The following is a 72,089-nucleotide window of genomic DNA, read 5'->3' on the forward strand; positions in this document are numbered from 1 at the left end:
TAGAGGCTAAATAGCATGTTCTTCAGTAGTTGTAAAACAGCTAACAGAACATCTGCAGAAAATTGTTTTATTTGAAAAGTTTCAGTCAGGTTTCAGAACTCATCACAGGACAGAAACAGCATTAAGGTTACAAATGATCTTCTTATGGCCTCTAACAGTGAACTCACCTCTGTGCTTTTCCTGCTAGACCTCAGTGCAGCGTTTGATACTGTTGCACATGACATTTTATTACACAGATTAGAGCATGCCATAGGTATTAAAGATACTGTGCTGCAATGGTTTGAATCATATCTATCTAAAAGACTCTAATTTGTTCATGCAAATGGGGAGTCTTCCTTTTTTTGTAAAACTTTATTTATAGGCTTTTAAGTTAACAGAACATTAACAAAACATAAGCAACATATCAATATCCCTTTCCTTTCCTGAGCCACGTCAATAAATAAAAAAATTTCAGGAGAGCAAAGCAACGCGATGGCAACTGGGCTGACAGCTTGTGAAATGTAGCAATTTTTTTTTTTAACATGACTATGCAGAATCTAATAGCGGCACTGGCATGGTGCCCACATAAGTCGGACAAGGCTGCCAGATTTTAACAAAAGTTTTATAATCACTTCTAAGAGAGTAGATGATCTTTTTGAGTGGAACACAGCTATTCATCTCTGAGAACCACCTGGAAATAGGGAGTTGGGAGTCAGTACTCCACGTAATGGCTATACACTTTCTGGCAACCCATAGAGCCAATTCCAGAAACTTCTGTTGACTTTTTCTTAATTGTGTACCCAGATTTGTAAAGTCTCCTAATAAGCATATTTGGGGATCAGATGGAAATGAAAATCCTATAAGTTTTGACATAATATCAGAAAAGTCCTGCCAGAATGTGCTTACGTTTATGCAATTCCATGCGCTATGCAGGAATGAATTCCCTGCAATGCCACATCTAAAACATAGATGAGATAACTCTGGTTTGTATTTGTGTAATTTTTGTGGTGTAATATAGGTTTGATGGACAAAATTTTAATGGGTCAGCCTGTATCTACTATTAATGTTACATTTATACAGTTTTTACATAATTCAGACCACAGTTCTGGATCAATTGCTACATGTAAGTCAGTCTCCCACCTCTCCCTTGACTTGTGTAACCCTGGCTTTGAAGCAGCACGCATTAAGACAGAATACATCTTTGAAATAAAACGAGGTGAGTTCCCTTTATGAAGCAGTCTCTCCAGGTTGCTCAAAGGAGGTAGGGCCATATTTGGACCCAAAGAAGTTTTAAGAAAGGATCTCAGCTGGAGATAGAAGAAAGAGTTCCTACTGGATAGATCAAACTTCTTCCTCATGTCCTCACAGGACATCAGAGACCCGTCCCCATAGCAGTCCTCCAAATAGTGAACCCCTTTCTGATGCCACTGTTCCAGAACCCCGCTGTGCAGCGAGGTAGATACGAGTCCATTCTGTTTCAAGGGTGTGCGGGGTGAAATAATGTTCTCTAGTCCAACAGCTTTGTGTGCTCTATGCCATATATTAATCAAATGAATTGAAACAGGGTTATACGTTTTGTTAGAGATACTTGTAGGAGTCCATTTATAGACAAAGTCCGCGGGTGAACTTTCTTTAACATCGTGCAGACTCGTACCAATCCAGGAGGGTACATTTTCTTTCTCAAAGTAAAATGGGGAGTTTTCTTCACACACTAAGGTTAACTGTGGAGTTCCGCAGGGATATGTGCTAGGACCAATTCTATTTACATTACACCTGCTTCCTGTGGCCAGTACTATTAAAAGGCACAGCATACATTTTAGTGCAATCCAGATGATACCCAGCTTTATCTATCTATGAAGCTAGATGACACACACCAATTAGTTAAACTGCAGGAATGTCTTAAAGACATTAGAGCCTGGATGACCTCTAATTTCCTGCTTCTAAATTCAGATAAAACTGAAGTTATTGTACTCGGCCATACAAAACTTAGAAACTCATCTGATACCAACTCTGGATGGCATTACCTTAGTCTCCAGTAACACTGTGAAGAATTTCGAATGAATCTTCATTTGTGCAGTATCTCTACTTCATGCATTTATTACTGCCAGGCTGGACTATTGTCATTCATTATTATCAAGTTGTCCTAAAAGTTCCCTGAAAAGCCTTCAGTTGAACCAAAATGCTATGAGAGTACTGACAGGGACTAGAAAGAGAGAGCAGATTTCTCCCAGATTGGCTTCTCTTCACTGGCTCCCTGTTAAGTCCAGAATCAAATTGCATACCTGCACTTTTCCAAGCTCTCTTCCATCTGCTCTCCTACTCTCACTACAGATCACAATATCATCTGAAAAGATCATAATCATTTAGACTTAACATGCGTTCCCACTTTCCTCTTTCTTTGCCTTCAGTCAATAATAGCACACTTTCCACCAGCATCTTGTTGGCCAACAGCACCGGAAGCACTCGCTGATCGGGTAAGAAAATCTCATTCTTGAAGATCCACACGTTTGATTTGGCCAAGATTTTACAATCGATGCCTGTCCTGACACAACCCTCCCCATTTATGCAGGCTTTGGACCTGCTAAGAGTACACTGGCTTGGCTCTGGAAGTAGAGCAGGTCATCTGCTAATCTTAGAGTTGCTAGTTTGATCATTGGCTCTTCTAGTTTGCATGTCAGTGTATCCCTGGTCAAGATACTGAACCCTGATGCATCATTCGGACTGTGAGTGTGTGTAAATGTTAAGTTAAAAGTGCTTATGGACAGAAATATAGTGCTTGTGTGAATGGATGAGTAAGGCTTGTCGTAAAAAAAGTGCTTTGAATGTAGTAAAGTTTTTTTTATAACTACCAGTCCATTTAGCAGGCTAAAGTTGATATACATATAGATATCTGCTAAGTAGTAAAATGAATGAATAAAATACCAGAATTTAGCTCATCCAAACTAAAGCACAAACTTTTTTTGACAGTTTGTATCACACATTTGTCAATTACAATAAAATGTTTCAGAATTCACTAACACCACAAACATGGTCAACATTTCAAGTTTACAGTAGGTAATTAAATTAGAATAGGAAAAAAAAAACACATGAAATACACCACTCTTAAAAAATACTGTAATTGCTCTAAGATATTATTATGAATCATATTGCTTGCATGTGAATGCAGAGAAGTTTCATATGGACACGACTAGAAGGAGATGACATAAAATGTTGGGCTGGAATGAGGCTCTATCAATTTAAATTCAAATTACTTCAAATTCCATCCATACTTAATGTTTTCTGTGTGTCTGTGTGTCAGTGAGTGTTAGCACTGATAGACAAGGGTGAAGTGTCCAGAGCCTTCATGTTAAAAATAATCATCATTCTGTCAATCAGCCTTGTTGAACCTGCTTCAACTCTCCCCTTGTGCTTTCTGCTAATTCATTGTTGATCTGTGTTCTCCATCTTCAATCTATTCTTAATCTTAAACGCATCTCTGCTACTTGACCTCATCCTCATCCCTCTTTCTCCCTTTGTCTTGCTTCATTTGTCTTTATTTATCTTTGATAGATTAATCCCTAGTTCTTGTTCTATGTCTCATTCATTTAATGTACCTCATACACACCTCTTCAGTATTTTTGGTGCAGATACCTACAGCATGTAACACTCTACATGTGTCATTGTATTTGATGCAATTTGCTTGTCTCCTCTTTTGATCTCCCATTTATTTTCTAATGAAATGTACTAATTTCTTCAAAGAAATGATGTTGATGTTGTTTTACATTTAAATTGTGATGTTTCAAAGGCAAAATTTAATAAATAGTTGAAAAGTTTGGTGACATAAAGCTGAGATCATCTTGATTAAAGTGTCAAAGGTTGCTGTTAAACTTGAACTGGCATTTGCCATTAGGTTAGCTTCTCTTGGCTCTAGAAGATAATATTATTTCATGAAGCCAAAGCAAGTTAAAAACTCAGTTGTTTGCAGCAGAATCAAAACCATTTTAGGAAAACTATAATTTCAGAACTAAGATTAGAATGCATCCTTTTCAAAGACAAGGATTATATTAACACTTAAGATATTTCAATTTAGTTGATAAATTTTGAAATTCCTAAAAGTGAACACTTTACATTTCTCTAAAGGGTATGACCGCTATGCACACAGCTGTTGGCTGTCAGTTTTACTGCAGTGGAAAATGAATTGGGATTCAGTACCTTTCCCAAGGACACTTCGACTAGCAGACCAGAGGACCTTTTGACCATACTATTTTGGGGACTCCCCTGGAGTTAATACCCAGCTGTGTTTGTTGGGTGTCATGGGTATTATAGCAAGTGTGTGATAGAAGACATGGTTGAAAGCACCTACTCTTATGTAATGCAACATTACAAATGAGTTGCACTATCTGGACAAAAGTACTGAGCCACCTACACTTTACACCTACAGGAACAGCTTGCCCATGGAAACCCATGAACTGACAGTTATTGTGCTGATGTTAATGTCAGAGGAGGTTTGGAGCTCTGCGGTTATTGAGTCAGCACAGCGTCAGTAACTTTTATGCACCTCAGCACTTGGTGACCATGCTGTCTAACTTTACATGGTGTGCTACATTGTGGCTGAGTTGATGTGCCAGTCCAAAGACATGCAGTTAGTGGGGGTCGGGTTAATTAGTGATTCTAAATTGCTAATAGGTGTGAATGGTTATCTGTCGCCCTGTGTCAGCCCTGCAACAGGCTGGCAACCTGTCCAGGGTGTACCCTTCCTCTTGCCCTACGACAGCTTGGATAGGCTCCAGCCCCCCAGCAACCATGAAAAGAATAAGCAAAAGAAAATGGATGGATGGAATTCAGTTCCACTAGTCACACCCAGGACTGATTACTGCCTGACCTGTTGAATTACAAAATCACTTACCTGATAGAACCTGTCTGATAAAGTTAAGTAGATGAAAAATTCTCAAAAAACAACACGTCATGCAATGATCTAAAGAAACAGCTGCAAAGCAAAGTCACTGACATCTGTCAGTGCGGAAAGGGTTACAAATCCATCTCTAAGGCTTTGGCAAACCATGGTGAGAGCCATTATCCACAAATGGAGAAAACTTGGAACAATGATGAACCTTCCTAAAATTGCTCCAAAAGCACATTGATGACTCGTCCAGGAGGTCACACAAGAACCCAGAGCAACATCAAAAGAACTACAGGCCTCACTTGCCTCAGTTCAGGTTCATGATACATGATTCATCAATAAGAAAGGGACTGGGCAAAAATGGCATTAGATTAGATTAGTTTCAATTTATTGTCACTGCATATGTCACAAGTGCATCTAACCAGAGGTGTTTGAGCGGTGATTTAAAAAAAAAAAAAAGCATACGACATGAGCCGTGTATGTATAGAAGTGCAATGAAGTGCAATAAAATACTGGGGTGTCCGGGAGGATTGAATAGTGCAAAATAGAATACCAAGAAGAAAGCGACTTCTGACCAAAAAGAACACAAAGGCTCGTCTCACATTTGCCAAAATCCACCTTTATGATCCCCAAGACTTTTGGAAAAATATTCTGTGGACTGATGAGACAAAAGCGGAACTTTCTGGAAGGTTTGTAAAAAAAGCTAATAGCATTTCATTAAAAGAACATCATACCAGCACTCAAACATGGTGGTGGTGGTGTGATGGTTTGGGTCTGCTTTGCTGCTTTAGGACCTGGACAACTTGCCATAATTGATGGAACCATGATTTCTGCTCTCTAATGGAAAATTCTGAAAGAGAACATCCAACAATCAGTTCACACGCTGAAGCTCAAGTGCACTGAAGCTATGTAGCAGGACAATGATTGTAGTTCTTGCTACCAAGGGTGGTGGGTTTGGATAGCTTTTTTCTGTTAAATGAAATTGTCATTTAAATAGTGTGTTTTGTATTTACTCTGGGCATTTTTGTCTAATATTAAAATGTATTTGATGATGTGAAACATGTAAGAGTGACAAATATGTAAAAAAACACAAGAACTCAGGAAGGGGACAAATACTTCTTCACTGCACCCTAGGCAAAACCTGAATTTACTCTTGGTTCTTTTCTAAGTGTTGCTCCAATTTCTGAGCTTTTCTATGCTGATAAATTTGAAATCCTCTTAAAAACTGTAGGTAATACAGTAGTTGTGGTGCTGCAACAGTGGCTGATTGATTACATGTACTTTTACTTCACAATACTTTCAAATCACTTGTACCAGAGAGTACTTACCCTGTAGAGTAAAATGACCAGACAAACAGAGTTCTAAGAGTGTCGATCGTTCCTGCAGGGTGGACACTTAGAAAAGGGTAAGCTTCCTCCAAAAATGTTAAGGACAGTGAATAAGCTGCTTCCATCTCAAAGGCATCGCTTGAATGGTGAATGCAAGTGCACATTTTTTTCAGTGTAAAACATAGCAGACTACCAAATAAAGGAAAAGATTAAAAAAATTTAAAAAAAAAGCATTTGAAATTGTAGTTTGCAACATGCCCTTTTGTCTAAAGACTAAGTTTATTTGGATTTTTTTTGTGTGTTGACTGCAAGTCCTGCATTCTATGAAAGATATGTACAGAAAAATGACAGATAAATATGAATTTGCCTGGAATCATTTCCTCAATACATGAGAAGGAGAAACACAGCAATAAGAATGGATAAAAGCAGAGTGATGAGGTTATAGGAGGCTTTAGAAAAATAGCGAAATAAGTAGGGAGAGAGAGTAATAAATAATAAAACAAAAGGAAAAATAAGGGAGAGTAAAACGGAAAGAGACAAATTTCTGCTAAAGTGCTGCTTTAGATTAATGGCTCATCTTCCAGAAGTGAGGGAGACACTTTTTGGCTCCTGGTCTAAATGGTGCTGGGTCGTTAATCACCGTGGCAACAGATGAGACAATGGGCACTGATATGACATTGAGCCTTAGAGCATTTGCCCGTAGTGGAGCCAATCCTTGTTTTATTACGTGGGACAGGAGCCAAGTGCCACACAGAGTTACTTCAATAGATTAACAGTAAGCACACAGAAGGTGGCCCTCACTGAGAGTGCATATGTGTATGTGTGCAAGAGTTGGATTGTTTTTATTGGAGGAAAAACAGGAGAAGCAGGCAGCCTAGCTCTATCCAAAATTCAACGTACACAGGAGCCTCCCACCCGACCCTTCAGAGTGAGCTGATTATTTAAAACTTTACAATAACTTTAGTATATTTAAAGAAGCCTTACTAAATTTTAACTCTGAAAGTTGTCAGTTATGAGCCCTTGAAATACAAAGGAGTGGGTTAAAATTTGCCATGAAGCAGAAGGCTGTCCCTTTCTGAACCTGATTCTGCCTGAGGCCCCATCCTGTCAGAAAGGAGTTTGTCTTCCTCACCATTCCCAAGTGCTCATAAGGGATCATTGATTATTGGGATTCTGTCTTTAATATTTCTCTCCACCTTTCAAAATAAAGCACCTTGGGATGACTGTTGTAAAGTGGTGCTATATAAGAAAAAAAAAATTGTCTCCCTGCACCAAATTTCTCCTAAGAGAGCTTAATAGTAGGGATGCGCCAATTCGATATTCAGTATCGGTATCGGTCCGATACTGGCCTAAATTACTTGATCGGATATCGGAAAGAAATAAAAAAATGTAATCCGATACATTAAATAACGTTTCGCTCACATTAACTGCATTACAGGGTTCAGTCGTCTTCTTCTTCTTGTGGGTTTGCGTTGACCAAACCAGCTTAGAGCTGCATTACCGCCACCTACTGGAATGGAGAGGGGGATCAGGAGTTAGAAAACAACCCCCTCAGATCCTCCGTCGCTGCAACGGATTCCCTTTGACACTGAGCGATCATCGCTGACATGTTTTTCCGCCTCCACTGCTCTGCCTTGTTTGTGTGTTGTGCTCGCTGTGCTGAGAATCAGCACTGCGAGCACTGCAGTACGGAAGTTAAAATATGCAGATGAACTGTTAATATGAAAAAATGTATTTCTTATGCAGTTACTTGGGTAATCAATATAAATAGAATACACAATTGCTAAAATAATCAATAGTTGCAGCCCTAATGAAATTTGCAACATCCCATAAGCATCACCTTCTCACACAGAAGCAACAGGATTCAGGTGATATTTATTGTTGTAAGTAAAGTTTATTTATATAGCGTTTTCCACAGACAGAAAAGCGCTGTACAATAATTAAAACACAATATCATCCCCCCACCTCCAGAAAACACTATGTTAAAAACATAATAACATTACCATATTAAAAGAAAAAGAATAAAAATAAAGTCAGAAACCAGAAAGCCTGGTTAAACAGAAAAGTTTTCAACAATTTTTTTAAATGATGCCACAGAGTCAGCTAAATGGAGCTGGAGTGGTAAACAGTTCCAGAGCTGTGGTGCCACTGCCTAAAAAGCTCTGCCCGCCCTGGTCCTTAGTCTTGTATGTGAGACAACTAAAAGACTTTGATTTTGTTGTGTGAGAGACTGTTGACTTCTTTTTTTTTTTTTCTTTTTCTTTTTATGTTTTTAAATGCCTGGATCCATTTTAAATATCGGATTTATATCGGTATCGGCCGATATCCTAATGTAAAATATCGGTATCGGTATCGGACATAAAAAAGTGGTATCGTGCCATCCCTACTTAATAGTAGATTAATTATTGTTTTGGTTTGGTTTTATTTATTTATTTATGTTTAATTTATTTTTTGGAATTATATTAAAATGTTGGTAGCACTTTCTATTACAGCTCGGTAATAATGTGGTATTAAGGGGGTAATAATGCGGTAACAAGCTGGAAACAAAAGGTAATAATGGGGTAATATACAGGACATTATCATCCAATTACCAAGGTAATTACCAGCTAATATCCAAGTAATACCACTAGTAACAACAGCGAAAAAGCTGGAAACAGAAGGTAATAATGAGGAAATTTAACGGTTATTGCCATCCAATTATCAAGGTAATTACCAGCTAATATCAAGTAATACTGCTGGTAACAACAGCGGTTACAATTGAGTAATATTCCACTGAAATTTATGTAAATGGATCGTAAGGCCCCCAAAACTGATGGTAATGCTGTGGAAACAGAGATTGCCCATGAGGCTAAACCCTTTAGTAATAGTAGCTTAAAAATGTGGTAAAAATATTGTATGGAGATAGCAATAAGGAAGTAATGTTTATGCATTTAACTTTTCATAATTTTTAATAAATTGTAATAAACGCAAAATTATGAAGTAATATTGGCTAATGTTTTAACATAATAGGATGGTATTACCATGTTATAAGGCTTGAATTAATTATACCTTAGGTTCTCAGCATTCTGCTTTGCTTAATAGCCTAAATATTATGCTTAATGCTTTGGCTTATTAAATGGAAATATTTATGGTAATTTCTTTGTAATAAGAAGGAATCAGGGCTGCAAAATACAAAACCGACTGTTTCTATGCAATAACCTATTTAAGTAAACTGCAACAAGTGTGAGCATTATCTGGAAATGCTCATGGTAGTTTCTGTGTAATATGCAGGAATCAGGGCTGCAAAATGCAAAACCGACTGTTTCTATGTAATAACCTATTTAAGTAAACTACAAGAAGTGTGAGCATTATCTGGAAATAATGGTGGTAGGTTCTGTGTAATAAGCAAGAATCAGGCTTGTAAACTGACTGTATTTATTGCCAAGTTAATCACTGAATAAAACAAAAGTCAAGAGTTCTGATGATGAACTGGAAACACATGGAAAATGCTAAACTACCTGTTTGAAAAACATTAAGTATTAGATTTAAAAAAATAAACATGCATAAAACACTCATTAAAAGCTCGCTGGAAAATAACTGCATTGTATTTGTTTGAGGATCACAATATTAAGCATAGCTAAGAGGTCTATTTAAAATAGTTTTTGAAATTGCATAGGAGTGTAGAAGATCCTCTGTCACAGCACATTTTATATCTGGATGACAATGGAATACATATTTTAAATGTCCAATACACAAAAACAAAATGCCATCCATCTATGCATTTTTTCCAGGGGAGCTGGACCCTGTCTCAGCTGTCATTTGCGGGAGATGGGCTACACATTGGACAGGTCACCAGTCTGTCATCGGGCTAATGCCGAGACGAACTATTCACATTTACAACTAGGGTCAATTTACACAGTCAGACCTAGAGCTAATTTAGAATCACCAATTTATCTAACCCCATGCATGACTGTGGGAGGAAGCCAGAGTAGCCAGAGAGAGCCCACACAGATCTGGAGATAACATACAAACTCCATGCAAAAAGGCTCCAGCCACAGGGGTGATGTTATTGTACTGGATGTATGGCTCTTATATCCTTGAAAAGGCGACCAAGGGGTCCATTTCTGTGTTGTCTACCCAGCCAGTAGTTCCACTCAATAAAATGTAGGATCTCTCTCAGTGACTTCTCAGTCATGTTGCCTCTGAAACGGTACACCTCTTGCTTAAAGGTTCTCCAGGACCTTTCTATATGCTGGGTATGTGCTCCTGTAGCAGGGTGAACAAAAAACCTCTGGTGATTGACTTGGTAGTGTATATACCCATGTTGCCTCAGTCTGCAGTAGGAACGCCAAGAGTCACTCAAAATTGTACTTGCAGGTCTAACATATCGCTGTATAATAGGAAGTAGTCTTTCAGAATTTCGTCTGCGAACAAATTTCAACACAGGCCTCCTTCTCCGTTGATTGACTTCCAACAATCCAAAAACCCAGCCTCTCCTGCGCCAAGTAGCACCAAATCGCCCGCGTGCATACTGAAAAATTAGAAGTTTTTGGAAAGAGGACAGTGTTAAGGCATGATTTATTTGCAGTTGTCTGAACAACAATTTCATAGATACAGATGTACCTATCACCATTATTCACCAATTAATATCTTAAATAAATTCATATCTTTACCTTTCTCTTGTGACAAAACTTGCTCTCATCAATGACAACAAAACCATGTCTTCCACCTATTCTCATTTCCCCCCTCCTCTTCAGGTGCTTAACTGCTTGCACACACACCCTCCTTAGTGTCTTGGACATCTTGGACAAAGTGCGGCTGCTTCCACAGACTCCCTCTTCAATTAAGTCCACTTGCCTCAGTCTTAGCCCTTGTGCAAACCTGCAGCAATGTAGTAAACCTATATGAATAATGTTAATGTGATATTAACACAGTTTATTACTGACTTCTTAATCATGTAAAAGGTGTTACTGTTATGTCACATGTATGAAATTATTATAAAATAATAATGTGGTAGAATAGAAGGGATATTACTAAAGGTGGTTCTACACACTACTTAATCATGGGGTGTACTTAGTTAGTACTTAATTTTCATATACTGCTTCTTCATTTTTGCTTAGCTTTTATTAAATAAATAATGAAATGTTGTTGCTGCTCATTCAAGGTTGCATTTACCTAATTTTACAACAGTTTGTGTTTAATATTATGCTATGAGTCAAAATAGTTTACTACATGCAGTACATATGTACTTACTGTTTATCATGACTATATGTATGTCTGTGTAACAAACCTATGCATGAACATCATCCAAGAAGTCAAGGAGGAGCGAGAGCCTGAGAAAATAGACCCATCTCTTATGGATTTGGACATGAATCTATTATGTCTTCGACACACCCTTTGAACAAAATATGCCATTTGGTAAAACATAATGAATACATGAATTAATACATTAAATATCAATAAACAACAATAATAATATTTTAAATTTTTGTGACTGTGCTGATTAGCTGATGGTATTTTACAAAATGTCTTACTAAAGTACTTTCAAAGTACTCTCCAAATGCAAATAACTAACCTAGAAATGTGTAATTCAGGCATATGGAAGACATAGGTCAAATTTAAGAAATTTAAAGGAAATCAAGAACTTACCAGCGATATCCATCTCTTGTGTTGCCACCTTTTCTCATTTTCATTTTTCTTTCACACAGAGAGCATCTCTTCTTTTTTGAGAGTAATTTCAGTTTTTGAAGCCATTTTATAAGTACAAGCTTCTTCTTATTTCCCCTTTGTGTTATGTTTAATAATTTTTCAGCGGTGTTCATGTTGAATGGACTGCAAGTCGAGTATGAATCACATACTGGCGCCAGATAGTAAAGCAGCTGTCTGGTCCGTCAGTTAATGGTCCCCCATTCACTCTGCTTCCACGGCAGTAAGAAAAGTAAATAAAAAATAATAAATAACTTCATTCTTTAAGTGCAAAAAGCAAAAAAAAAAAAAGTTCACATTATTTGGATTTATTGTCAATTTAGATTCAGTTAAGTGGGACAATGTACCCTGTTTTCGTTACAGCCGTAGGAGTGCCTGTGCATCACTTTAAATCTTCCCCCTCCAAACTAAGCTCTGCTGGAAAGAACCGGCTGCCACTAGGTGGCAGACTGCGGTCTGGTGGGAATATGCGCATTTTCTTTTATCTCTGGAGGAGAGAGAAAGAAGAAGTTGGCGCCAACAGCCACACTTTGCCTCCTTTTTTGGCGTACCTCACAGTTCCAAGCTGGCAAAAACCACTGGATTACAAGAGTGTCTTTGGAATAAAATCGCCATACTTTCTACTGTTGTAAGGTTGCAAGGTAAGAACATGAATTCTTAATATTACAGAAAATTATGTGCATTTTTGTCTTTTTTTAATAACATGCTGTGATGTTTCGGGGTTGGCACATTTTTATTATATATATATATATATATATATATATATATATATATATATATATATATATATATATATATATATATATATATATATATATATACATACATACAACAAAGGAACTAGTTTGTGTCAGTCTGAATCACTGTGTGGTTTATTTTGATCCTGATATTTGATGTTTTGAGGTTTGTCAAAAAATACTTGATATTGGACCATTATGTATATGTGTAGACCCAGAGGGTTATTGGTTTATAGTCAGGTGTATTTCCTGTATCCTTATTTAAAAAAAAAAAAAAAAAGTTAAATTCTGCACTTTGTGTTTGCTTAACTATATTACTGGCTCATTATTAACGATAGCCATTAAATATTCCAAAGTTACCAGTAAACCATTGAATGTTTCCAATACAATATTCTAACATTTCAGAGCTATGCCTTTAAGAAGAAGGTACAACACAGCCAACCAGGTACATCCATCTGTGAGTGCTGATGGCAGTGCTGGATCTGCACAGGTGGAACAACTTGACAATGTAGAGGGTAAAGGAGAAAGTAAGTATACAATCTTATCCACAAGCATTAATTGACTACACTCATGTAGGCTTTTTCAGTATGACACCTTTAATGCACCAGTATTTATAAATCACTACCCCCTAATTCTATACTCCTCTCAAACTTCCTACAGTTCACTATTAAGTCTTCAAAAATACAGGGGGAAAATACCTATCATTACTCATTTTTGTAAGCGCAAACTGTCATATATGTTAAAAAGCATTCTGTTGTAGAATTTGACTGTATTCACAAGTAAAGTTTGAAGCAAAAGTTAGTATTTATTGGCAGCCATAGACTGAAACGTAACATATATTTTAGAATCTGCTAATAACACAACAGTGAAGACACCGAAATAATTTAATTGTTGTAGAAGAAGAACATTATGGAAAAGAGAAACTCAAACAAAAAACCCAACAATGTTGCCATACATTGTATAATACAATTAAAACATCAAAATTGATTCCTTGGTTTTCATTGTATCTAAACATGTCCTTTTTCTTTTGTTTTGTGATGATATATATTTTTTTACCATTATAGCACCAGGAACTCCATCTACGTTGGCTCCAACTGCTACAGCAATAATTCAGCAGCTAAGAGACAAAATTACTGTCCTTGAAGATGAAAGAAATTTCCTCAGAGAACAGCTGAAAAAAGCACTGGATAACATCCCTACTACTTCAGGTGAAACACAGAAATTGTGATCTGCTTTGATTGATTGATAATTTAAAAATGCAATATGGCTTATATATATATATATATATATATATATATATATATATATATATATATATATATATATATATATATATAAAAACAGAGGACACCTACAATCTATAGCCTCATCCATTTTTTTAGAGTTTATAATCTAACCTGTTGAAGAACTTCAACTGTCCATCAGTCAACTGTCTTCCATCAGTCCGGTCAATGAAAAAAATGGTTTGTTTTTAGAGTCGTGGCCAAAGGCTTCAGCAGTTGCAACACTAAGAAAGCAAAATTTATTTGCCAGTAACAGTTTTTGAAAAATATGAATTGCTTGCGAGTTAGCACTCTGTGTTGACCCTGCGACAGGCTAGCGACCTGTACAGGGTGTACCCTGCCTCTTGCCCTATGTCAGCTGGGAGAGGCTCCAGCCCCCCCGTGACCCTGAAAAGGATAAGCGGAAGAGAATGGATGGATGGATGGACGGACGAATTGTTTGTGATAGATTTTCACTGTGTCATAGACACATTTATAAATAATTTAATATAAACATGTAAAAGTAGATGGATACAAAACTTTGTGCCATTGTCACAACTTTTGATCACAACTGTATACTCCACTTGTCTCTTTTTCACAGTACACTTTATTTTATTTTTTTATTTTTATTTTTTTTACAATTCTCAGCAAAACGACATCATTCCCCCTCAAGTTCCAGTTCCTCAGATTCATCAGCCTCAGACTCTGAGTCGTCTTCTTCACCGAGTGACGGGAAAAAGAGCAAGAAGGCCAAGAAGAAGAAGAAGAAGAAAGTGTCACAGTTTGGCAAAAGAAGTATGTTATGTAGCAGTTAACATTGTTTTTTTACATTTTTTTTTAGAAAATGTCAGATTTGCTGACACAGTCATATAGCTATGTGTCACAGTGTGTTCTGTCTTGTATGACTGCTCAGTTGTGTGATTTAACATTTTAGGTATTAAGAGTGTAAATATTGGAAACAATTCAACACATATATACTTACTTGTTCATGCCTCTGGATGTGTTGTGATTGTTTTGTTCTTGGCTTTTACAGTGAAACACCCAGAAGATGTCAAACACAGGTATATGTTTGTTCTTAAAACATTCAAGAAAACACACAGCCTGAACCGAAGTTGTGAAAAACTCAACGTGGATCGAAACACTATTGCCTACACAGCCGTCATTGCTGAAGTCCTTTTGGTAGCGGACAGCGAGGAGAAATGTAGGGTTCCACCCTTTACTGGCGGCTCACTCCTTAAGTATGCAAAAGAGGTGAAGGTTTTCCTTGATGATGAGCCAGAGTTAAGAGCAAGAATAGACAAAAAGAAAAAAGAGAGAGAGTTGTTGCCCATCTCTTACAAAATCAAAGGGAATTAGGAAGTTCTTCTTGCTTTTTTCTATTTTTTTGTCACAACCTTTTGAGAAAATGTTTGCAGTTTTAACATGAATAGTTTAGTTAATGAGAAGTCTGTTTTTTCCAGCTATTTCCAGGATTGGATGATGTTTTATTAATTTATTTGTGATAACTATTCATGTGTGATAAGTTTTTCTTTGAATATTACCCATAAGAAGTGAAACCATAGGGTTGTTTTATTGATTTACTTTGTTTTATTTTTTCGCATGTCTTTGTGTTGTTGATGTTGGTTGTTTGTTTGTTATTTTCATTTTGTAAATCCTGATCTCATATCTTAGAATAGAATATTTCTTTATTTACTTATGTTCAGGCATTGATCAAGTTATCATTTTTATAAGGTTGCTTCAAGTTTATCCATGTTGTGTTATACAGACATTGCTTTGTTCTTTAAGGAAAATGACAATAAAACTGCAAGTTCATTAAGGAATTTGGTCAGCATTTTTAGTTTAGTATATGTAAACAAGCAGAAATTTCTTCTTGTAATCTGATGGTTTTTGCAGTTATTGCTATAGAACCTACCACCATTATTTCCAGATAATGCTCACACTTCTTGTAGTTTGCTTTAATAGGTTATTACATAGAAACAGTCGGTTTTGCATTTTGCAGCCCTGATTCCTGCTTATTACACAGAAACTACCATGAGCATTTCCAGATAATGCTCACACTTGTTGCAGTTTACTTAAATAGGTTATTGCATAGAAACAGTCGGTTTTGCATTTTGCAGCCCTGATTCCTGCTTATTACAAAGAAATTACCATAAATATTTCCATTTAATAAGCCAAAGCATTAAGCATAATATTTAGGCTATTAAGCAAAGCAGAATGCTGAGAACCTAAGGTATAATTAATTCAAGCCTTATAACATGGTAATACCATCCTATTATGTTAAAACATTAGCCAATATTACTTCATAATTTTGCGTTTATTACAATTTATTAAAAATTATGAAAAGTTAAATGCATAAACATTACTTCCTTATTGCTATCTCCATACAATATTTTTACCACATTTTTAAGCTACTATTACTAAAGGGTTTAGCCTCATGGGCATATCTCTGTTTCCACAGCATTACCATCAGTTTTGGGGGCCTTACGATCCATTTACATAAATTTCAGTGGAATATTACTCAATTGTAACCGCTGTTGTTACCAGCAGTATTACTTGATATTAGCTGGTAATTACCTTGATAATTGGATGGCAATAACCGTTAAATTTCCTCATTATTACCTTCTGTTTCCAGCTTTTTCGCTGTTGTTACTAGTGGTATTACTTGGATATTAGCTGGTAATTACCTTGGTAATTGGATGATAATGTCCTGTATATTACCCCATTATTACCTTTTGTTTCCAGCTTGTTACCCCATTATTACCACATTATTACCGAGCTGTAATAGAAAGTGCTACCAAAATGTTTTATATTCCCTCCTCTTGACAAAAAAAAATATTTAATATCATGATATATATATATATTTTTTTTTGCCACAGAGACAAGAAACAAAGTGTTCAAAAACAAAAATTAATGAATTTTTTTTTTTTTAAGGAATACTTTTTAATCAGAATATGGCATCAAGCCACTTAACCTTCTGGGATATTGTTCTGGTCAGTTAAGTAGCAGAGGAAGTTGTTAATCAGTTTCTGCTGCTTTAGTGTTTATTAAATTAGAAACAGCTACACTAGAGGGGTAACAATGAGACAACTCTCAAAACAGGAATGCTTTCACAGGTAGAAGCCACTGACATTTTTCCCCTCCTCATCTTTTCTGACCGTTTTTTACTAGTTTGGCATTTGGCTAGGATCGGTGTCACTACTGGTACCATGAGGTTTCACAGTGCCAGAAGGTTTGCTGTGTGTCCCAGCACAGTCTCAGGAGCATGGAGGAGATTCCTGGAGACAGACAATTGCTCTAGGAGAGCTGGACAGTGCCATAGAATCCAGTAATGTAACACATTACACCAAATTCAGTAATTACATTATACTTACAATTATGTCATTACTTGTGTTATAAAGGTTATTCAGTGATCTGCATGCCAGGCAGATAGAAAGAAAATAAAATCATCTAGGAAACATGCTTTTTTCTATTCCTGTGCCACCATTTTCCTCCTCAGCAATCAGCTGCAAACATCTTCGCAGAGAGCACGCTAACCAAGCCAAGAATCTGTACTTGTTTCTGCAGCAGAATCACTGTGGTGATCACTTTGAAGACTCCTGGAGCTGGTTTTCAGCTTTTCTTTATGTTGTTGCCTTTGTGTTCACATGCAAACACTAAAAGAAATATCCCATGTGTGTCCTTGTTAGAACAGGGAATTGTGTTGGTATATGAAATTGTAGCCTCGGGTTCATATTGTTAACTGGTAAATATAAAACAATACATTTCAGGTCATTTTATGGAGTAATGAGAAAGTAATGTAAGAAGTAGTGTAGCTAATTACTTTCTCTGGTGAGTAATTAAGTACCAAGTAATGTTTTTGAGTAACAGCCTCAACACTGGCATGAGTAAAACATGCCAAAAGACTTGAGAAAATATACATTTAACTGAGTAATTAGCAGATCATATTTGTGTGATATATCGTCTAAAACAACTCAAGCATTCCTGAAATTTTATATACACTGTAAGAGCATTTCCAAATAAAACAAGTGACAATGAATGCATTGGGAAGAAGGTACAAGCTTTTTAACCACAACTGAAATTATGCCAGGGCCAATTTCCAAGTATCCATGCTTACCTTTGTTTCACTTACTTTTTGGGGGGGCAGGGCTCAAAAACAACACCGAGAGGAAATCTGCTAATAAGGCAGGGTTCAGAGCTACAGTCAGGATCATCATCGATAACAACTTGGACATTTGAGGGTTAATAAAAACATGCCACTTTTTAAAAAAATTTAACTTTAATGTCCAGAATGATATGCTGTGATTCTTGGGAAAATACTCTACCTTAAGTGTTCTAATGTTGAAACTACATATGTTATTCTTTTATTTTTTATTTTTTTGGATGGGGGGGCTGTTTGTACAGTTCTTATACATTTATTATTTATGTGTCTGGTTTCTTTAGATATCCAATTATCAGATTTTGCTGTGTCAGTGATTTGCTTCAGCACATACCTGCAGGCAAACCTCAAACATACTGCAGCAAATCACTGACAAGGATTTGCTCCTAGCACACACATACAACATATAGACTGCACTCTAACTTCTGATACACAAACACGCAGGAACAAATCCTCATCTCATTAGAACATTATCATCAAAGCAAACGGCTGCATGCATTTCCAGTTTCTAGTCTCAAAAGCTTAAGACAGGGCAGCACTTCAGTTCTATAAATCTCTTGAACTGAAACAGCTTAGTAAAAATCTTCATATACATGCACATGTGCCAGTGAACTTTCACTCATGAGACTTAGTTTTTGGCTAAAAAAAGTGTTTTATCTTTGAACCAAATTTTCTCTGTACCGATTGGCATAGTATGAATACAAATTTATCTCTCTCTCTCTCTCTCTCTCTCTCTCTATATATATATATATATATATATATATATATATATATATATTAAGACTGCAAGGGAGTCAAGAGACTGTCAAGGGATAATCTAGCTAGGCAGCATCAGAAGTGAGTGAAGGCAGAGGCAAGCACTGAATGGTAGAAGATGGAAGAATGTTACACAGGAAGAAAACAAAGTTTCTTAGATGATTTTTTTTTCTTTCTATCCACCTGGTGTGCAGATAACTGAATGATTTGAAACAGGCTGTAGGTGGTAGTGAAAAGTTACCAGATGACTGGAAAAGTGCAGCTGGTGATGGTGGAATTACATCAGGGATCTGCTCTGAGCCCATTTTTGTTTGTAATGGTGCTGGACAGGCTGACAGATGAGCTCAGGCAGGAGTCTGTGATGTTTGCAGACAACACTGTGATCTGTAGTGAGAGCAGAGAGCAGATGGAAGAGAGCCTTGAGAGGTGGAGGTATGCACACAACGTGATCACACAACGTGACTGCTGTGCTGTTTTTGGAACAAGCCAGAAATCACAGTTAACCCCAGTCTTATACAACAGAGAATGCCTATATATTTACTCCTCTGTCTGCTTTCCTGGGTGTTTGGCTGCTAGTTCTAATTTACCATGCTGTCAAACTCAAAGTTGACATCACTGCTCTAGTCCAATCATCTTTCTGCTCGCCTTCTTCAAGCCAGTCAGCCTTCACTCTGCGTTCTTACAAATCTTACAGCTTACCTGTCATTCTCCCTTGCAGATTAATTCATGCAACCCACCTCTTCCCTATCTCCACCTTACCCAAGTCACTCAGGGGTCCATCCAAGCCTCCATCTTTATCTTCACCACTGCCAGTGTCTAGACTCTGGGGGGTCCTGCCTTAATTCCTATTATCACTGGGATTTCATTCTCCCATGACGGGCCATCAGTCTAATCCCCAAACTGTTCCCGCAAAGTTGGGAGCATGAAATTGTCCAAAATGTCTTGGCATGCTGAAGCATTAAGAGTTCCTTTCACTGGAACTACAGCAGTGCTGGCATAGTTACCTTGAAAAAGTAACCTGATTTCTGATTACTCATTTTAAAAGTAACTTAGTTACTTTACTGATTACTTGATTTTAAAAGTAACTAAGTTAGATGATAAGTTATTTTTTTAGTTACATTCAACAGCTGCTGGTAACACCCCCCACCACCCCAACATAAAAATGACAACCACGAAACGAGGGCAGGTCAGCCGTCTTTAAGGGCAGCATTCCCTCTACTACATACTGTCGACCAACTTCTTTAGCTCTCCCCCACTTACTGGTTTGTACCGAAGTTCAGCTTTTGTCATTTGGATGGTGGGGGGCCTCCTGGTGGGACTCGCACTGTAAGTTTGACTGTGCCGTGCTGCGACTCCAGATGTTTCTTCAAATCTGACGTAGTGTTTTTGAAGCTGGATAGCGCTTTGTCGCCAGCACAGCGTGCACAACTAACCTTGATGTTGTCATCTTTAGCTGACCCAAACTCACAATAGTGTATTTCAGCTAGAAAACGCGCATCTCTCTCCTCCCTCCATTGTTTACGTTTGTGTCGCTGTGCTGTTATTGTCCTCATGCTGAAAACGGGACGCAATTGTTGCATCGGCCAGACGTCACTCCAAGAAGAAAGCAAAAATATATCTTTGTACTGAGGAAAATGACAAAAATAGTAACACACAGTGACTTTGATAAGTAACTTTAATCTGATTACTGGACTGCAAATAGTAGCTCGTTAGATTACTCGTTACCAAAAAGAAGTGATCAGATTAGAGTAATATGTTACTGAGTAACGTATTACTGAGTAAGTCCTGCAAAACAACCCCACACCTTAATCCCCCCTCCACCAAATTTTACATTTGGCTCACTGTACTCAGACAAGTACCGTTCTCCTCGTAACCACCAAACCCAGACTCGTCCATCAGATTGCCAGATGATGAAGCACCACTGGACTCTGCAGCAGTGGAGACGTGTTCTCTGGAGTGACCACGTCTCCACTGCTGCAGAGTCCAATGGTGCTGTGCTTTACACCACTGCATCTGACGCTTTGCATTGTGCTTGGTGGTGTAAAAAAATCCATTCCATGAAACTGAAGGCCACATGAAGTTTGGAGGTCTGTAGCAATGAACTCTGCAGAAAATTGGTGACCTCTGCATATTATGCACCTCAGCATTTGTTGACCCTGCTCTGTGATTTTATGTGGCCTATGACTTTGTGGCTAGGTTGCTGTTATTCCCAATTTCTTCCACTTTGTTATAATATGACTAACAGTTGACTGTTGAATATTTAGTAGTGAGGAAATTTAACGACTGGATTTGTTGCACAGGTGGCATCCTATCATGGTACCACGCTGTAAATGCACTGAGCTCCCGAGAGTGACCCATTCTTTCACAAATGTTTTATCATTGTTTCAGTGGAAAGAGTACATTTTCCTCTGCATTTCCATTGCAGGTTTATCCTTAAACTCTTTATAAAAAGGTCCTAAAATAAACTTTAGACCTAAAGCCAATTGTTTAAATAAGCTCCTATGTGAAATTATCTGCAGTTATGTTGAACCTTGAAACGGTGAATCACAATATTCCCCATTCACCCACTGCACATACAGTAACCACAACAGACAAGCTGGGGTTCAGTGTTTTCACGAGTACATTTTAGCATGTGAAATATCCTGATATTAAACTGCCCCTCTTTTTATTCGTGGACAACCTGCTCCGCCATTCAAGTCATGCCTCTCCAAATTTGACTTTCTTGTGCCTTCATATTGCTGCTGCACATTTTGTGAGCCCACTGAGGTCTAAGGCCTAATCAGTGATGACACAGTGGCTGCCTTAAAAAATCTTGTATTTTTTTTTTACACTCATAAAGGTCAGCATACAAGTTTAAGGGATAAGAGGTTAGTTATAGAAAATGTTACACAAGGCAAAGATGAGACAATTTTATTCAGTTCATACACAAGGTGATAAAATAGCAAATAACACAAAAGTGATGTCTGTTATATCAACACCAAAGTTTCTTTTCTATAATGAGACTTTTTTTTTTTAATTAAACATGAAAAATGTTTAAACTGTATTATCAATGGCCCTTATGGTATGAGAAACTCCTGGTAAGATGAAGAGCATGAATGACTTGAATGAATGGTTCGTTCACACAAAGATGACATTTTCAGTATAATATTTATGAGCCTGCCTCTCTATTTGTACTGGAACCAGAATAGAGCTGTGGCTGGTGAGCTTTTGAAACAGGAAAAATTAATGATCATTTCTAGCATGACAGATGATGTTTTCTGTCCTCGACAGTTTAAGGTTGTTATGTGATGTGTGTGGGATGGCTGTTAGCAGTATTACTCAGGGTTGAGACTGTGAATAAACTCTTCTGGAGAAACATGCACTTCAATCCAATAAAAACACAAATAAATACATTTATCTTCTTAATGGTTCAGTCACACTAGAATAAAAATAGGACATCAACTTCTTTGGGACTATAACAAATTGGTGATTGCCTGGTTATTGCACTGAGTTGGGGCGACCACTTTTGATTGCAAGGTGAATGCACATGTTAGCTGGTGGGACTGCAGTCAGTTTCAGACAGATTGCTGAAGGTTTGCAAATAATTGCTGTCTAATTTATAAATGCAGTCATATTTCCAACACATTGCAATCAGTCTGATTGAGTCTGCACCAGTGACTGCAACTCGTCTGTGACATGTTTAGAGAACTTGACTCAACTGGTTGCCAACAGGTTCTACTCTGGTTATATTGCCAGGTTGTTGAGTGCCTGTGGCAATTTGCAGTTTAATCACCATCCTGCAACAGCTACCTCACTATTTGTGGATGAATTTTTGAATCTCTGTTTCAGATCCGTAAGTTCTGGCTGGACTCTGAATGTAAATATTTAATGTGAATTTCTTTGTAATCTGTGTATGCAGACAGTGACGGATTTGCAACTTTTGTTGATTAACCACCGTATTATCAGAAAGAGATTGTATCTGATTGTCCTCTTGACCCCATTCATTTGCAAACTGGCAGCAAACTGACACTGTCAGCCTGGTCCCCATCTTTAAAGCAACCATTAGAAAGGCAACAAGATCACAAGCCACTGTTTGTTTAGGTTCATGGCACATAACCCTGCGAGGTCATCATGTATATAATTTTATTTTATTTTTTTAAATTGTTCTCCGGAGTCTTGGCAATCATGGGACAAAGAAAGTAATCAATGTAACTGACACACTCAGCTGAGATTTGGCCAAAAAATAGCTGTTAAATGGAGGTTCTCATGTTAAACTCAAGTAGCCTGCAAATCCAGAATCTGGATGGGTGATCAGTGGACTGTATAGGTCTTGTAGAGCTGTAAAGCTTTAGATCTACACAGAAACAAATATAATAGTAATGTCTCCTAAAGTACAATATGAACTTGTCTTTTATGGATAAAATTTGTTTGCAAAACTACACATGAACAGAAACCATGCATCAAACTAATGAACTTTCCTATAAAAACTGCTTTATCAGAAATATTCACAGTCCACAAGAAAGGCAGTTTTCTTTCTGTTTATAAGGAAATCATGTTTACACACAGCCAGCATGCAAAGTATGAGCGATGCATCTTTATAACATGACAGCAGTTCTCCAATTATCTGCACATTTGCACAGTTTACAGTTATCTCCAGCAGTCACATCTACCTCAGGACAAGCAGCAGTATTGCTGCTTTACCATAAATTTATGTTTTGAATTACTTCTGTTTTCCTATATGTAGTTTGCTCTTCTTGAGAGATGAGCAATAGCTTTCACATATATAGTTTGTGCACAAAGTTACGTTCTATTTCTTTTGTTTTATTTTACATCTCATTTCTTTCTCCCAGCTGACTCACATATTGTTTTTTTTCATCTTGGTTAAAACATGCACACACACACACACACATATATATATATATATATATATATATATATATATATATATATATTATATACACACACTGACTGGCAGATTTAATAAGGTTCTGCTTCAGCACAAATCCCTTTTTTGATGTTAAAAACTGACTGTTTTTATTTACGAAAGAGTCACAGTATGAGTTATCCCACTGAAAGGTGTGGACGCAGGTATTTGTGCAGCTGGCCTTACTGAATATGTATTTTTAGGAGTTTCCCTTTTGGAGAGCAACATTTTGTAACGACAGTATTTCAGTGAATCACGCAAATATGACTGCAGCACAGTTTACTGCAAATTGCGCTGAACAAAAGCATATCTTCTTTTGAAACTGATAAGACTGTGATAGCTGCCACTGGGAGTATTCATTTATGTAGAGCCAGAGGGGGAGATGTCTGGGTAATTGGTGCAGGTCCTGTAATTCTTCACTTAGTCAGCCTGCATGTTTAGAGTGAAGCCTTAAATGATTTTGCTCTTTAATAATATTGATATGATGTTTGAGTGAAACAGATCAAACCTGAAGTGACCTGAGATGAGCTGCGGGTGAAGAGGGAGAATGCCAATACAAGAACTGTGCAAAATCTTGTTTGCATTTTGTTTTACAGGCAGCCAAGTTACTTGTGACTGTGAGATGATGGGTTTGCAGTGTCTCAGGTGTTTAGTCACATTTCTACACAAAAAGCATCCACAGTGAAAATGGCTTATGCATGAAAACGCATTGTTAGCATTTAAATGCACAGAATAACTAAAAACTGAAATAAATTCTAAACTCAATTGTGACAGGAATGCTTTTTCAGGTATCATCTCCTAATGAAGGCATCTCAAAACAAAGTAATTTACAGACAGCCTCCAAATTAAAACATCTAAAGTGAATGTGAGTCCTGTGACTGCCTCCCACTTTCTCCATCATTGTCTTAAAGTGCTGAAAGTGTTTGCTTGAGTGCAGTGCCCATAATGCCGCTGCAGCACTATCAAGGGAAAGGACAGCATAACAGCTTAATTTTATTTGTCTGTTTCCTTTAGAATCACACCATCACAGGAGCTCAGTATGCATGTGTGCCTCATATCATTGCAATCAGGATAGAGATGGAAATAAAAACAACTGTGCCTTAATTTATTTATGAACGTTTTCCCCCAATGACTTCACAGATGCTGTGCTCATTTACCAAAACAAAATGTGTGTGTGTGTCTGTTTGTGTGTGTGTGTGTGTGTGTGTGTGTGTGCATGTCAGTGTTGTTTCATTTGTTTGTTTGTTTGTTGGTTGGGGGGGGGGGGGGGGTGCAAGTACTGTAGTTGTATTAGCATAGTGTACTTACAGTAGAAATAAAATAAAACTTTGTAGCTTTCAAAATCACTGCTAATTCCAATTTAAAATGATCCTAAATCAATAAGTGGGGTGTAGCTGAAGGGTATTTCATAACTTTATAATATTCTGTATCACAATATAAGAAACAGAAAGTGAACTGCAATCAAGTTGAGAGGAGTCTGAATATTTCACAGTTGTTTTTGTTAATCTTGTTCTAACTTCTTTGATTATCCGACTATAAACTGGAAACAATCCTTTCACAAGAGTGAGCTAGTTGCTGATGGTCGTCGCTCCTGTGGAGGCTGAAGTGATGACATTTTGAGCAACTCTAAGTGAAGTTGGGTGGTTCAAGTGCCTAATTCTCAGAATATCTTAGAAGATTTATAGCGATGATTCAAGTACCCGTTAAAATGCTCGTCACCCGTTTCAGACAAAATGCAAAGGAAGACAGAAATCTTGACTGCTCTCTACAACACGTCTCACTCACCGAAGCATTTTTTTTATTTCAGTACTTAAGTGCTTTCTATCTAACATTCACACTTTGATGAATGCATCAGAACAACTTGAAGTTCAGTTCTTGCCCAAACATAGTTTGGCATGCAGACTGGGGCAGCCGGGGATTGAAACACCAACTTTCCAATTAGTGGATGACATGCTCTGCCTCATGAGCTACTGCCACCCACACAATGGTTGAAATGGTTCAACACTGTAGTTTGAATGGATTCAATTCATACAGTGTCGGTACCTGAGGGATCTTGGACTGAAAGCTCTGCATTGCCCGAACTCGTCATCGACAGAAAAGATCAGAACACTAGACTGTTCAGGAACGCATGTGGACAGAGGAGAACTGGTCCAAATTTCGCTTTAAGTTTCATTAATTTATTTTTTCAAACAGGGAACAAGTCAGGGAAAGCATCGTGATATAAGGACCCTTTCCTGCTGCAGGAGCTGGATCCTCATACAGTTACATAACAAAGTGAAGGTTAGACATAACAAGGTGGATGCTCTAATTTTGCTTGAACATAGGATCCATTGCTACACTGGGTCTGCATTAAATGTGCAGTTCAGCTGTGTGTGTGTGTGTGTGTGTGTGTGTGTGTGTATGTGTGTGTGTGTGTGTGTGTGTTTGTAAGTGTTTTCATCTTGCAGGGTTTCCTCCTTCAAAGCAGTAGCAGGTAACAGAGGGGTCGACAGTTTTCCCTTTTTAAGTGCCACTCAAAACACCCCTGAGGCTTTTCTGCAGCCCAGGCATGTTGCGGTAACATACTGTAAATGTCACACACACACACACACACACACACACACACACACACACACACACACACACACAGAGTTTTGTGTTGGCTGCGAGTAAAATTGTGCTCATCGTGACACAGGAAGCAGAGAAAAAAGTGGAGAAAAAAAATGAACAAAAAAAAAAAATCTGAACGAAGCAGGGTGGACTGACCAGGACATTTTAAGAGAAAGGAAAAAGTGAAGAAAGAAGAAAAGGGAAACAGAGAAGTAATGTAGTGTTTCAGCACAGAACTGTAACCTCCTTTGAAGAAAACAGCTAGTCAAATGATGGACCTCTCAGACTAGCTCAAAACATGTGCTTAATTTTACACTTGAGTGAGTTCATTAAGGAAGAATTGTGCTCCCTCATCTGCATGCATTCCACTTGTTTGGGCTTTTTGTAGCATTATTTTTGTCACTTCCACTTCAAGCTGAAAAATCTATTCTGTTGTCTTCATTCTGATCCAGTAATGTTTTGTGAGCCGGTCTCTGGGACCGAATCTTCAGCCTCTTACCTTGTGAGGTCTGGGACATGTTTGGTGATGAGCCCAGCCCTGTCCCCCCGTTAAGAAGTTAAAGCTTGGTGCCATTCTGTCAGTCTGACATTCACACTCATTTTATGCAGCTTGCTTCCTAAACATATCCAACTTCTGCGAGATGGTTTCCTTTCCCATCTGCTCCACCACTGCCACCATAAAGCCTGAGGGTCCTGTTCTAATGCCTACCATTGTACTTTTGAATCAGGGTGTGAAAAGGTGACCATGAACTGGTGGGGGTATTTCAGAAAGATATATACCAAACTATTTCTTTAAATTGTGTGAATATATTCTGAATATATTCTGTTTCCATAAAAATGTGTTTGTACAAAATATAACCATCAGGAAAAGGAGATAATAAAATGCATTCTGGTTAAAGTGAGAGAAACTAATGTGTGACTGATCCTCTGTTATAAATTTACCTCTGTAAAGTAAAGCAGTTAAGGAATAGCAGGCAGTGGACCAAATCACTGTGGAGTTTATAAAGGGGGAATCCATTATTGGAAAACTTAAATGTCTTGTTTTACACATACAATAAGCATAAAAGCTTTTGATGCATAATATATCATTTAACTTTATATCATTACAATTACAACGATGCAGTCTGAACCCCTGTGTTTCCCTCATCATTTCCACCCAATCAGGTGGCTGCATGGACGGATGAATACCCAAAGTAAGGAAAACACACTCCACCAAGCCTGAAAATGTTAAATCCTCTGAGCCACAGAGCTCCATTATTGGCTTAAACATAGAAAACATGTTGATAAGCCGCAGGTTTGCATTGGGTGAGTTTTTCTTTCATGACACATGCATTCATACAATCATTCACATACACAGTACTCCTTCCATAAATGCCACCATCAAATATTGATTAATCCACTGCTGTCAAATGATTATTTCCTCTTGTAATTTGAGTGACGTCTGCTGCAGTGCTCAGCTGTACAAAAATGACTTTATTTAGGAAATTACAAAGCCTCCTGAAAGATGCATTGACATGAGTTTAAGACTCATTCAGGCGCGTACATCTACGACACATCTAGTACCTTATTTTCTGAGATTTTCCTGGGGCTTATTGGACACCGTCCAAAATTAATTTAAATGTTTTCTGGCTCTGAGCAGCTCCTCCATTCACACTGTGTAACTAATGTAGCCATCAAAAGCTCACTGAAAAAATCATGCAAATTAAGTGCACATGCCAGTATCTTGGTGCACCCCACATTCAGATCCCGTCATCATCATTCATTATCATTATGTGGTATGGAGCTGGGACAGAACTAGGCATGTTTGCTTTAATTCAGCTTGAGTGCTTACCCGCATCAGCTTCATTTCTAATCACCTCTTTGTGTGTAAAGCACCCTGCCTCCCCCTACATGCTTTGCAAGCAACACTCTACTCTTATTGGGGTGGTTTAAAAAGAGATAAGAAGTTGTAGATCTGAATCAAACAGCTGTTTTAAATACAGTATTGCAGTGCAGAGGCTAAATACTACTTAACACTGGTACTGTCCATTGACTGCTCCTGTTGTGGGTGATTTAAATTATTCATCCCAGCCTTCAGGGAATCCAAAGACAGTCAAAGACAATATCTCGTAAAAACACATCCAACTGACTCCAGATAACTTCAGTTTTGTTTACCCAACAGCTATATCTCAGACTCTATAGGCCTCAGTTACCATGTTAAATTTTAAAGTTCATGACAGTACATTAAAAAAAACAAAAAAACAAGACTGAACAAGAGTTGCCTGTTTGGATGCGTTGCCAGGAGAAAGCCTCTTCTCTCTGAAAAGAGCGTGGCAGCATGGATTAGGTTTGCAAAGTTGCATCTGAACAAACCACAAAACTAGAGCAATGTCCTTTGGACAGACAAGACCAAAGGGGAGATGTTGGGCCACTCTGCACTTCAGGGTTAAGCCAGGGTTTAAAGGCAGTTCACTTCTTACATCACCATGGTAGCTTAAGCTGCAAACGTAACCTGCTCCAGAGCATGTTCCAGAAATAAACGGGTATGAAATCACGACTTATTGTCAAATCAATTCTCCACAACACAACTTTCCTTCAGACCTCTGTGCGTGGATATGAGGAGGATTGACTAAAGTCTTTTTAATAGCATCTGCAGTGTTTGTGTTTCCCAGGGGCATCAATGAGGAATTTAGATTCTTATCTTAAAAGCCATATATACCTCATATCATGATATTATGCCTAGAGAGTACTTCACTCCAATCATGCAGGCTTACTTGTGTTTTCTAAAGTTTCTTAAAGTAGAATGGAGGCAGAGCCTTCAGCTTTCAGGCCCCTCTCCTGTGGAACCAGCTCCCAGTTTGGATTTGGGAGACAGACGCCCTCTCTAGTTTTAAAATCAGACTCAAACGTTTCCTTTGATGAAGCTTCGTGATCCTGAACCATCCCTTAGTTATGCTGCTATAGAGTCAGAGTGCTGCGGGACTTCATGTGATACACAGCACTTCTTGTCACTCACCTTCTCGGTGTTTGTATACCACTGCAGCATGTCATTAAAAATTTGCTGTCTCTCTCTCTCTCTGTCTTAATTTGTATTTTGTCCTGTCTTTTCTCTTTTCTTTTTCCGATCACCTCCAAATGGTGGTGGCAGACGGCAGCCTCTGCCTGAGCCTGGTTCTGCTGTTTTTTTTTTTTTTTCCTGATTACTGTAGCCTTACAGTATTAAGCACCTTGAGGTGACTGTTGCTGTGATTAGGTGCTAATCACAGCAACAGTGATTAGCACCTAACCCTGACATTGACAGAATTGGGTGTTACTGTGGCTTGGTTGGTAGAGCAGTTCACCTACCAATGGGAAGGTTTGTGGTTCGATTCCTGGCTGCTCCGGGCTGCATGCTAAAGTATCCTTGGGCAAGATATTGAAGTTGCTCTCAGATGCAAGTGCTGGAGTATGAATGTTAGCAAACTGGGCAGCACGGTGGCGTGGTGGTTAGCATGGCTGCCTCACAGCTAGGATGACATCTAGAAGCTCTGGGTTCAATTCCACCTTCCCCCAGACCTCTCGCTGTGTGGAGTTTGCATGTTCTCCCCATGTCTGCGTGGGTTTCCTCCCACAGTCCAAAGACACACTTACTGGGGTTAGGTTAATTGGTTACTCTAAATCCACCATTGGTGTGAATGGTTGTCTGTCTCTCTGTGTTGGCCCTGTGACAGGCTGGCGATCTGTACAGGGTGTACCCTGCCTCTGACCCTATGACAGCTGGGATAGGCTCCAACCTCTCTGCTACCCTGAAAAGGATAAGTGGAAGAGAATGGATGGATTAACAGAATTAGATGCAACTTTATTCCTTGATTTTTTTTCCCCATTGTATTGTTCTATAAGCATACCTATTTGTACCTATTTGTACTTGTTGACCTTATATCAAATTTGCATATAGACTAAGATAGGCTACATTTGAATTCTGTTTTTGTATTCATTCATTACTTGCTCTAAGACCTTTAACACCACCAGGGCTGCAGCTAGAAATAAACAAACAAACAAAAAAAAAAAAAGCTTAATCTGTATTTTCAAGAATAGCTTAAGGCCCCATTTTAGCTCACTGGGTTGATTAGGCGATATGCTGCAAGGCTAAAAGCTCTCCCTGCTCTCCTGTCTAACCTTCACTGTACACTCAAACAAAGGTGAAAAAACAAAACAAAATGAGTATAATGAAATACATTCATTCAATGAAATATTGAACTACAAACCATCAGACTCTCCTGTGTTTTAATGATAGAGTTGTGAGAAGTCCGTTCAGTTACTCAGCTGAGATTTTTGTGAGCTTTCTTTCCTGGTTTCAAATAGGTTAAACTTTATAAATAGATCTTTCACATGACAGGAAGCTGTTATGTAGAGAGAAATTGGTTATAGACAAAAAACTGTTTTTGTACCGGGCTGTGGACATGCTTTATTCACCCATTAAAGAGAAAAATTTAACATAAGTAAATAGAGAAATAGGGTCACTTTTGGAGAGAATGTGAAGTGGTCACCTCTGCATGGGTTAATGTTTGTGTCCCAAGGTTGCTGCTTGGTAGAGACTAATCTGTACTAAAAATATGGTTGTAAATATGGTTAAAAAAAAAAAAAAAGAAGAAGAAATCCACTATTTCTGGCATTGGATCAGTCCAGGGTAAGCAAGTGCGAGAAACAACAAGCCTTCCATTACATCCTCATTCACCAGATGGGGTGTCTCTACAGATTACTCTTACAAATATTTCTGGCATGTGCTGTGCCATTTATGCATTTGCAGCAGTTTCACATACTTTTCAGCAGTGGCTGAGAGAGAAAAAGAAACAGAGACAGAGCATCACTCAATTTCTGGGTGCTCTCCTGTTTATAAAGTGGGACAGAAACTACTCTCACACTTGCCCCTTCAGCTGTGAAGGCTGTGATGCATGGCATGTCTGAGCTAAATGAGAACAACAAAAATATAAATGTCCAGATTGGCTGGTGCTGACACTTGCTGTACTAAACTAATGCCTGAGGCTCATCGCTGCCTGTAGACTCTGTTCATGCCATGCCAGTGTCTGAGTCCTTGTTTTAAAGATCATGAACTTTCAGCTTGAAAATGTTGACTTTAATAATTTTTTAAATGGCATTAATGATCACTCACTCAGATAGGCTGCGGTATTCAAATGATGATTCACTGGTATTAAGGAGCCTAAAGTGTGCCAAGAAAACAAACACTTCAGTATAACATCACCAGTAGAAGTCTCTGTTTTCCCAACCAACAGGTTACATCCCTGGATTTATGGTGTTGATGGCAAAGTCAGATTTTCCTATCAGCCACATCAGCCCTGCATCAGGCGCTGTGGTCTCTGACTTTTCGTCTTGGCTGACAGGACTGGAGGACTATGGTGGATGTTCTCAGTTGTCCACCTGCCTCATGATTGGCTGTGTCGTTCATGCTGAGCTGCTTCTTTGCTCAGCAGAGTTGTACAAATTGGTTATCTGAGTTCCTTTATGCCTGCCTCTCAGGTCCAACATCATTGGTAAACTATACAAACTCTTAAGATGAAAACCCAGGAGATCAGTAGTTATTAGTTCTTACACAAAGAATCATACAACAATCATACCAAGTGACTGAGACCACATTTTCTTCCTTATGTTTATTATGAACATTACTGAAGCTCCTAATCTGTTACAGTTTATCTGTAACACTCCTAACTGCTGCTGCTGCACAGGTGTTTTACAAAGTAACCAAACTAAACTTTGAATGTTAAACACAAATACGTCTCATGCATTGTCATCAGCATGGCTTATAGATGCGTTAGCCCCTTAATTAATATTAAGACATGTACCCATCAGTGACCTCTGGTATTACTTTTTGCACATGTGTTCCCAACATCATCAGTGAGGGTATATGTTGTGCATGCATCTATAGTACTGCTGCATCCACTCTAGTTTTCTGTATGCTTTGCTTTCAGAAACCATATAGAAATGTTGTGCAATCAAAAGCCTACACACAATAACACAGTGCACAGTCTGATGTCCAAAAAGAGGATAAAGGCGCACATCTTGAGGTCAGCTCATGGAGCCCAGCCCAGGCCCAGCCACCACCCTCATCTGATCCCACCACCTGCACCAGGATCTGTAGGGGTACAGTGCTATGTGATTTAGTCAGACAGACCCTGGTGGTCCAATTCTCCGTTGCCAAAACTAGTTGTCATAAAGCACCAAAGTGATTTAAACAAACATGCCCCAAATTCTTGATAGGTATATCTGTTTGACTCCAACACAGTTACCTTCAAGTCCGGTATTTAGCCCTAAGGGATGCATTCATGTTGGTACACAAGTGAACTTTCACACTACCCCTATTTGTGAGCATATACCATGATGAAGAATGCCTCTTTGGTTTTGGAATACATTTCCTTTGCAGCATGTGTGGCTGAAACGTTATAATACAGCAGTGACTTACAGGCTGGCAGGATTCATTGGCATTGTGATCTGTCTTCTGAATTTGGGTTTTTGGTTCCATTACTAACAAAGGGGATAGCATGGTGGTGCAGTGCACTGTTGACTCACAGAAAGAAGGTCCTGGGTTCAAATCCACTGTCTGGCTGGGCCCTTTCTGTGTGGATGTTCTCCTTGTTGGTGCTCTCTGGGCACACCAGTTTCCTCCCACAGTCCAAAGATGTGCAGTTAGTGGGGTTAGGTTTATTGGTGTTTCTAAATTGTCCATAAGTGCAAAATGACATGTGCAGTTGTCTGTCTCTCTGTATTAGCACTGGGATAGGCTCCAGCGACCCTGAAAGGATAAGCTAAAGAAGATGGATGGATGGATTGTAGATGAATGAAGGCCTTTGGCTGCTTATTATCAATGAACTGAACAATTTCAATTGACCAACAGAATCACAGGATGAACCACCGCTCTAATTTTCAGGTAGTATTAAGTGGTTTTAGATGGAATTTATTCATATAGTCGGTGGCTTCTTTACACTCTTGAAGTGCACTTCTCTTTCCCTCATAGTGGTTCTAAGTTGTGGTCTTTATGCGGTCCTGACCTGATGATTTGAATTGATTTACTGTGACACTTTTGACATTTCCAGGCTACTGATCCTCTCTGAACCATGCTGATCTCTTGTCAATAAGGAAGCAGATGGGAGAGTGGTGAGTCTGGTAACTCTCAGCATGAAAATACCAGTTTCTCTCTGAAGTCAGACCTTGGCACAATCGATCTGTTTCTCAGCATGGATGGCGTTGCAGCAGTGTGGTCTCTAATCGCTTATTCATTATTTAATTTAACCTGACTTAAAGACATTTCTTGACATTTTGGTCTTATATGCATCATTATCTAGATTTTTTTCACATGTTAGTTGGAAAAAAAAATTGAGATCATTAAAATTTAATGTATAATTTCAGTGTTGAGTCTCACCACTGAAGAAATAATGTATGACATTACAGGTTTTACTGAAGGTTATAATTTATGAGCTGATACAGTTTATCAGTGCCCTCAAGATTTGAAGATACCAGTCTAATTTCCTGTGCCTCAGCTGGCTAATTACATTATATAATTATATCCTACTTTTGCATCGCTATCTAGGGAAATTAAAGCAGTTATGTACATAAAGTTTAAACTGCTCATACAAACTCTAAAGTTAAAGTTTACCCTGTCAAGGTATCAAAACACTGAGGAAAGCCAATGGCTGAAATGGGTCAATTTCTTTCCGCTGTTAAGTTTTACATACTTTTTTACATAATACACACACACACACACACACACACACACACACACACACACACACACACACACACACACACACACACACACACACACACACACATATACATATATATTATATATATATACTGATGATTCTATTTACTACTCTGCCAAGGTACTGACCCACTTCAGCAAGGCGAAACCTACTAGACCTGATTATTCAGAAAGTAAGCAGTTTTGTTAAAGCCACTGGATGCAAGTTTTTAGTGCCTAAACCAAACCAAAGTAGTTTTTAGTGATTAAGAGTTCAGTTACACAGGTATAGAGACCGGTCAGCTAAAAGGCATGTTGGCAGGTTGCAGACTTTCACCTAGCGACAACAAGTGACTTCCTGCAACTACTCACCAACCTGTAAGGGAATAAGCATTTCTTCCCTAGAGACCAGTGGTTACCATGGGATGACTGAACAGTCTTTATGTTTGCATGACTGGGGCTTAGCAATTTATTTCACAGAGACTGCCAGCAACCTCCGGCAATCATTTATAATAGGTCGGGAATACTCATTTTTCCCAAACGACCAGTGGTTGCCAGGTGATTACCAACTGATCTAGCCTGCGTGACTGGGGCTTCAACCTACCCAAGTATTTTTTAGTGCCTAAACATAACCAGAACCTTTTAGCACCTGCACATAACCAGAGAGTGAAAGAACATGTAAAATCCAGTAAAGACTGTACTGCAGATGGGGAGAAAAACTACTGGCTCAAATGGGACAAGAATCATCATCATCTTCTGGCTGGTAACATGACTTGTTTCACTGCCACCCTTGTAACCTATTAACAGGGAATCTGTAGGTCTCAAAATCAGGACTGCTATCTCTTGGTTGCCTGTATTGCCATCAAGGGTTGCTGTCAAAAAAACTTTGTGTGTATCATACTGGGATGAGAACACACTGGAAAACTGTGTGTTAGCACTGAGTGCTAACAAACAAACAATGATCCTACGATCCTAATCTGTCATGTCTGCCAAAGTTTAATATAATTCACCGCCATATGTGATGCTTTGATTATGTTGTCCAATATGCTGCTTCTCTTATTTTATCTCATTTAGTACGGCAGTCTGGGAAAAAAATGTTACACATCCCTGAGCTAACGCCTGCACTCTTGGTTAGTAAGCTACATTCATAAAATATACAGCTGCAAAGTGCAATAATAAAGTAACATAGAAAAGTAACAGACTAACAAAACACTTAAATTTCACAAGCAAAAACTGAAGCACAATCTTCTCAGATGGTACAAACACCATAAACAGGGTGGATAGCTCCAGTTCAGTGATTCAAATTAGCCAAGCAAGGGAGTTATAAAAATATTCACTCACTAGTTGTAATGAAGGGGGAAATACACTCAGTGGCCACTTCACTGGGTATGCTTTTCCAACTGCATGCTGATGCAGATATCTAAGAATCCAGTCACACAGGAGCAGCTCAATGCAGTTGGGCATGTAGACATGATCAAGACAATTCAATGTTGCGGTGTCTGTTGAATCTTGATTCTGGCTGCAACATTCAGCAGCAGAATTTGACACTCAGGGTCAGGATTTGGTGTAAACATGAAACCATGGCTCCATCTCATCTTGACGCCTTAGGGATGTGGTGGACTGGGAGATTCACATCAGGTATGTGCAGCTGATAAATATGCAGCAACAGAGTGATGCTATTATTTCATGATAGCATCATGACCCCAAATCTCTGTTTCCAGCACCTTGCCGCCACAAAGGATTAAGGCAGTTTTAAAGGCAAAGGAGGGTCTAACCCAGTACCAGCAAGCTGTACCTAACAAGTGGCCGGTGAGAGCACATAGACCAAAAAGATTTTTTTGTACCAGGCTGTAAACATGCTATTTTCAATAACAAAATGTATCACATTTTGAAAAGACTCTTTCCTCTTTTGATTCAGCAACCTTGGGTTACCACAGTGTGCCTGGAACATCGTGGTAACCTTTTTCATGTGTCATTCTCCATTTGAGTTTCACTGCACCTTACTAAAAATGTAATAGATAAAGTCAATGAATCAAAAAATAACTTTTTGCCATTTTCTCCTCTAAAGTCAGATGACTCAGTATGTGAGTCAGTAAATCACCCATTACAAGGTCCTGTCCTATAAAAAAACTGTACTAACGTTTCTAGAAATGCCAAGAGGGATTTATGTCCTAGAGAGAAACATTGATTCTTTCTGTAGGTCCTGACACCATTAAAAACTAAGGGATAAAGCTGTTCCCAGCACTGTTCAGGATGACCGACAGGAATTAATAGCCCACTAATGACTCATTTAGGCTCCTCCAAAGCTACAGATGTTGAAGGAGTGAAGGCTCTCTAAGTCTCTGCAGGGCTGAGCTATGAATGGACCCAGATTTTCTTGGCCCATTCTTCTGAATGGAATAAGAGAATTATAACTGAGAAAGTGTGTTTAGGTTTCAAATAAGGTAATTTTTGATATGATTAGACTGTAAACTGCAGCCTGAATGTGGTTAAGACTACTCTTTAAATATTTATACTTTTTATTGGCTGCTTTCAATCAAACTGTTTAGCATTTTAAAACTGATCTGCTGGCATTTTTATTCTTGTGTCACAATCATCTGTATTTTTGGAGTCGTGCATTTTGAATGCTGCCATCTGTTTTTAGCTGAGAAGTTAAGACAACAGAGACTTGACATCAAATGAGATAACCAGAGATTTTTTTCATCCGCACCAACTCATCATTTGCTCACACTGAAGCAAAGTGTTAGGTGTTTTCATGATTCAAAATATAGCCATCAGTCATCACAATGAAGATTTATTTGTGGTGCACATCTTTTAATAACACATCTTTTAATCTTTGGCTTTAGTTAGCATCTGAACTAATTCTAAGTGAAAAGGCTGAAGTTGGACTGCTGTCATTGATATTCTCCCAAATTCAGTCTGCAGATCTTTCATGGCTATAAGACCAAAATGATAATAAACAAACGGGATAACAGATATCTGAAAGAAATTTAAAGTCAAGTTTCCTTGATGCCATCACCAGGTCAGAGATTTGAAACCTGATTTATATTGTAAGAGTCAATGGTGTTCGAGAGATAAACCTGACAATCAGGCTTCCCTTTGTAGCAAACCCTTGTCAGTGGTCGGGGGGAAGAACTCCCTTTGAACAGGAAGAGACCTCCATCACATCCAGGCACATCAGTGATGAGCGGTCATCTGTCTTGAAAGGCGGGGGGTGAGGGGAATGATGAGAGAAAAGAGGAGCACAGAGAGGCCAGGAACAACAAAGAGAATAAAATATAAAGTACAGGAGAGAGTAGATAGATAAATGCAACAGTGACATGTAAATGTAAAGGGACCGAAAAGAGGGGGTGAAGGAGAAGTGCTCAGTAAGGACTCCCCCAACTATCCAAGCCTACAGCAGCATAACTAAAGGATGGTTTAGGTCACCTGAAGACTGGTGCTCCTGTTTGATAATATACAAGACAAAAGAACTTTATTGTCATTATACATACAACAAAATTAATCATTATACATACAACGAAATTCCGTTCAGAACAGCCATCCAAGAGGAAAGACAAGTCTAACATAGGGGAGATCGGTGTCTGCAGCCGCTGCCACTGACGGCACCGCCAACTCAATCAATCCCAGGAAGAAAAGAAACAGACACATCAGGATGGTTAGGCTAAAAAAAAATCATATATATTATGAGGTCTTCAAGATATGATGGGACTCTTGTCTTGCTATTGCTGTGTGGTGGGGGGTGGGATGCGACAGGTGCGCTTGAGGTAGGGGAGGTGTGCTGGGCTCGCGCTGAGGCGGGTGTATTCTGGCTGGCTTTTCAGGGCTGGGGCCCTCCTGTGGGGCAGACCCCTGTGGATGGGGTATTTGTGGCATCTGTGTTTGGGGGCGCGTCTGCAATGTTTGTGCACTGGTTGGGGGTGGTCCTTTGAGTGGAACTCGGGGCTTGTGGGGCTGGGGGGTCTGCGGGGCTGGGATTAGGGCTCGCTGGGGGGTGGGGCTGTTTCGCCCCGGGGCTGCTGTGGTTGGCTGGCTCGTTGGGGCTGTGTGGGCTCTTCCTGGCTCCGGATGGGGTCAGGGCTGGCGGCTGGATCCAGGTTGTTCGGGTGGTGCCCGGCTCTCGTCCTGGCCAAAGGGCTACTCTGCTGCTGCTGCAGAGGGTTGGGCTGTCTGCTCTTCTCTGCCCTGGAGAGAAGGGGATCATCTTCTGGGTCTAGGGACAGGTTCCCCTTTGGGGGACGTTACCTGGACCTGGGAGTATGGGGAGTGTGAGTGGGTGTATGACATCTATTTTTGTGTTTATGTTGGGCTAGTGGAGGTGAATGTCTGTATGTGAACATGTGGGTGGGAATGTGCAATTGAGTCCATGGCTTGCTCTGGCGTAGTGGGTTGCTGGCGGGGCCTGTGGGCTCATCACTGTGGCCCCTGGGGGCTCATGCCATCCGCGTGACCTGGGAGGTGGATCTGTGGGCCCCCACACTTACTATCAAATATTCTTAGGACAAAACCCACAACAAAACACACACTTACACACAGATGTCTAGATTCAGGTCTTTGTGAGATACATTCTCAGTTGGGTTGCTGTTGCCGCTGAATAACCTCTTGTATTCTCTTCCATTACCTTGTACTGGGTACTTTCCATTGAAGTTTAACTGTTATTATATACTGCATATGCTGTTTGTTGTGGATTTTGTTTTGTTTTGTTCTCTCTTTCCACAGGTCCCGAGGCAGACTTCAAGGGTGTTGACTTGTTTTATCTTTGTTTTTTTTTCCTTTTCCTTTTCTCTCTTTCTCTCTCATCTTTGTGTCCATTATACTTAAAATAAACCCAAAGCAATTTTTGATAAAGTTTCATATTTATAACAAGGGGAACATCATGGCGAAAGCCGTAATGCTCTGCTTGTGAAAGCAAATTTGTTGGGCCTTACCTTGATATTCAGACGACAAGTCTGAGTGCCACACAGCTGGACAGGACACGCTTAAAAAAAAAAAAAATATGATGGGGCTGATATGAGGGTAGTTTTGTGTGAGAAGAAAAGGGTTCTGGATTTTACACCCAGTCAATGAAGCTAAACTAAGTTAAGAAGCAAATATAGCAGAAGTGGGATCTCTTTCTAGTATCGTACTCTGGCTGTGGTTTTTTTAATCTGCTGAAGTCATTTCAGGAAGGGAGTGAGTCAGTAAAAATGCACGTATTGAACATGTGAAGATTTTTACTATGCTAAATTTTCAAATATACTTACCTTGCAAAAGATAAAATGCCTTTTTACTTAGAATGAAATATTGCGTGACATCAGTAGATAAGGAGTAAAGATGTGATCCTGAATCACAAAGCTCACAATATTCATTTTACATTTAAATGCAAAATTCTGCCTGTTTTGGTGAACACACCCAGTACAGTATAAAAAGAACAAAGTGCAAGTCTCCTCTTAAAAAGCGTTTAACCAGCCTTGGACTATCTATGAGTTAATTCAGTTCACCTGGGGTTTGTACAATAAAAACATATAGTTCAAGGTGTTTCGTTGGTGATGCCCTTGTATGAGGATTTTCCTGCTTCCAAGCACCTCCGGCTAATTTGATAATGAGCCTACACTCAAAGTCATAAAAAGGTCCCATCCCATTTGGCCTGAAAACACATGCTACAGTGTGTTTTACTAGGCAAGAGATTTCCACCCAGAGATAAAAGGTACGCTGTTAGGTTACCTAATATTTGCTTGAGCTCCATCTGGGAGTGTAAAATATATACCTCTTACCTGGGTGCTTCAGCTGCATTCAAACACTTACTTCAACAAAAATTGTTGCTCTAATAACACTAAAACCTGTGTATACATATAAACTTGCTTTATTACTGATCAACTGTTTTGGGAAAGTAAGCTACGCTCCCAGTATCTGAAGGACTCTGCAAACACCCACAACAATGCACTTTCATGCCTGAAACTCTGTTCACAAGTTTGCCACTCACACTTGATGAGAGCTGATTATTAGCTCCATGAATAGGTCTCATCACAACAAGGATCAAAACACATGACTCCCCTCTGCCTGCTTGAACAAATGCCCCAGAAGCACCAAGTAATTTCAGCAAATGACTCTTCAGCAAATGAGCTCTTTGATCATGTTACTGTTGGGCAATGAGTATTACAGCAATGGCATCTCAGGCAGCTCATGATTTAGTGTACATCTGTGGTTTTGACTTCACGCAGAGCTCACTTGTTGAGTAATGGGATACGCTGTTGAATGAAACAGTGAGGAAATATTCTGATTTAACAACTGAGTCAAGACATCATACAGGGTCAAAAAATTTGCCTTTACTGCTGCAGATTCTCTGTTCACTTCATACCAATCAGCTGTGTGGAATGAAGTGCTAAACTTTACAGAATAAATGATTTAATAAAATTGAGCTAAGTGCTTGAATAGTACTAATTCTGAAATGCACATATTTATTTGTGGCTCAACTTCAGAACATGAGTGAGAGATATATAACTAAAGCCATCTGCACATTGTGTGGAAACAGAACAAGCATTAGCTACTTTATGAAAATCTGAAATACTTTTCACCCGTCACAAGGTTTGCTGTCTTTGTGAGGATTTAATTTTCCTTTGCAAAGGGATCAAACGACAGTACAGAGTGCAGCAGCAGTCTGCGTGGCTTTTGACCAAGAAGAATAACAAGCATAGAATCATTTATAGACACGTTGTCTACTCAACATGGTCACAGAGTACAGTCAGAGCATTCCATGCAACAGATAATGTGTACAGTTGAGTATATATATATATATATATATATATATATATGGAGTTAAAACAGGACACTTTGGAGCCTTCTATTCAGCCAGATCAGCTTGGCACAAAGAAGAGCAGAAACTTATGATTTTCCATAACCCTCCTCCCTTTTGATCATTCATTGATCACACAAATACATCATATTTATAGAGATGGCACAAACAACAACCAAAAAAATTTAGACAGGCTCAAATCTAGGTCATTGCTGTGTATCATGCAGAAAGCATATTGCAGTTTTTACGTGAAATGTTTACTATTAGTGTGTAGTAGCAGTTTTGAGAAACAAAACAGAGACAAAACGTCTGATTCTTCATGATAATTCTAGATGATAAGCTGGGATCCAGTCAGGAGTGGAGGACAGGCTGTCACTGGAGTCACATGTTCACTGAACCAACTGGGCTGACTGACAACAATCAGTCAGCCTTGGCAGCATTAGTCCAACACACAACAGACAAAAAGAGTTCAAATGAGAAACACAATTAACACTGGACATAATGAAGAAGACTTTATTTGTCATTATATGTAAACATATATGCGTTCCAGAACACCCATCCAAGAGAAATACAAACAACAGAAACAAACAGGGGGACAGGTGTCTGAGGTCATGCAGCCGTTTCACTGGTGCTACCTTTAGCAGGAAAACAGAAAGAGATACACTGCGATAGGTAGGTTCAAAAAAATAATCTCGTACTGTGTTCATTATGAACACCTTACGAGGTTCCACAAAACACCTCAGCAAAGCAGTAGCACATTTAAAGCCTGGAGAGCACTGGGTAAGGGAGGGGCTGCCAGTGGAGACGAGCAGGACACTGTGATGGCCACACAGCTTCCAGACCAGCAGTTCATGATAATGTTCATGATAAGATGGTACAGTCAGCCTTGGCTGCCAGGATACCAGTTCATACAGGTCACAACACGGGGCGGGGGTGAAGAGCGTCTATTTACAAACATCTCCAGGAGACGATTTAGATAGACAGCATTCAAGGGTGAAAGTAAGCCGGTACGGTCCGCTACCACGTACCACTAAAAGATTCTGCGCTGGTACACAGTACCGGCAAGTGTTGGAGCAGCGGTCTGCTGTAAAGCCGTCATTCAGAACCAGTCACGGCTGTACTTTAGGTCAGAATAGATCTGCTAGCAATAAGTAGTCGAAAACACGACTTAATCAGTTAATAAATTGCTTTTTTTTTCTCATTTCAAATTGTTTTTGAACTGTTCGTGCTATGCTGGAGCTTCAAGTCTCTAACTTCTCTACCCTCAGAGATCGAGGATTTCGGCAACGGACAGCCACGTCCCGTAAGCGGCACGGATGTAATGCATTTTATATGGCAGGCTAGACCCTTCTATTTTGATTGACACCTCATTCGGCCGATCATGTAACTGGCTGCACCAAAATCAACCGAAAAACTACGTGACAGCCCCTGGTTATTATTGGCTCTGGAAAACCCATTTCTTAATATGATTGGTCGAATGAGGTGTGAATCAAAATGGGAGGGTCTAGCCCAGGGGTCTTTAACTCCAGGCCTCGAGGGCCGGTGTCCTGCACCTTTTAGATGTGTCTCTGCTTCAACACACCTGAGTCAAATATAGAAGTCATTAGCAGGACTCTGGAGAACTTGACTGCATACTGAGGAGGTAATTTAGCCATTTGATTCAGGTGTGTTGGATCAGGGACACATCTAAAACCCGCAGGATACTGGGTCTCAAGGCCTGGAGTTGAAGACCCCTGGTCTAGCCTTTCATATACAATGCACTAAATCCCGGAGGACAGCACACGGCCAGTTAACGGGCAACGACATGGGTTTTCCAGAGTCAATAATAACCAGAGGGCGTATTTTCAGGTGATTTTGGTGTGTGTGTGTGTGTGTTTTTGTCATAGTACCGGCAAGAATTTAAAACTACTTTCACCCCTGCAGCCATCCAAGGCCGTCTGGGAGCCAAATTCCAAATACTGCAATTGTTTTGGTTCAGGCCGTCATAACTATTTGCTGACAGACTTACAGTTTTCTGGTTACCACTCAGAAATCCAGTCACCCGAATTTTTGGTTCTACTCCGCCATGCAGAACAGACACTCCAACACTCCTCCAGATGTAATCCACTACGATTCAGCTCTACTGAGTCTGATTGAGTTCGTACTGTTTCTGCATCTCTCATAGGCAGCCTTACTAGGACCTGAACAGCTGCCCGGAAACCAGGTACCCCCAGGTCCAATTCGGGAAAAATCCTGGTATCAATATATATGCCACATCCACACAGTGCAGCCAGGAATGTTATCTTCCGTCCCGACAGGAATCCATAACATAGCCAGCCAGGCATGTAGTCGGACCGGAGAAAAGAGGGTTCCCCTTCTCCCAATCTCCTCGTGATGAGAATTTGACCATCAATAGTGTTGAGAGACCAGCTGACCAGATCCATAATTTAATTTCTAGTTCGGGGATGTGTGAAGAGACACTCTAAACCACGAAGCAGCAAAAAGCAGGGGTAGATAGGGAAGGTTGGGGAGAATAGAAACATTCGTCCATCTCCACTGAGAGCAGGAAGAAAAAAAAAAAAATCAGACAATATGTTCGGCTCAGATGACATCCTCATTCTGTAACTTGTCTTTCATACCTGGTGGGGTTTTCATTTATCACACAGGTATAGACAGATATATCAGACATATCTGACATATCAGAACATTGATCACTAAGTTGTTCCATAATGCACATGGGTAAATCGGGCTATCACATCATACTGCTCTGGTGCCTTAGAGTTGACCAGAATGTTTAACCCAAACATGTATAATACTGATAGCTCTGTCTCCATATTTTCCCTTCATATAAACCACATTTGGAGACATGAAATGTACCACTTCACTAAAGTTGGGGTTTTCTTTATCAGAGTCATTTCCCATGCTCACAAATGTCCAGTTTTCTCTATCTGGTGACCTTAATTTACTCTAGACATGATCATTACCTCGATTTGGTGGAACAGTAAATACAGCAAGGAGGAAATGGTCCTCAATTACTCTACTTTCACCCCTTGAAAGCAGTTCCCTCTGATCCCGGATCGCTGGGTTTACTCAGGCCGTTAATGACCTGACATGAACACACAGAAACAATCATTTTCAAGTTTTTTCTGTTTGTTTCTTTGGTTTTCCCCAAAATTATAGCAATATATTTCACCTTGCTTACCTTTTAAGGACAATGTGGTCCATTCCTACAAATCCCAGTAAAGATGAACTGGGGTCCAAATGGTCAGCCTGCTCCTCTCTCAACTATGTGAGTTTTGATAGTAGAAAGACTTCTATCGAGGATGATCAGTCACCACAATGTCAACATCAAAACGCATAGCCAACAGATTTTAGCTCTGACACCAAATTGTTATGTTCACTATGGTCTTTTGAGGTTTTAATTTACCATTGCAAAGGGTTTAAACAACAATACAGAGTGCAGCAGCAGTCTGCGTGGCTTTTAACCAAGAAGAATAATAAACATGGAATAATTTATAGACACAAGTTATCTACCTAACATGATCACAGGGTACAGTAAGAAATTTCCATGCAAAAGAAATTATTATATGCAGACAAATCAGGACACAGTTTTTCTTTTCAGCCAGTTCAGCTTGGCACAGAGAAGAGCAGAATCTTAAAAAAAAAAAAAAAATATATATATATATATATATATATAGGTGGCATATTTTAATATATGAGGTATGTGTTTGCATTTCAGCTTGCATTTCAACACAGAAGTAATCCAAACAAAAACAAATGATCAAAATCTAAAAATAAATCTCAAATTCTTTGGCATGACAGATAACCTCACCCTTCTAAGCAGCTACAGTTCTGTGCTCTGTGTTGTGTCCCCTCAGATAAAAACTTCAGATTAAATTAACAAAATTAATAAAAAGATATAAAGCACCATCTTCAGGCAAGTGTTTTCTTTCATAGGCATGGCGCTGACTGCAGCCAACACCTAGCCTCAGCATTTACATCCCCATGCTCTTTTAGGGCACAATTTTGGATGATCTTTATCATTTAACCTCTTCTCTTAATGAAAACAAACAGACTTTGAAATGTTTCCCCCAACTTACACGACACTGTTTCTAAATGAAAATGACACAGTTTTGATGCGTTTCGACATCCCGTTTACACGAGAATGGAGTGAAAACAATACTTTTTAGAAACGGGCTCCAGAGTGAAACGCTCCGGCCTCCGTTTCCATGTAAAAGGATGAAAGCACTACTTTCTGGAAATGGGGCACTCGCACATGCGCACTATAGTTGCAGCGCCTATATGCACACCACCAACTTGTGGCCTGGCAGCAGAAACTGCAGCATTTTCAGTGCTTTGCGTAAACGGATATCATTTCTGAAATTTCTCTGTGTAAATGCGTCACTTTTCGGAAACTACAACGGCAAAATGACACCGTTTCCACTGGAAACTTTGTTGTGTAAACAGGGCCTTAAAGTGCTTATGCTTATAATGATGAGAAGATAAATGAAAACATCTCTCTTGAACCACTCAGCAAGCATCACTGTGGTGTAAGGTGTGGCATTCATTTTGGAAGAGCTGCACTACATCTCTAGTATCTTGGGGAAACTGTTCGGATGGATAAACAGTTGTTTTTTTTTTCCTGTAATAACTAAGACATTTCAGAGAACACTCTACTTCATGCTGTTTAAATCAATTCCCACTTGCAGGTCCCGGAACAGCCTGCTGACACGATTCCCCTCATGTAAAATGTTTTTGTAGGAATTTCCATCCTGTTCTGGGTCTGCAAATGTTCTCTGTCGCCTAGTAACAATGGTCATTGTGAAACAAGCTGGTATGAATAGCGCAGGACTTTGATAGTTTCCACTGTGGCTGTCCCATTGATGTTGTATTTGACCTTGGAGGATTTTCTCTCTTTTATCAGTGAGTTGAATAATGTGTCAACTTTGCAATTTATGAAGACATGTGTTAGTCTTGATGTGTGAACATGTGGTAGGAAACAGTAGCCTGGACACTGCCATGAAATCCAGTTTTATGTACTTTAATCTCTTTGTCATGGCTCTGTTCTAACGTCTTCAGAAGAGCATTTTCATTGTCACCATGCTGATGGTTTAAGCCAGAGACAATTAGTGAGGGGGTGGATCTGGGTAAACAACAGAGGGATGCTACAAAATGAAGATAATTTTATGTTCATTAAGACTTGAAACAAGCCACTGAGTCTATCAGGAAAAAGATGTCATAGAGCAAGCAGGGTTCTCTTCCCACAGACTTCTATGAATCTGACAGCTTTTTGAAACCAGAAGTATCACCCTCTGCTGGCTATTCAAAAGGTTTATGCCTCACTTTTCAGACCCAGAAGCGACAGCTATCTTTTTTTACGCACAATCCATCGTCTTTTCGCATTCTGAACCCTCCATAAGTGAGACTTTGACTTGACTTACCAAAATCATCATCTGGTTTTGCTGGATGATTGTGAGTACACCAACTCATCTCTCCATTTTTCACCTTGATAACATATCTGTCCCTGCTAAAAAAATGGTCTGACTGGCTTTGTGGAAAGTGAATATCTGGATCTGATCACTGGTAATTTTTTCCGAACGATAACTCAGATCAGTCACTGTGAATGCTAATGAAGTCTTCTCCATGTCTGGAGTGCCGGTAGAGTCGAGGGCATCTACATTATATTGCCAAAAGTATTCACTCACCCATTGAATTCAGGCGTTCCAATCACCTCCATGCCCACAGGTGTATAAAACCAGCACCTAGGCATGCAGACTGCTTCTACAAACATTTGTGAAAGAATGGGTCGCTCTCAGAAGCTCAGTGAATTCCAGTGGGGTACTGTTATAGGATGCCACCAGTGCTACAAGTCCAGTCATAAAATATTCCACAGTCAACTGTTACAGGAGTTATAATGAAGGTGAAGTGACTGGGAATGACAGCAACTTAACCACAAAGTAATAGGTCATGTAAAATCCCAGAGCACAGTCACGGGATGCTGAGGTGCTTTCTGCAGGAGAACGGTACTTGTCTGACTGCACTGTGCCAAGTGTAAAGTTTAGTGGAGGGGGGATTATGATGTGGGGTGGTTTTTCAGGAGTTGGGCTCGGCCCCATATGTCCAGTGAAAGAAACTCTTAATGCTTCAGCATACAAAGATATTTTGGTTCCTTTATGTTCCAACATGGCAGCGCACCAGTGCACAAAGCAGGTCCATAAAAACAGATGAGTGAGTTTGGTGTAGAAGAACTTGAGTGACCTGCACAGAGTCCTGACCTCAACCTCATAGAACCACTTTGGGGTGAATTAGAGCAGAGACTGTCAGCCAGGCCTTCTTGTCCAACATCAGTGTCTGACCTCACAGATGCACCTCTAGAAGAATGGTCAAAAATTCCCATAAACACTCCTAAACCTTGTGGAGAAGGTGAACGAATACTTTTGCCAGTATAGTGTTTTACATCAATGTCAACTGTGGGATCATCATTTGGTACTTTTCAAGAAATGAAACATTATCACCTCCAGGGTTCTAATTTCCAATGTTCTCATAATTATCAGTAATTTCTATGAAGCAAATTGCACAGTGATAACAAACAGTAGATTTCATGGTTCACTTTACATATGCACCACTATAACCTCCGTAACTACTGTTACCTGTCAAATCAAATGCAGCCAAGACTGCTTGAGGTAATGTCACTGTTCTGCAACTGTGAATGTAAAAACTGTTGTTTGGAAGGCATATCAGCTTGATGATACTCCACTGTTATATTCACTCATTTCGCCTTTGTGTTTTTCATGTCTCAGGCAGCCTTTTTGCACTGACACATTATTATTAACACTGTGCTTTTATCCACTGCACTGTGTAAGGCCTTCTGCCACATTTTGGCCTGACCACAGTGGAGGGTAGGGTATCCAATATAATAATTTTAATTATTATTCCTTTCTTGAGTCAGTGTTGTTTTAATTCTAAAAATTATACATTTTTTTCCTTTTGTCTCATACTGATTGCTACATACTTTAACTTCACTCCCATCCAGACTGGCCAATTTTAAAACTCTGAGAGAAGAACTGCAGAAAAATCTACTCTCTGTCATTGTGTCGCCCCTCAAGTTTGTGATCTCCTAGAAAACAGGCCCCATCAGTCACTGTTTTCCAAGTATTAGACAATGGCTAAATAAAAAAGAAAGATTGATTTGACCTTATAAAGTAATTCCTGCCTATGGTGTTAGCAGTGCAGGACTTAAATCAAGCTACCTTCCAGCTGAGGTACAGAAGAGTCTCAGCTTGCTTTCAGCCTACTACGTTTTACTTGGGATGCAATTTAAGATGGCTGACCCCTTTATTGCACCTACTGCTGACCTTTTCAGAGAACTTCCAATTAAAGTCCTTCATTTAGACTCCTATGGTTTTATTAAAGTCTGTGCACACCACCACTATGTTAATCCGACAGTAAGAAGTCTTCACTTTTTCATCTCCAAAAGTACTTATGTTTGTCTTTATTCAAAATAAATCAGCTTCTGCATGAGAATGTGTAGGAGTTTTGCTCTGAAATTGTTTGAATGTTTAAACAGGAGTTTAGTTTAAGTAGAACTAAAAAGATCATATTGCTTCATTGGCAATATTGATTAATTAAGCTTAAAGCAGAGATAGGTTTGGGGCTTGCATTTACATTAAAGTTGTATTATTATTTATGAAATTGTGGTGGGGGCGTGAATTACAGGTAAAAACCCTAGAGAGAGAAAAAAAAAAAAACCTCAATCCAACTATGTTGTTATACGGGAGGAAGAACTTCCTTTTAACAGGAAGACATGACCAGCATAACCAGGCTCAGGGAGAGGCTGTGAACAGCTGAGCGGTGAGAGCAAAGAGAAGAGACAAAATGAGACAAAAGTCTGAAGAGGTGGTCAGAGCGGGCTTCAGTCTCTGAGGTGAAATGAGCAGCCTCCTCACCTCTTCAGGGGTGAGCAGAAATCCATACAAAATGAACAATGGAGCACCCCTGGTTAGTTGTCTTGGGGCCTATACTACGAAGCAAGATTTTGGCTAATTCAGGTAACTTTGGGGTTAACCCTGGGTTTTCGGTACTACGAAGGTGGCTCACTTTTTACTGGGGTTAATCGCTATCATAACTTATCCTGTGAACCTAACCAGAAAACAGCATCACCTCTGCTGGAAGAGCTCTCAGAACGATGAAGGAGAGTATGAGGATCTGAAGTTTGCTTTTCCTTCACAGATTCTTAGACACAACTTTATTCCTTGATGTTTTTTGTTTTTTATTTTTGTTTTTCTGTTGGCAGCGAACAATTTTACAACAGTTTTATCTCTGTAAGCATTCATATATGACCTAAAAGAGTACACTTAGATCATACTTGCAGACCTCATATCAAATCTGTATGGCGACTGAGCCTATGTTTAAATTCTGTTTTTATATTTAACTGTTACTCTGTAGCTGAGAGAATAAAACTAAAATCTTCATTGTCAGTTTCATATCAGCTGGAAGCACCACGTTTTCACTGACTCTTTTATTTACAGCGTGTTTTCAGTGTTTCAGTCAACACATTTTATATATCCAGCTTGTTAAGTCGTACCTTATTAAACCCTCTGTATGAAGCGCAACTGTACGTCACATTGTTACAGGAATGTGTGTATATTAATTTGGTGATTTAGCAAATGTATAAAATGTTGTTCTACTTGATTTGAATCTGCTGGTGAGTCTGTGTGACACTGCTGGAAACAGAGAGCACACACCAAGAAATCCTGTTCAATCAGTCACATTAATTTTTCCACATCTGCTTTATTAGGCTGTGGGACAGGAAGCTTTAAAGTTTAAATGGATCCAGTTTAAAGTTTCAGTGCTCGAATGTGCAGCTGTCACCTTAGAAATAAACAGCAGCACTGAGAGCGCACTCAGCCAGAACATCATAGACTGCTATTCAAATCTTTATCTTCCTGCTCTGTGTGCTAAATCACCAGATTAATGGTTTTCTGCAGCATTCATATGTTGCGCTTGCATTTTACTGTATTCTTATATTTGAATGTTCTTTGTCGATTTTTTAATCACCATTTGATAATGTCTCTGGTGTTGGTGGCATTTCTGTGGAAGAAAAGTCATATGACCTATGAAACACCCCTTTTAGTTTATTCAGCACCACCCATTTCATCTGAACACATGAGGGAAAACCTGGGTTACTTTCCAGAAATCCAGAAAATGGAAACATATGCTGGGTATGTTGCACCCGCTTCATAGTATAGAGCCCTAAATTGTGATTATTCACTCTATACTGAATTTGGGGGAGTGTGAGATAAAAATGAAAAAAATTAGAACTGCTTACAACTTCGAACCATGAGGAATCATTTTGACCCCACACATTTTGATATGAAGGCCACTGTAACATAAGGCAGACCTAGCTAGATTTGATTGATATATAAGGAAATTGCAGAATGTAGTTCGATGAAAGATAGATACAGTAATTACTGCAGGGCTGAACAGGTCGCGAATGCGATGTTGATCCGGGCGGATGACTGAATGCGTGGAGAACCGGATGGGTTGCAGGCTGTGCAGAGCAGCAAGGGAACTGCAGCTGAACTGAACAGAGTCAAAAAGTGGGGAGAACTGATCTGAGTAAATAAAGAGTGGAATCTGGAGCAGAGCAGTTGAATTGACTGTGTTTCGGGCCTGAGAAGCAGAGCTGAAAAGGTAAAGCACTGCAGACTGAAGTTTAATTTATGGTCCCACAGATGTGCCCATCTGTGTACACGTTTCTGTTCAGACAACGAGCAGCGAGGGGTTTTTCACCCACCACAAATGTACTGCTGTGCAGTCTGCTATATGCCGATTGGTTGACAAATGGGCTGCAATAGGGAAGAGAATGCGAGTTCCCCAGGAAAGGAAGAACTGTGAAAAATTCATCCAAGATTAAAAATACAGCATGTACAGTGGCTGCACTAGACATGCTTTAACACTGTTTCGCTTCAGCTCTTTGTATGTTGTAACATACCATCGACTGACTGACAGACCAACAACAGCACAAACAAGAGTGGCCCACACACCGGTTGTACTACATGCTTTGTACACTGCCTCCATTGACAGCAGAGCACGCTGCAGCCTGCTACCCACAGGCTGCCAGCGGAGTGTGAACATTTCTCCCTGCTGAACTCTAAATTCTGCTTGAGACGGAGCAGTGTGGACACTGAATGAGAGGCTGCAGGTCCAACGATCAGAGGCAGCTGTGGATGGTGTGATCAACTTTGACTGTTCTACTTTTACAATAATTCATTTATTAAAATGTGTTTCTTAATTGGTTGTAGCCAGCTGTGAAGCAAATTTTTAAATGTAGATAATGAGCTGTTCAAACAGGGTTGCTACATTATCGCTGAACAGCCAAAATTAATTTCACCAATGATATTTCAGAATGTGGCATTGTAACATGTTTGCTCCAAAGACCACCAAAGAAGTACACTCCTGCTGCATGAAAAAATAAATAAAAGAGACAGCAAGGGAGGAGTGAGAGGGAAGCAGGCATGTGAGGCAGTGATACAGATTTTGGCTTTGATTTAACATTCTCAACTAGCCCAAGCACATTTAAAATTTGCATGTGAAAAATCTCCTCAGGTCCTTTTAGCTTTTAGTTCTACAAGACAAAAGCAAACTCAGGTGAAGGAGCTTTTAGCACTTGCTGTTAGACCAAACTGCTCAGGGATGTGTGCACTTGAAAATGTCACAGTTATTAAATGTACACCTGAAGCCGACCTCTACTTGGCGTTTGCTTTTGTATGTTTTAAAAATATAAGAACTTTTTGAATCTGTATAGTAAGTAATTAAAAAGGTGTTTTCTCTAAGAACAAAGATTGTGTGAAAACTTTCCAGGTGAAACTGTCAGCTGGGGGCCATGATCTAACAGCACCCTTTGGCTGCTTAATTGAAAACCATAAATCTCTCAAAGGCTCACTGTGCCCACTTAACACTCATGAATCAAGATTTTTTATTCTTGCAGGAATCATATTCACATGGAAGAACTTTTGCAATACCACAATACGTTTAAGGGGAAATTAAATGCTGTACAGAACATTTGCACAAAGAGAGGTGTCAACTACAGGGCTAAAAAAAAAAAATCAAGCAAACAAGGATGTCAGATTTTTATAGATGGTAAAATATTTTTGTTACGGTGTATGGTTTTGGCTGTGATAATATTTGTGTGAAAGTCTCATACCAAGCCATAGGGCCCTAGTATAGGCACCAAAAACCTTTTACTTTGATTACAGCTTTGCACACTCTTGGCATCCTCTCAATCAGCTTCATGAGGTCATCACCTGAAACGGTTTTCCAACAGTCTTGAAGGAGTTCCCAGAGGTGCTGAGCACTTGTGGGCTGCTTTGCCTTCACTCTGCGGTCCAACTCATCCCAAACCATCTGAGTTGGGTTTAGATCAGGTGATTGTGGAGACCAGGTCATCTGACGTAACACTCCATCACCCTCTTTCTTGGTCAGATATCCCTTACAGAGCCTGGAGGAGTGTTTGGGGTCATTGTCCTGTTGAAAAACAAATGATGAACTGATCCTGTGCATCAGAGGTAACTCTTGGTCTTCCTTTCCCGAGGCGGTCCTGATGAGAGCCAGTTTCATCATAATGTTTGATGGTCTTTATGACTGCACTTGAGGATACTTTCAAAGTTCTTGAATTTTTTTCAGATTGACTGACCTTCATTTCTTAAAGTAATGATGGACTGTCATTTTTTTTTACTTAGTTGAGTAGTTCTTGCCATAATATGGATTAGAACATTACTCAAATAGGACTATTCACTGTACCAAAGTAGCTGCTGAGTGTATTGTTTGTATTTTTTTTTCCATTCTACCTTATAAAATAGGTCAATAATAGGCTTTTATGATGAGTCTGATGAAGGCCACAGTTCAAACAATAAAGTTGTTCCATATACTGCTAAGCATTGCTGGAGTTTTGACCTCTTAAGACACCGTCTCCATGAACTTTAACATTAGGTAAAGTTTGTTCAATCAAACCATGCCCTGGATTTCATCCAAAAAATGAAGTCTTTCTTTCCATAATGCAGAAATGTTTTAAAGATTACATTCAGGAAAGAATTCTCTTAAAGAAACAGCATTTATTGCTTAGAAGACCAAAATCTCATGAAACATGTTTCCAGTTTTCAGACAGGCAAATAGTTGAACCATTAGTAGAGGCACTATTTAGTCACAGAAGCTAGTGGAAGAGTTTTCAAACAATCTAATGTTGAACATTGCCATAGGTTGGACTGGGGAGTGCATCTTTTTGAACCTTTAGGGGTACAACGGCTTATTACTGGGGCTGTACCTGCTCAGTTTCTGCCACTGTACTCTTGAGGGGGGTACTTCCTTTTACTTGTGTGTTTTTGCTCTTAAAACTCTGGTAACAATTTTGTACCTTAAGGTAAAGGTACAAAAAAGGAAACAGCAAAGTGTAATGGCAAAGTGTAGTGGTACCCATTAATTTTATATATTTAATATACTATATAATTTTATATATTTAATATTATTATTTATTATATTTAATATTATTCCATTTGGCCTATAATACTCACCAGTAACCCCAAAACAGAAGCTCTACTATATAAAAGCAGCCTGACTGATCACCAGCCTTTGCACAGGAATTATTTATGGTGCTGCACAACAGCAAAACAATGCAGTGCTGTAACACAAGTGATCAGAGCGTGCTACAGATTCCTAGCTGAACCATCAGTGCTGTGATGGATGAAGTCACTCTGACCCTAAGTTGCCTTCCCAAAGCTCTGCTTCCCCTCTAGCTGTGGGAAACTTCCCCTCTGCCTTTTGCTGTCTCTCATCTACTTTCTTTGACTCCCTTCTCTCCTCCTTTGGCTGTGGGGAGACATTTTTCTTTGGTGTCACTTCAGTTTTCCCTCTCACTCTGGCTAGAGGTGTTGCCGCTCCCTCAGCCCCTCTAACCTCCTCTCTCAGATGGGTAGAGGGTGACATCCCCTCTCACATGTGATGGCAGAGCATGTCTTTTTGTTAATTCATCATGCCTAGACAATATTTCCACATGCTCTGCCAACACTGAGTCACCAGTGATGGTGACCCGCGGGATTAAAGCGTGCCGTTATAAACCCACATTTTATTCACAATAGAACATAGAAAATTTATCAAATGTTTGAACTGAAAAAGTAACATTTTACGAAATTTTGAATTTAATGGCAGCAGCATGTCACACGTTGGTGTGGGGTAACAAAAGGCTGGAAAAGTAAGTGTACAAAAAGAAAACAGTTTTGCAAGGAATTTGGTTAATTTGCAACAGGTCAGTAACATTACAAAAAAAGAGCACCTTAAAGAGGCAAAACTCAAGATTTGCAGAGGTTTACCAATTTTTTAAAAACGCATTTATAAACTGTGGAAATTTTTCAGAATAATGTTGCTCAAAAAAATTTTGAAGACTTTGAATATCTCATCATCTAGGGTACAATATCATAAAAAGATTCTAATAATCTGGACAAATCTCACAAGGAACAAAGCTGGAACTGTGGATGTCAGTCGCCCTCAGTTGGCTCTCCATTAAAATGCGTACGATTCTGTCATGGAAATCGCTCCATCGGCTCAGTAACACTTCCAGAAATCGTTGGCTGTGAATGTAGTTCAACATGCCATCCACAAATGCAGGTTAAAGCTCTATCATGCAAAGAAGAAGCCAGAACACGATCCAGAAATGCTGCTGTCTTCTCAAGGCCAAAATGGAAATGGACTGAGGCAAAGTGGAAAACTGCTCTGTGAACAGAAAAAATTGAAATTTGAAGTTCTTTGGCACATTCTCCAGACCAAGACGGACTATCTGGTTCATCATTGCAGATGCAGAGGTTACACAGGGATAAAAATCTCCCTGTCTTAACTGTTTTGAGACATGTTGCTGCTATCAATGTTCAAAATGAGCGAAGATAAAAAAAAAAAAAGTTTAAATTTTGAAATGTTTTCTGTACTCTATTGTGAATAAAATACAAGCCTATGAGATTTATAAATCCTTGTTTTCTGCTTTTATTTACAGCATCCTGACTGGAAATGAGGTTATAAAACAGCAGAAAAACAAACAAACAAAAAAAAAAACTTGGTTTGTTTGTTTATTCTTATATTTCAGTGATTTTCATGAAACTTCTTTGTCATTTTTCTAAATTCAAAACCTCCAACCTACTATTCAAACTATTAAAAGGTACTGTGGATGGTTGTCTTTAAAAGTCAGAACTGCTGTTCCATGTTGGTTTCTTTAAACCTCGAATAAACAATTTCCTTGACCAAAAGAGGAGTTCTAGTTGCCTCAGTTTGACGACACCCTAAATTAACCAAACCTGAAAGGAACAGGTACTTTATTTACTTACAGATAGACGAAGAAAGTGCTGCACGAAGCAGGTCAGTCCCAAACACTGATGAAAGCACAAACACATTAATGTCTTCACATTTACCGCTCACTCAGATGATGACTCATGAATCAAATCTGAGAAGCTTTTTTCTTTCAGGAAATCCACTTAACAGTATTGAGGCCATTGTCATGTTCAGTCAATATTCAGTGGCAACAGATTTTCCAACTCTCCAAGTGTGATGTCAAAGCATTCAAGAGCACTGCAGTCTGCGTATCCCTCAATTGTGTGCTTTTGCTTAGGGCCATTAACAGACACTAGTAGTGAGTTTGAATGCTTAAACCCATTTACAGGAAATTATGAATGCGTTATAGTCAGCAATTTTCCAAAGCATACTACAAGTGGTAGATGTAGATGTACGCTCCAGGCAGTCTTTTAGTTGATGCAGAAAAAGTTACTAGGACTTCAAACTTTCTTTAGATAACTTTGTGATAGGTGGTTCATCACAGCGTACATTCTGTCAGTTTGCTCTGTGTTCTGCCAAATGCACAGTAAACTGTGCAGAACACAATGTATCAAAATGTTTAGAACAACAAGAAAACCAGAACTCGGATATGCTGATTGCTAAGTTGATAGCTTAGCAATCAATGGTCTCATCTACATATTGTCAATTCTGGCTCCAAAATAGCAACACTGCAGGCAGAATTTTAAAGTTGAACCTTCAAAAATGGCCACATGGAGCCCAGATGGGCATCCCACCACCTGCATCAGGATCCATAGGGTTACAGTGCTGTGTGGTTTGGGCAGCAGTCAGACAGGCCCTGGTGGTCCAATCCTCGGTTGCCAGAACTGGTTATCATAAACCACCAAAGTGATTCTAACAAAAATGCCCCAAATTCTCCAGTGCCGGCTTCTCAAATGTGAAACATGCTTGTTACTCTCCTGCTTTCCTTATAATACTTTTGTATATTTACATACAATGACAAATATAAAAATATAAATTCACAAATAAATTAATTAACAAGAGTTTCTGTTGACCACAGACAGACCACAAGGAGACCCAGGCAAAAAGCACCTAAAAATGGGTTAATGTCATGTGCTAGAGAATTTTAGATATATTTAGATAGCGCTTTGCTTGCTGTTTCACCCTGTTTTCCTACATAATGCTAAGCTACGCTAACTAAATGCTCGCTCCAGGAAAGTATGTATCACACAGATTATCTTCGCATTTAGTGCTTGAGAAGAAAGCCCACAATGTAAAACTATATCATCAAATTTCTTCCAAAACACTCAAAGCTGAGCTGTGCTCAGTCTATTACACTGACAAACGAACTGGGTTTAAATCATTCCATATATCTGGTTCTCATCTCCCCTGGTCATTAACCCTCTCTCTATTTGATGCATTAGTATCATTGCTGAAACAATCATACTCTTTTAGCCTGCATTTAACTAAAGATGGCCTTTCTCTGTGTGATATCTATTTATTTCTTTCACTGTCTCTCATTATGTGTCTAACTCTGGCACCCAGTGAGAATAGTGTCCTTTCTTGCTCTGTGCCGGGAGATTAACTAAAACATTTAAGGCATATTTCACGAGTGCAATCAGGCATCGGCTCTTCCCCTTCTACTCTTTGATTTTCTCTACTGTCTTTTTGCTCAGAAAATTGAAACTAAATTATGCCCAGTGTTAGTTTCCAGCCTCTTGGTGTCATTTCAGACTTTCCTCCAGTGGCCCTGTCATCACAGTGGGGTAAGCTGTTATTAACCCAAACGTAGTGCACTATAATTTAGCAAATTGATTTGAATGACAAGAGACAATGAAAGTAGGGATTTAATACACAACGATTTCCGATGGAGAATGTATATTGAGCGTGCCATTCTGAAAGTAGCTGTGAGAGCAATGTGAAGAGACTTTAATTAAATACATCATAATAGCTCAGTTTCAGTCCAGACTTTAGCTCTGGTTTGGTCTACAATTTCCTAACTCCTTAACTTTGAAAAGGTGAACTTCAAAGAAAGGATGTGTGAGACATTGTTCTTGCCTTCTTTCCGCTATGATCAGCAATCAGCTGCAGCAGTGCAGTCTGTGTGCTTTTGTATTTCTCCATTCAGATGTATTGAGATCTATGTGTACCTACACTATTAACAATAAAAAATCAATGGCATCATTCACCACTTTACTTTCTTTTTTAGTGTTAATCACTATCAGTGTAATTTATGTCCATTAAGAGCATCCTGAGGCAAGGCATGGTCAGCTTGGCTTAGTATAAAGTCTGTCTAATGTCCTGGAAGCTCAATAATTACCACATTGTAGTTGTGTGAAGTTGTCTGCATCTGTGGAAGCTGGGTGCCACCTTGCAAACCAGTCCACTAATTTCTAGTAGATCTGTTGCAGCATCATAACAGTGGCAAATGGAACTTAAGCAAAGACAAATAAAATGACTCATTTTTTTTTGCAAGCATTCAACATTTTACACACACACACACGCACATGTCACGGTGCCCCCTGTCCTGGAGATGTGGTACCTACCTTCTTGCTGTATCTCCCTCTTGAGGCTGTCTCTCTCCCTCCCTCTTCATAACACAATCTAAAGACATGCATAGGGTTAGGTTAATTGGCAATTCTAAACTGGCCATAGGTGTGAGTGCAAATGGCTGTCCTGCACAATGATGACCTTCACAAGGTGTACACACCATGTCCTGCCCCCATCCCATGCCCCTGAATTGGATAAGCGGAAGAAAATGGATGGATGGATGGATCAATGGATGGATGGATCAATGGATGGATGGATCAATGGATGGCATCTTATTTAATATGTTTACTTCAGTCCGTGACTTGCATAGGGTAATGAAATGTTTCATACACAGATGATAGTGTGTGGTATGTAAAATCTAATTCACTAAGGAAAAAGAAATATAGGATATATAAAATTATGACAGCTTAAAAATGACCAATCAAGAGATATCTCAGATTTGCAGAGGCATTTGCCCCAGTTGTCAGATTGAGTCTAGGAGCAGGCATCACTGTTGCCACTGTGGCCGTGAGCTTTGTTGTACGCGTCTTCCTCTTTGATCTGGTGTTTAAAGTCTTTGCTCTTTGTGTCTCTGTTTCGCTGTCCCCAGCTGTGCAGCATGTAGTCAGGTAGTTTTGCAACACAAGAGCCTTTGAAATGTAAATCACAGCTGTGTGTGTGTGTGTGTGTGTGTGTGGATCTGTGTGTGTTCTGGTGAGAGAGACAGAGAGAGAATTGTAGAGGCTTTGAATGAAAACGTAGCTGGTGTGCCAACAGAACCACTGACTAGAAGAAGTAAAATCCACAGAGTCCCACTTTCTTGGGAACCTCTCGTCTTTTGTGTAATTTCAATAAACATGTTTAATATTCATTCAGCACCATTATACCTGTTTATCCTCAAAACATGGGGATGTTGTTTTGTGTTCTGTATTTTACTTTCAGCAGAGAGGTGGTGCCTTGGCCTGTCTGCCGCAGCAGTGCTATCCTTGGCTAAACAATGGGAATTTTCCCCAAAGCTGCTGCTATGATGCATTCTCAGTGAAGGTTAACTGGGATCTAAAAGGTTTCATTATTATTATTTTTTTTTAATATGACGGGCTTTTCTTTGGTCTTTGGTATTGTATTCCTTTTCAATTGTGTATCTGGATTAAGTAATTTGTGGCAGACACTTGGCTTTTTGTGCAACTGCTGTGTAAGTGTGAGTGTTGTGTCCTCAAAAGCTTCAACAAATCATATTCTCCCACAGAAGAATATGATTTTTTATGCTTATTTCCACCTCCACATCCTTACGCTTGGAGTGTCATCAAATCATCAGTGAAACAAGATTATGAATTAAACTCATCAACAAATTATGAAAATAAGAATAAAATGCTTTCAAGGTTCCAAAATGAAATAAACAAGTGCAACATGTGAACAAAGACAAGTGTGGATGACGGACCATAAAATACAAATACAGTAGTTAATATACAGGTACCTTAAATATGTACTTCACATTTTACCACTGAAATGCTCCTTCCCAGCTCAATTTTCATTCTTGGACTCTAGAGTAGCTCTGCATGAAGTTTAAAATCTTATTTATTTTTGACTGGGCTTTGGTGTATCCACTCAGTTCATTCTGTCTGAAACAAGCCAGTTTAATGACTTTGCTTTTTCTAGCACCTTTGCTTTTAAAGGTCACTCCTCCCTTTAAACGTACTCTTTTCTGATTGGTTTCCTCTCGTAAAGAAAAGATTTGAATAGCAGGTTGGTGGTACAGTCGTCCCTCGCTATATCACAGGTCACTTCACTGTATTGTGGATTTTCTAAAAAAAATATTACTAATTCTTTATTGTGGAGTTTTTGCTATATTGTGGGATTTTGCAGTATATAGGTATTTATATAACTCCCCATAACATGTTCATCACTGGATGAAGAGATAAGCCACGCCTACGCCATTAGTGGAAACAGAAGTTAGGGCCAAGGGCAAAGATAGGCACCACCTGATGAAGCACCTGATGAAGTGGTGCCTTCAGAGGAGCTGTAATGCTACATAATTGATCATCTTCATCATTCAAGTTGTAGTTAGATAATGGGAAAGGTTTATAGGAGTGTTATAATGGGTTAATAAAGCCTTAAAATATATATAAATAATAAAATAAATATAACACCGCTACTTCACCTATTCACCTATTTTCACCCAGCGCAGGGGTCTGTGGGAAGTAACCCCCGCGTTAGGTGAGGGATCACTCTACTCTACAAAAACTGTCAGAAATTGAGCATTTTGAGCAGCTTAAAGCCTGAGATTTTGTTTTTGGACACCAAAACTTAGGCCATGTTTAATATGAGTGTTCATACAACCACTGTTAACTTTGTAAGGTACACCTGTTTAGTTGTTATTAAAGGGCACATATCATGCTTTTAAATTCGTCCTTGTCGTGTAAATCATTCACTTGTGGTCTAAATAAAGTAGAACTGCAATGCTTTGGTCTGAATTCCTCATTATTGTAGCTTCACAGACCCCTCGTTTACCCCTTAGTACTAACTGAGCATTGTTTAAATGCCACCACCCTCCTGACTATTCTTGCTGACCACGTCCATCTCTTGATGACCACAGTGTACCCTTCTCCCGATGGTTGCTTCCAGCAGGATAACGCACCATGTCACCGAGCTCAAATGATCTTAAACCAGTTTCTTGAACATTACAGCAGGTTCATTGTACTTAAATTGCTTCCACAGTCATCAGATCTCAGTCAAGAAGAGCACCTTTGGGAGATTCATATTATGGATGTTCAGGTGACAGATCTACAGCAACTGTGTGACGCTCTCATGTCAATATGGACCAAAATCTCTGAGAGCACCTTGCTGAATATACATCATGACGAATTAAAGGAGTTCTGAAGGCAAATGGGGCTCCAACCCAGTACTAGCAAAGTGTAACTAATGAAGAGTGAGCGGAGATCCTGGCAAATAGGGGAAAGCATAATAGGCCCCCAATTATATAGAAATCTTTTTTTTTCTTTGTTTGTATTTGTTTCTGTTTTCGAGGCAGCTGCTGGCCTAAAACCCAGACTGCTCAATGGACTCTGACAAAAAATCTACATAAGTCTAATAAAGCCTCGGGTACTGGCAGACACACACAGAGTCACAGCTCTATGAATGTCTTCTATTTTGTTGTCATAACACAGCAGAGTGAAGATGCAACAATGTGACTTAAGAACTATAAGCACAGAGATGATGTCCATTGTTCTACCTTTCTAAATGAGGCTATTTTCTATCATTTTAGGCAGCATTATAATCCTGGACTTGTTTGTGGCTTGCTGTAATTTTCCTCATCCTCCCGTGATAAACACTGTGACAACTCAATAGCTGTGCTTTTGGTACATAAACGGATGATTGCGGAAATGCTACAAGGCAGTTCTATTTAAAAGGAATGTGAGGTGAAAATGCCCAGGCATGGTTTTAATGCAAAACATCGCACTTTTTAAATGAGTAGCTGGAATTTAGGGTGACATTTTATTCAAACGTTGGCAGCGTTTTCACACTAACATGGGGATGAGAAGGCATTTTGTTTGATGCTAATTTATGGGTGAAGTATGGCACTGCAAGGATAGGTTCAGGGTTGAGTCACCCCGGGCCACTCACACTCAAAAGCTAGTTTTATAATGTCATTTAATGACTGGGTGTTTTTAACACATACACACACATGTAGACACACAGTCCTTTGTTGCTCTCCAGCTTGATTATGCATGCTAGTTTTTCTTTCTTATATAACCAAAACCCCTCTCACACACACACACACACACACACACACACACACACACACACACACACGCGCGCGCGCGCTGCTGTTATCTTGGTCTTATTGCGACCCAATTTAGTACAAAGTGAACTCAGGAAAGGTGGGGAGTGGACACGAGCAGCCAGTGGGCAGACAAACCTGTTACCATCAATAAAACTAATTGTAAAACTAATGATTTCCTCCACAAATGCACTTCAAAGTGTTTGCTACTAATCCGGGATGTTGGCAGGTGAGATAAGGAGTAATGAGCTGAGATTTAAGGTTATCTATTGGTGCTGATTTGTGAGGGAGTGGTAATTATTGTTTTGTCTGTGATTTATTGTTTGCAGGGTGATGATGTCATCTGACCTGTAAGGCATGGGATTTTGGAGGGTATTTTTTGGTGACACTTTTAGAGAAAGTTTGGACCTTTGAAAAGCAAAGTTGACTTCAACAAGAGGGCTAAAGAGTTCAGAGGGTTCACTGTTGTTTAACATGTTAACCTTCACCTGCAACCAACTATGGTTACTGGTAGGGTTTAGGCTCAGTTGATGTCCACCCCTCTTTGTAGTATCATTGTTTATTTGGAACACCAAAATAAAAACAAAAAAACTGTCATACCAAAATAAATATATGAGACACATTTGAAAAGAAAAAGGGTTCTGATAATTTGACTAGGAGCTAGTACGCCTAGGCACTAGGTTTACATTAACTTGCGCTAACCTCTACACCACAGAGGCACTAATATATAACTCTATAACTAAGTATATATATATAAAACAGGTCATCATCCTTTGAGTGGACTTATTCCACCATCTTGGACTGCAGCTGATGATGGCAGTTCCTGCTGTGCAGCCTCACTAAGCTGACGAAGCACCAGGGGCAGGGGGGGAAAAAAAAACCTCAACTGGCCTACACAACTAGAGTGTGGGAAACACTGTATTCACATAATAAAACACTGTCTGTACTGCTCCATCCATACCAGATTTAACTACTAGCCCCCAAACACCTTGGAGTTAGATTACTTTTTGTGATTGTAGACAGTCTCAAATATGTTGATTCCACTTTTCTGCATTCTTTTAAGTAATTATAGAAATGTGCACTACAAAAGGCAAAAATTTGGTGCTAACATTATATAGCCAGTTTGTTTAGTTTTATAATAATCTCTTTTATTAAGAGAAAATAAGAGTTTACCTTAGAGGATCTTTTGAGGATTTGCTCTGAACTTCTGAAGTTTTCTTCAAAGTTGTGTAGCTTAAAACACAAAAAAACAATGCAAAAAAGATCACTAACTAGTTCCCACAAGACACACCAAAGAAGTAGATTTCATTATTCATGTAAGAACAGAATATATCTCTTTCTTCTGCCCAAATAACACCTTTGTAAAGTGTGTAGAATAAAGAGAGAGTGTCTCAAATCAGCATAATGTAGCTTTGGCTATTTACAAGAACAGTTGAGTCAACTGAATATATCAGCAAGTACAAATGATGAGGTGCTCCTTTGGTTTTTATTGCGACATGACACAGCAAAATGCAAAGTAGCTTTACATATTGAGATAGACCCCCCCCCCCCCCCCCCCCCCACACACACACACACACACACACACACACACACACACACACACACACTGGTGGTTTTCAAGCAGAACAATGTTTCAAAACTAAAGTGAATTAAAGAAAAAAAGGAAATGGGCAGAGAAAATGATAATTATTTGAAAGGCTCAACATGAAAAGTATGCATCCATCTGGTGGCTTGAGAAGAGAACGCAGAGCTACCTTTGGGGCTGAAAAAACAATTCAACCAGGAAGTGCTTAAAATAAATAAACAAGAATTCTTGTGACTGAACCCAAGCAATCAAAGATTTATTACTAAACACAGTGTGTGGATCAGACTGATAATTTCAATTAAGATGTAGAACATGAATTATCAACAACAACAACCTTTTCATGGCAGGCCTTCTGACTTACAACAAGAAAAGTAAAGAGTGCACATTGATCATTAACAATGGAATAATTGAAGTCTTGCCAGTGAGCCATGGAACCTCAGGTAGGTCTTCCCTGAGCAGGGACTGGAGCTGGATGTCTCTCTAAATTCACACCTTTCCTCTTCAGTGCCACAGAACAAAACATTAATTCTCTTCCTCGGCGGGAGGAAGAACAGGGAGTGAGTCAAGCAGGTGCTTCAGGTTTTGCCGGTGGCTGGTGTCCAGCTTGGGTCCTGAGGGAGGAGAGGACAATACAGTGAGTACAAACCAAGGATCTTAGATCAACTAGTGAAACCAACCCGACTGCTTCTCCAATTTAGGCCATCTGAAAGGCCTAAATGACTTCAGTTTAGATCTACCAGAGGAGAACAATCTGGGAAGAACTGAAGGAGAGAACTCAGCTTAAATGACAGGTGTACCCTGTGACACGTGTGTGTGTGTGTTAACTGTTAATGGGTCAGTGTGCACTGATCAAATCTCCCAGTCCATTAAAATTTGATAGCAGTCCATGCCCTCCCAGCTGAAACATTTTTTGATCTGATGCCACTGTCAACAAGACTTCATTTGGCTGCACCTTCCAGAAAGTGTTTAAAAAATACCACTGAGAATAAAGCTGTTTTATCATGTCATAATACCATAATTTAGGCCTTGTTTAGATTTAGAAAATTATTACAAAAAGGAACACAACACATGGAAGCAGCTGGACCTACCCTAGCTGTGATACACCCTGACAGGTCGCCAGTTCATCATGTAAGAGCATATAATACAATAAAGTGTTCCATTACATAAAGTCTGTACTCAGCTTATTTGTTGTGTAAGCTCATTTAACAGTCCTGCTCAAATGAATCACCTGACATATGAAAATGCCATGATTTGGTGAAAACATCTTCATAACTGCATGTCTTTACTTTTTTCCTATTCACACACATACAGCTCAGTAAACTATACTGTAAATGTTTGACATGTGTAGACGCAGCTTTGTAGCTGTAACTTTAATTCTCAAATTCCGATGAATATTTTTATTTCTTATTTGCATGAAAAAAGCTGATTTCACATACTGTTGTTTTCAAAGTCTGTGGATTGTTGGATAGTTTACCCTGAAGATGATTTCACAGAGCTGTGACTCTACGGCTCCCCGCAGAGTTTTAGTTCTGAGAAGCTCTTCCCCAGGATTGGCCATAGCAGGGGCTGAAACTCTTCCAATGTGCCATAAGAATAACAATGGGCTTTCCCCATTCTCTTCTTTATGGGCTGTATCATTTTTTGAGAGTATTCAGATACTGTGTGATTTTCAAGTGTCCCAAGATGCCTTTTTCCCTTCTTTTAAAAATCTGCTTTCTTCACTGAAGAACGTTAGAGGATGTCACTTAAAGATAGTAGAAGGATACTTGCTAATTACAGTATACTTTTGTTAACTTTCCCTTTTTTTTTGTCACCATTCAATTTTTCTTCTCATTCTCATTGTCATCTTACTCTCTTATGGAAGAGGTAGAGAGGTTTTATTCTTAATGAAACTAAATGAGAGAATCAGTCATATGCAAATCATATGATGCTGAAAAAGAGGTTTTGACTGTAGGATTAGGCTTCCTACACTTGGTTAACAGTCCTGAAACTGTAAGCACACATGAATGATGGCGGCAAAGACCAAATTTCTGCATGCCATTTTGTTCCATAACAGACTTTTTTTTTAATGACAGCAAGCTTTTGTTCTAATGGGCTTTTGCTGCGTGTGCTTTTATGATGTTATTATGTCTGCAAACTTCTCTGGAAAATGGATTAAGTTCTGCACTGTGCAGCATTTGTCGCCTAATTGGCTGAGTGCCTTTTCACGGAGCACACTCCTGTTAAAGCTAAATAGGGTATGTGATTGGTTATTTCAGCACAAACACATATCACACACATTCTACTGTGTCTCTTCTATCACCCTTTTTTGTATCTGTTATCTGTGGGTCTAAAGTGGGATTTGGCAGATTGGGGGTGGGGGTGGGGGGGTACTGCAATCTTGTGTTGTGGAGGAGTAGAGAAAAATAATTTGCCTCAAAATAACAAATAAAAAATTTTATGTTTTTTTTTTGTTTTTGTATGGTCAAATTCACACATAGATGCGTTTACTAATAATCCTGGACAAATTCAAATCTCAGCATCCATGACCTGAAAGTAAAAGTCAGAGGTTAAGTTCCAAAAAACCTTTAACATTGGACATCACTTGAGAACGATGCTCAAATTCACATCAATCGATGCATCCACTAAATATCCTGGGCAAGTTCGAAGCTCAGTGACCTTGACCTCAAACCAAATGTTTGATATCAAGTTTTCTGAAAATCTTGTGAATGCATTAACTCCACAACGATCTCACCCAGGAGGTTCAAATCCACACCATAGATGCATACTAGACCCATCAAACACACACACTCTTCTTCAGTGACTTTATGATAACAGCACTTTTACCCCTCCGTTATGAATCCAGAATAGCCGAACATTGGCACCCGCTCAGCGGTGCTTTTGTTAGGACACTTTCCTGCAACTGTAACAAGCTATATAGATTATTTAAAATCATTGTACACACAATTACTATTTATTATAGTGAGCCTACAGAGTGCCTTTGTTTTGCATATATATATATATATATATATATTTATATATATATATATATATATATATATATATATATATATATATATATATATATATATATATATATTTATATATATATATATATATATATATATAAAGTCAGTGGTGTCCATGGAGCTGAATTGTGTCTAAAAATAGTATGCTTTGCACATTCTAGTACTCAGCACAACAAGAAGAACCAAGCAGGTTCCCAAATCTTCACAAGAATCACAAAGATTGTGCGTTTGTTGAACGTATTTTGGAAAACAAGCACATAAATGTTCCAGAAACATCATTCACAATATTCTCATTGAGTTGTTCTCCAATTATACAATAATGGAGCATAAATCTGCTTTTTTTCCTGATGGCTGATACAGAAACAGTTCTCAAGAACAAAATTATTGTTAATGTCTGACCTAGTCCTGAAAGTTTCATCGTAATAATAAGTTCTTAACTTGCACCTCAACATTTAATGATTCTACCAATCAACACCATGTTCTTGAAATCCATGTTCTTGACAACCAAATGATGGAAGCAGTCCAACAATGAGAGAAGTGATGGATGTTCTTTGCTAGTTCTGCTGGATTAACATTCAGAGCCATCTATTACATGGCTGGTTGAGCACCCCAACTCAGAGACTGTTTCCAGACCACGTTTCATACACCGCACAGACGTCAGAATTATATCCATGTCTAAAGAATTCAATTATAAGTAAACGCTGAAAGGGGCAGACTGTATTTACTTCATATCTATCCCCTTTCAAGATAAAGACTTTCACATAGTATACTATGTACACCACATGGTATACACGACAAAGTGGATTTCAAGTGGATTGGGCATAATTTACAACAAATGGTTTATGTTGACAAGTCTATAGCAATATGGCATATATACAGTGACGCAATTTATAGAATTTCCCTTTGGCCTATTTTGACTTGTCAGCATAAACCCTTGATGCAGAATGTGATTCACCATAAATCCCTGTACATGTTCTTTGAGCTCTTTATGGCCTTGATTTAAGCACACATCAAGAAGATTTAATATTTGAGTTTATCTATTGATCAAGTCTCCTTTTTGTTGTTCTAGATTTACTATTTTTGTTTACAGTTATGAACTGCTTTGTTGGATTCTAGCTTTTCTCTTTTCCCTTCAGTCTCAGTCACAGACCGCATTGATCAATATTTCTCAAAGGGGCCACACATATGAGGTTAGCCCTGATGTTCTTTCAGCATAGTGCAATATATGCATGAGTCTGAGCACATTAAATAGGAGTCTAAAAGATGCTGGACTAACTTGAAGGACTGACCATCCTCCCACTCTCACTGTCAATGCCATTGTTACACAACTGAGAGGCTCAGCTCAGCTTTTAGGTTACAGCTGAACAGATTAAAGGTCATAGATGAGCATTGTAGACAGAAGATACAGCAATGCCCTGTTAGTGAGAAAAATTAGGTTATTGCTGATTTAAACCTCATATGCGGGATTTTTCAGTATAATTTCCCAAATTGTTTTATGACCCAAATGTGGTGGTAGAGAGAAAGTGTTTATTGATAAATTTTGACAATGGCAGCATACACTGAAAAGTGAAGGTTTGTGTATTAAAGATAACAGAAAAACTGAGCCAGATGCAAGAATGTTTAATGTTTCCATAGAAGACAGACACACACACCATACAGTGTGTGTGTGTTGTTGTCTTTGTGTGCTTTCGCAGTGTTTTCCTATTTTTCTATTTGCTTGTCATGGCGCTGATGACGAACAATACTAAATTCTTCTAAAGATAATAGTTTAACATTCAAGAAAATGTGTTGTGGCACTGTTTGTGCTCTTGCCTGAAAAACACAGCTAGCTGTTAGCTAGTTACAAAGCTGTGAATACATTTTTTTAAATGATGTGTCGTAATCTAGCCTCTGTACACCGCCACAGTGGACCTGAAATCAAGCAATCCAAATGCAATTGACGTGCTGTGAATTTTTACTTTAATTTAGAAAATTTCACAAACAATATTGCATTAACTGCATTAACGGAATTACAGACATTTTCATACATATTCCCCCATTTTCAGAGGCTCAGATATAATTGGACAAACTAACATAACTCTAAATATAAGGATTGTTTTTAATACTTGGATAAAAAAATTACTTTTCCATTGATGACTGCCTGAACCTTTGTTTCCAGCCTTTAGATGCTCTACTAACCCTTTACTGCAGCCGACTTCAGTTGCTTCTTGTTTGTGGGTCCTTCAGTTTTGTCTTCAGTAACTGAAGAATATGCTGCGTTGGGTTGAGATCAGATGATTCACTTGATTATTTAATATTCAGTTCCTTTGCCTTGAGAAACTCTTGGGTTGATTTTACAATAGTTTTTGGGTCATTATCCATTTGCACTGTGAAGCTCTGTCCAGTCGGTTGTGTAGCATTCTGCAGACTCTGAGCAGAGAGTATAGCCCTGATTTCCTGATTCAACAGGTTGTTCAGTAATCAGGCCTGGATGTGGCCAATTTAGCTTTCCAAAAAATGTGGTTTATTAAAGTTAATTTGTGAATACCATGATTAGGGGAGGGGGAATTAATATTTTAACAAAGGGACAGGTAGGTTTAAATAGCTTTTTTTCCCCCTTAATAAATGTAATCATCATTTATAAACTGCATTTTGTATTTACTGGGCTTATCTCTGTCTACTGTTAAAATTTGTTTGATGATCTTAAAAATGTGTAACAAATGTGCAAAAAAATAAATAAATGAATAAATAAAAACTCACTCAAAGCACATTGTACTCCAAGCCTCACAAAAGCATTTATTTCTGCAGTCTAGGCACTTTTTATTTAACATTCACACACACACACACACACACACACACACACACACACACACACACACGCACACACGCTTACTGTGATTAGTCAGACCCCTGAGCAGCACTGATGCGTCAGTGCCGCTCAGGGGGTCATTATCTTGTCCAAGGATACTTCACTATGCAGACTAAAGAATCAAATCACCAGCTTTATGTTTGGCAGTCAAACTCCTCTTCATCTTGAGCCACAAATACCTCAAAGTAAAGTGGGGCACTATGCATTAAAATGACTGTAATCTTAAACATTTAACTTGACCCAACCCTAACTCTAACCCTAACCCTAGGCAATCAGAAAAAGTAAATTTAGATTTTATTAAATTATTTATCCATGTCTATGAATTATAATGTACTATGATGTTCCTCTTTCATGTACACTCTATGATAATTCCAGCCATCTCCCTAAGCAAGAAGGTATTTTCAGCATATAAATATAGCTATATAAAGACATATTTTTATGCAAATGGACCTGTCCTTTGCCCATACTGACTAGACTACAGTATTCTTTTGTCCACACTGTTTCTTAAGCAACAATAGCTGAGACTAATCCCAGTGAGAGGCTACAGATTTAACAGAAACTAATAAAATAGTCAATAAAATAATTTGCAAAATAGGCAAATAAAAGTGAACATGTTTAATCATTTGCACAGTGCCATTTATAGCCGAAGTATGGCTCAGTCTCGTGAGCAAACAATCAGAAATATGTTCTGTCAGGGCATATTTGTCGTGGTCCTGGGCCGTCTGCCCAGCGTTTAGTTTTATTTTCCCTGAGTTTTGTTATTTCCCAGTTTGTTTTGTTACTTTTGTCCCTGTCTCCCCTGCTTCCATGGTCTTGTCTGTTTTGTCATTTTGTCTTGACCCTGACCTTCTGTGTTTTCATGCTGAGTTTTATTCCTAGTGTTGTGACTAGTCTGCGTCTCTGTCCCATGTCTGTGTGCCAGTTCCCCGTATGTAGTCTGCGTGTACATTGGTTAATCACTTCCTGTTTTATTTTGCCAGTCTTGTGTTCCCTGTGCTTTGTGTTTAGTTTTGCTTCCCCTGTGTTGTTAGTCTCATTTGCTTCACCTGCTGTTTCCTCTTGCCCTGATTACCTATTGTGTATTTAAGCCCTCAGTTTTCATCTGTCCTTTGTTGCGTTGTCTTCAGTGTTCCCTCGTTGTGTGTCTTCCCGGTCCTCCCCGGTTTTGGTTTAGCTTCCGTCTCAGTGTAGGTTTGTTTTTGTCTTCTGTTCAACATCCTAATAAACCACTTTAAGTTCACCCTCTCCTGAGTCCTGCATTTTGGGGTCTACCCGCTCCAGCCACACAGCACCGTGACAATATTACCTTAAATCGCCACTCTGTCTAAGATTCTCGACAAGCTACACTCTCCCAGTTTGATAACACTCCATCTGCTGGAGACAGAAAACCAGTGCGTACATTATTTGACTATTTTACCCCATATAGGTGCTGTTATCAGACATTTCTATTTTATGTGCATGAGGATAATAATTCAACACATGAAAAATGCACTAGTCTTTTTTTATATGCAGCAGTACATGACATAAAGAAAACCAGAGAGAGTTGTTGACATTAAAATGTAATTTCATACTAGAGCTGTAGTTCACCTTAATTTAGTGTGCAGTAAGTGGCATGTCACTTTCAAAGCAAATGCCCCACACACACACACACACACACATACACACTCTGTCAGTTCAATGTTAGCTACAAGAACTTTGTATGAAACAAATAATCTGCACAAATCATCACAAATACATCCTGGAAATCATTTGGAAATTCACACAAACACATACCACTGCTGCACCGGGAGTCCCCTGCTAATGGCTAGTAGCAGCACCCACTTTATGGATGTTGACCTTTACAAGCCCAAAGGTTAGGACCATTACAGTAGGTGGTGGATGGCCGTAAGGAAAGAGAGGAAAGATGAGCGAGTGGAAATAAAAGTCTTCCTTTGGTCATTTTAATGTGCACATCCCAGTCCATGGCAATGTGCTGCAGTCGTAGGGAGAGATGAAGAAAAAGAGGAGCAGTTGCGTTCGAAGGAGGTTGTGATGGATGAAGAGATCACATGGGAAGAGACTTTAAAGAGCAGATGGAGGTTGAAGGGCAAACCCTAGGAGTATTAAATTTTTTTACATAGCCCTATAATCTGTACTCAGAGTGTGCATGAGAGAGGAAGAGCAATGGAAAGAGGAGATCAAAGAACATTACATTCCTTTCCTGTTGTGATGCAGCAGGAAAGAGGACAATCTAACAGTGGCCTCAGCATGAGCAGAAAGAATCTGCTTTCCCATCCATCCTTCCCTCCATCCCTTCTTCCATCCAAACAGACTTTAAAGCTGAGGCATTGTAGCAGTTATGAGGCTACTTAGTGAAAGAGCTGCAGGATGCTTTGGTTCAGATAATCCCCCAGAGAATTGACAGGAAGAGATAGTGAAGGTAGCAAAAAAAAAACTTGAATTAACAAAAGAAAAAAGAAGAAAGGATGCAGGCTGTCAAGTGAGAGTAATGGCAGAGGAGAGTAAGAGGAAATGTAGCAAGCAGCAGAACAACTGGTGAAAAGGGAAAAAGAAAAGTGGCCCTAAAGAAGGAAGAAAATATAAATGAATATGGTACAACTGTATAGTTTTAACAGAAATGAGCAGCAGGGGGATAGATGGCAGGCGAATGTGCTTTGTTCATCAATCAGAATTTCTAATGCACTCACTTCAACTTTCTCCTCTCATCAAATCTTCTCCTTTGCTCTCTTAATCCACCCAGGCCTGCCAAAATGTCTATATACTCATATTCCTATATAAACTGACAATCCCTGCCTCAAGGAAGTCAGTGCAGTTTAGAGTCAGAGTTTAGAAGCACTGAGTTTCTCCATTTTATTTTAACACAAGTACACTTAAACATAGGGGTAATATAAGAGTCCATTTTTGTCACTACAGGTATAATCTACATGAATGTCCCTCCTAGAGCCAATTACTGGACCCCAAGGTAACTGTATACCTTTAGAGCTGCAATATCAAAAGACAGTCTGTGTTTAGAGTCAGAGGTTACTATGTACTCAATTTTGCACCTCTTTTGAAAAGTCAGTTTTTTTACACTTAACATTGACCAGGTCATAGGTGACCACTCTAGAGTTACGGGTATGTTATTGTCCACCCCTTTTTATGGAATTTTTGCCTGTTTGGGAAACCCAAGTGGAAAAAACTATTAAAAGAAAACATTTAATGTCAAATTCAATTAATACAACTTCATTTCAACAGTAAAATCTTTTAGTTTGCAAAAATTTGCCTTTTTAGTATGTGG

General features: G+C 39.1%; 2 protein-coding genes across 2 annotated transcripts; one reads left to right on the forward strand and one right to left on the reverse strand.

Moving 5' to 3' along the window:
- Positions 1–9,601: 9,601 nt before the first annotated feature.
- LOC115787259 (uncharacterized) lies at positions 9,602–12,090 on the reverse strand. The gene is made up of 4 exons (XM_030739857.1): positions 11,815–12,090; positions 11,456–11,560; positions 10,839–11,046; positions 9,602–10,696 (listed from the first exon to the last, which is right to left on the reverse strand). The coding sequence occupies exons 1-4, from the start codon at positions 11,985–11,987 to the stop codon at positions 10,232–10,234; spliced, it is 951 nt and encodes a 316-aa protein (XP_030595717.1). The 5' UTR covers positions 11,988–12,090; the 3' UTR covers positions 9,602–10,231.
- A 284-nt stretch (positions 12,091–12,374) lies between these two features.
- Positions 12,375–15,335, forward strand: LOC115787454 (uncharacterized). Its single transcript, XM_030740176.1, has 5 exons — positions 12,375–12,512; positions 13,014–13,135; positions 13,673–13,816; positions 14,519–14,665; positions 14,904–15,335. The coding sequence occupies exons 2-5, from the start codon at positions 13,018–13,020 to the stop codon at positions 15,224–15,226; spliced, it is 732 nt and encodes a 243-aa protein (XP_030596036.1). The 5' UTR covers positions 12,375–12,512; positions 13,014–13,017; the 3' UTR covers positions 15,227–15,335.
- The last annotated feature ends 56,754 nt before the right edge of the window (positions 15,336–72,089 follow it).

The sequence above is a fragment of the Archocentrus centrarchus genome, chromosome 10 (assembly GCF_007364275.1).
Source record: "Archocentrus centrarchus isolate MPI-CPG fArcCen1 chromosome 10, fArcCen1, whole genome shotgun sequence".
NCBI lineage: Eukaryota > Metazoa > Chordata > Actinopteri > Cichliformes > Cichlidae > Archocentrus > Archocentrus centrarchus.

Coding starts and splice junctions, on each gene's coding strand:
- LOC115787259 (XM_030739857.1), bottom strand. CDS start 11,987: ATGAACACCGCTGAAAAATTATTAAACATAACACAAAGGGGAAATAAG. Junction 11,561..11,814: donor ACAAGAGATGGATATCGCTG/GTAAGTTCTTGA, acceptor TTTTGTTCAAAG/GGTGTGTCGAAGACATAATA. Junction 10,697..10,838: donor AGTTTTGTCACAAGAGAAAG/GTAAAGATATGA, acceptor CTAATTTTTCAG/TATGCACGCGGGCGATTTGG.
- LOC115787454 (XM_030740176.1), top strand. CDS start 13,018: ATGCCTTTAAGAAGAAGGTACAACACAGCCAACCAGGTACATCCATCT. Junction 13,136..13,672: donor TGTAGAGGGTAAAGGAGAAA/GTAAGTATACAA, acceptor TTACCATTATAG/CACCAGGAACTCCATCTACG. Junction 13,817..14,518: donor TAACATCCCTACTACTTCAG/GTGAAACACAGA, acceptor TACAATTCTCAG/CAAAACGACATCATTCCCCC.